At 39.0% G+C, this 72,089-nt stretch overlaps 3 protein-coding genes across 4 annotated transcripts in view; all 3 read left to right on the top strand.

Moving 5' to 3' along the window:
- The first annotated feature begins 12,945 nt into the window (after window positions 1-12,945).
- Window positions 12,946-27,468, top strand: LOC135476190 (uncharacterized). The gene is made up of 5 exons (XM_064756125.1): window positions 12,946-13,185; window positions 20,648-20,849; window positions 22,014-22,156; window positions 22,913-22,969; window positions 24,293-27,468. The coding sequence occupies exons 1-5, from the start codon at window positions 13,122-13,124 to the stop codon at window positions 24,739-24,741; spliced, it is 915 nt and encodes a 304-aa protein (XP_064612195.1). The 5' UTR covers window positions 12,946-13,121; the 3' UTR covers window positions 24,742-27,468.
- Window positions 27,469-32,066: 4,598 nt separating this feature from the next.
- On the top strand, window positions 32,067-46,577 carry LOC135476906 (thioredoxin reductase 2, mitochondrial-like). The gene is given in 17 exon segments (XM_064757050.1): window positions 32,067-32,184; window positions 33,210-33,266; window positions 34,386-34,530; window positions 35,270-35,344; window positions 36,417-36,495; window positions 37,169-37,231; window positions 37,930-38,000; window positions 38,616-38,635; window positions 39,047-39,138; window positions 40,575-40,746; window positions 41,104-41,184; window positions 41,187-41,248; window positions 42,147-42,242; window positions 43,055-43,147; window positions 44,242-44,313; window positions 45,823-45,920; window positions 46,401-46,577. Coding segments are annotated over 17 exon segments (1,518 nt in total). The 3' UTR covers window positions 46,525-46,577.
- Window positions 46,578-63,021: 16,444 nt separating this feature from the next.
- Window positions 63,022-72,089, top strand: part of LOC135476161 (uncharacterized) — a 17,540-nt gene continuing 8,472 nt past the window's right edge. Inside the window, exons 1-2 of one of the 2 annotated variants that reach the window (XM_064756086.1) lie at window positions 63,022-63,065; window positions 70,798-71,087. The gene's annotated coding sequence lies outside the window, so the exon portion shown is untranslated. Of the gene's footprint in view, window positions 63,066-70,687; window positions 71,088-72,089 lie in introns of those variants that run through there. The other variant, XM_064756087.1, reaches the window with a different exon arrangement.

Genomic DNA, 72,089 nt, shown 5'->3' with positions numbered 1-72,089 from the left:
AGTATAGTTTCAACTATAATGTAATTGATAATAATTGATGTCGTCGTGCACCCAGGCCTCGGCCCCTGTTTTCATGTGGTCCACGTTCAAAGATTGGATGTCAAAAATTGGCAGATAGAGCGACTACATATATATTGAGAGAGAGAGAGCTGCTTGTCCCCGGGAGCTAAAGATACTTGTTATAGGCCTACTGACGTACCCAACATTTAAGTATTTTCCCTGTTCAAATCAGAAAGGTATTGGTATGCTAATGAGCTGTATGGGTAATTTGAAAGGGTAATTAAAAAAAAGAGATGGCGCCATTATAGGCCTACCTCGTGCCTATTCCCTTCTGCAGGCCTAATTGTTAATTCTCTTTTTTTAAAATTCCTGTTGCGCCAGGTGATAATGTGAGCGAGTGCTTGGGGTTAAACGTCGTACTTAACAATTTTTCAGTCATATGACGACGAAGGAATTCTTAGCGTGCATGTAATGCGCCTTCTTGTTGCAGGGCGGATTTCCACCGCTCTTTTATCTAGTGCTGCTTCACTGAGGCGCCTTATCAAAGGCAAGTAAGACGCCACGCCGCCCAAGCTATTACACTGATACGGGTTAACCAGTCGTTGCACTATCACCTCCATGCCAAACGCCAGCGAGGAAGTTACAACTTCCTCTTAAGGTCTTAGGTGTGACCCAGGATTGACCTTGGATCTACCCTGAAGCGGACGCTCTACCAACTGTGTTATCGAGGCCGGTAGTAGTGACGTTGATAATTCATCTTAATTAATATATAAAAGTATAGAAGAAACAAAGATTTCTACAGGGGAAAAAAATCTTAATCAAAAAGTAAACATGTTTTACTCATTAATCAAATTATAATTAATAAATACAATCGGAGCAAACTATTTAATTCTAGGTCCACAAATGTATACAAGTATATAGGCTCAATAAACAGGCCACTACAAATATCTCCAGAAAATGTGTACTTATAAACGCCCTCGATTCATTGTATATACAGTGTACATGCATATTCACTTTTATTTCATGTATATATAGATTCTCTCAGTCCAGACGTTTGGCCAGTGTATAGATCTATAGTGCATATATCAGTTTGACCAGTGTATATATATATATATATATATATATATGTATATATATATATAGATATATATATATATATATATATATATAATATATATATATATATATATATATATATATATATATATATATATACCTAAAGGCGCCCAGCTCACTTTGTGGCAGGTACCTCGTATGTGGGGTAATTTCTGCCGACTGCTGAAATCTGTCCGGCTTCCTAATTAATGAACTCTCAAAAAAATAATCTGTTAAATTTAACAGAATGTCCGTTATCTGAGTGATGCTATAGCATGTATTGTGTTATTGCAGCACATTATTCTGTTAAATATAACATACATATATTGTATTGATTCAACATAAGATTCTAATAGGCTATCGGGATATTGGGTAAATATGATACAATATTGTGTCATGATGACAGAATACATTTTAGCATCACTCAGAGAACAAGAGACTTTCTCTTAAATTAACAGATTAATTTTTTGAGTGAACCTGGCCACCGCCAGTAGTGTATATACATATATTTGTGAAATATTCCTTGGTGAGGCATAATAGACCACTGTATATCGTTCCAATAAATTTTATATGTCATATAACCATCAATGCTGTTATAATCCTGGTTATAGAAGGATACTAGAATCTCTCTTATGCAATTTCCGCATGTTTAATATTTATCTAACTATTGTCTGATCTAAAATATAGATAAAATTGTAGAGAAAATCAGTGCTCTTTTACAAAATTCTTTTTTCCTCGTCGCTTCCGCCAAAGTTTTGTTGCATGTCCAAGTGCAGAGTTTATATTAAAGAAAAGGGCGCTCCCACAGAGTTATATTCATTTTAGATTTTACCAAGTGATAATACATTTTAAATTTAAGAGTTCAAGCATTTTGGAAACTTTAAAATTCTTTTTACTAATGTATTTGAAACCAGAAAACATATCAAAAATCTGTAGCGCCGTTTTAAGCTTAAGTATTCAGCTACATGCGCGCAAAATTTCAAAGAATTATGTTTGAAAACAAGGCGAGAAATAAAAATATTTCATCATATATGACTGTCCCAAAACAGATATATGGGGAGAAAATGAACAAACTGATGAGCCTCATGTGAGTCAAAATTCGGCATGAATTCGTACATTAAGTCAAGAATACAAGAATCAAGAATTGTCCTGCCTGCAGTGAAAATATGGATATTCATTTATTTGATTGGTGTTTTACGCCGTACTCAAGAATATTTGTCTTAGACGGCGGCGGCCAGCATTATGGTCGAAAGAAACCGGACAGAGCCGAAAATGTGAACAGATCAACCTACTTATGTAACACTGAAAAAAGTAAATGCTTGATGGAAGCGTAAATTGGTGTTTTTCTTGAGAGTTCTGAGCAAAATCTGCTTGTCGAATGTGTTAACAAACCCCTCTATCCTCTTATGGCATCCGGCGGGGTAATTATATTTGTTAACATGGATATAAGATCCACAACACCTGCAAGAGATCTACTGCTATGTAAAATTTAAAAATTCTAACGCATCATGAAAGCGTAAATGGTGTTTTTTTCTTGACGGTCCTGAGCAAAATCTGCTCGAATGTGTTTACAAACCCCTCGTCGATCCTTCTATATATGGGTGACTATAATTGTTAACGCACATGTAAGGTCAACGACGCCAGCTACCTATAGCAGTGATGCAGTTTATAGACAAATATGAGTAGTGGGCAATGAACAGTCGGTTATCTAACTCGATACTTAATAATTTTTCACTGACATGACAGCGCTAATGTCATTTAGGCTACAAGTAAGGTGTACAACTGATGGACTGCGTGTTTGTCTGAGTTGTCTCCCTGATTTGAGAAGCCCGGAATGGGGCCTTCTATCCACCTGGACACAGACCCCCATTACAACTTCCGTTTTTCAGTAGGGAAAAACGATTGTAGTTCTGTGTATTTTAGGGTGTAAAGTCTTTTTTTGCTGCCAGCCTGCCGTTCTTGGTGTACAGGTGCATGATTGGTATCAAATGATGGAAATTGTCTAAGCTTTGGGCAGGTATGAGTTTTAATGGTAAAAGTTTGAAATTCTGTGCGAGAGGACACAAGGAGACAGGTGGTGATGAGGCTGCGAGTGACGTCCCCTTGGCGTTGCTAGGCACCCCTCCCAGCTGCCGGCATGGAAATGTCCAGATTTTTGACGGTCAACCTATGTCAAGATTTTTACAGCTTCTTTCTCACAGGCTGGGCCAGGTATGCACCAAAGCTTATTGGCTAGGAATGTTTGGGACTGAGCTACAGCGCTAAACGTTAACATTGTCGCTTATGGAAAACTAATGGGGGTCTGTGGCCACCTTAGTCCATGAGAACTGGTGGCTATTACACACCTCTAGCTCTTTATGCACTGCACTGGTTGGTATCACATACGTGTCCTGTACAAACAAAAGGTGTGAAACATCCACTTTTACGGCTATATCTACTCAAAATAAAAAAAAACATAAAAAAATAATCTATTAAATTTGACAGAAATTCTGTTGTAAGAATGATAATATATAGGCCTACTGTCAGTGTCATATTCATCATACTCCTGTTACTCTAATATAATGGGTTATTTTATTTATTTATTTATTCATTTATTTGATGGGTGTTTTATGTCGTACTCAAGAATAATTCACATATAATGTTTATGTTGAACTGATAGGAATATATGTGCTGTATTTAACACAACAGTATGCCGCAATAACAGAATACATTCTACCATCGCTCATACGACAGACTTCCTGTTAAATTTGACAGATTATTATTTTTCTTCATACAGATGTACATGTAGGCCTATAATATATATATATATATATATATATATATATATATATATATATATATATATATATATATATATATATATATATATATATATATATATATATATGCAAATCAAGTCGTGTTCAGTAAACTGTTCTTTCTGTAGTACTAGTACAAAACTGAACATGATTAGGACTTTTTATCTCTAAAATTCCAAACGCTCAGGAACGAAAATGAAGCACTGTAGTTGCTTTGAAAACGGAAAGCGATAGGTGCTTTGAAAACGGAAAGCGATTCCCGGCAGGGCGTGTGTTTTGTTTCGGATCTGGACCGGTTTATGCCCCTGGAGCAGCATTTCTCGTATAGCTACATTTGAAAGTTTGTTTTGTATGTTCAAGCTTCAGGGTCCGATTTCACAAAGCTATTTCTGACTTAAGACAAAATTTCAAATGACATTTAAAGCTTATTTTTGGGCCCTTGCAGAAGTTAAAAGTTAGACCGCCTCATGACTTTGATCTCATGACAAATGTATAAAAATTTCACCTTCCAGCACTAAAAACTATGCATTGTGATGAGGCTTTATGTTTGACATGTCAGAAATAATATCTGCGGAAGTAGAGAGTCATTTTCAGATAGGCCTGACTGAGTTTGTATAACAAAGTATAAAGTCATGTGTACCTCACATCTCTCACAGGACGCCAAAATAATAATAATAATAATATGTTTAATTTAACAGAAAAATCTCCTATTGCAAGATAGTATTCTGTTAAATGTGACACATGGATTCTATCAATTCAACATAAAAATTATTAGACTAACAGGATGTTATGTTGATTATGACAGAATATTGTGTTATAGTAACAGAATACACTCTAACATCACTCAAACAACAGAATTTCTGTTAAATTTAACAGATTATTTTTTTGAGTGTAGAAAAATGTAAGATAAATATAACTTTGAGGGAGAGTTTCTATTTCATGGCATCACTACGAAAACGTAGCATGATGCTAAATTGAACAGATTGTAGCTCTTAGACTATGTACAGCTAGGTCGGCAATTTTATTGTATTCTGTTTGCTTTCATGGTCATAACACTTTATATGAACAATGTTTGCATTGTAGTGTCAATGAAAGTTTTTTCCGGGTTCTGCTCGGTTTCATCCTACCATAATACTGGCCACCGTCGTATAAGTGAAATATTCTTGAGTACGATGTAAAACACCGATAAAATAAATAAATAAAAAACATGTTGTGTGATAGACTTATTCTTTTCTTCCATGGCAGCATTTTGTTGGTTTAAGGACATACACAGAAGTAACATAATCTGTAGCTTCATACACTTAGAAAATATTTTTCTTAATGAAAGTTAACCCCTTATGTTTTTTATGGTGCACGAAACTTTGCTCCTTTCCGTCGACTGATAGTTTTGGGATTATTTATTTATTTACTTATTTGACCTTTGTTTACAGCAAACGTAAAGATCCTTTTACTTATACGATATAGGTGGAGGAAACCGGGGTACAAGGTGAAAACCATCGGCTTTTGGCTAGCTGCTGACGAACTTTTCCACGTGTGACATGCAGATATGCACACTATATTGGTGTAGTACAACACTGTCGGAATAGGTTGATCGACGTGACCAAATAAATGTTGATCACCCATTAACTGACCAAGACAAACAGGGTCAAAGTCATGTGGTCAAAAGAAAAAGTTGGTCACACGACCTTTGACCATAAGTCTTGTAGGTCACTTGTACTTGTCAACCATGGAGGTATATATGTATGGTACCTCGATATATACCTCCATTGTCGAACCAAACAATGTTGGTTACTTTTGTGACCAAAGTTTTTATGGTCAACACAACAGCTAAAAGTTCAATCTGTGAAAGATATTTCTGCACACAAAAGATCTCACACAAAAGATATGATTGCAATTTTTAGATATGAATTTAATATTCGGACACAGATATGGCTGACAGAATGCCTATAAGGAAGCGGCTGTTATTTACTTCAGACAGTGAGTTCAAGTCCAGCTCATGCTGGCTTAATTCCTCACCGGTTGTACGTGGGAAGGTCTGCCAGCAACCTGCGGATGGTCGTGGGTTTCTCCCGGGCTTTGCACGGTTTCCTCCCACCATTATGCTGGCCGCCGTCATATTTATATTCTTGAGTACAGCGTAAAACACCACTCAAATAAATAAATAAATAAGTACTTCAGACATTACAACACCCAAGCGTCGTCGACCGTTTTTTTTTGTCACCAAGTCCTTATACAAGCTACGAGAGCGGGGAAATCTTTACATTTTGAGATAATAACATACTTAATCACATTATTCACGCAGTTGTTGCACACAACGACATTACTCACGCAGTTATTGCACACAGTCACATTATTCACGCAGTTATTGCACACATTCACATTATTCTGGACCCGGACCAACCAGTCCTGTTTCTTTGCTCTAACTTCTCAGTGCTGAGCGACGAGAGTATTATTTTAAAAATTTTTGGTGACAACCGCCTCAGGCTTGATTTCAGGTCTTCGGGCGTAATTCCAGGCGGACCCTTAGGCCCCCGAAGCGGTCAACCTATGTACTATTGAGGCGTATGCTTTGTACCAGGCTACAGCTTTATATATATACAGGAGTAAAGTTACAGATGTGACAAGTGTGCATTAATGACCCCTGCATCCCCCCCCCCCGCCATTACACCTTCCCTCTCTATACGCATAAATCTAGCTCTCAGTTTCAGAGAACTAAACAGAACAAAGATAATGAAGACATTATAGCAGCAATTATCTCCACTGCCAATTTTCTCGAAATCACCAAGTTGTAACAGGGGTAATTTCAGTGCAACTGACATGCGAGGATGGGTCGGGGATTTTACGCTAAATGTTTATCAGTGTGGCGATGATCCTACTATACATGTAGTAATTTCCAGTGATATATACTATCGTTAGGCCTAGGTGTGGGTTTAGTGCGTACTATCTCGGAGACAATAGTAAGGGTAGGTCTATTTACGCGCTGATAAACATCCGGGCTATTAACATCTATACAAACAAGGTAAATTGTGTGGGGAATTATCGTACACTATATTCGTATGTTAAATAGAAACTGTAACCCTGTATCAGAATCAGTTTATGTGAACTTTATATATTTTCCCAGCAAATACACATAATCTAAATTGCGACTGTCTACATTGTAGTTTGGCAAAAAATAGATGACATCATTTAATTTGCGACAGGAAGAATAAAAATGCACGGAATAACACAAATGTATAAACAACGACCAAAATCATGTCTCAGAACCTTACAGCATTCCAACGATATATTCTCAGAACCTTACAGCATTCCCACGATATATTCTCAGAACCTTACAGCATTCCCACGATATATTCTCAGAACCTTACAGCAGAACCTTACAGCAGAACCTTACAGCATTCCCACGATATATTCTCAGAACCTTACAACATTTCCACAATATATTCTCAGAACCTTACATCATTCCAACGATATATTCTTAGAACCTTACAGCATTCCAACGATATATTCTTAGAACCTTACAGCATTCCCACGATATATTCTCAGAACCTTACAGCATTCCCGCGATATATTTCCAGAACCTTACAGCATTCCCGCGATATATTCTCAGAATCTTACAGCATACCCACGATATATTCTCAGAACCTTACAGCATTCCCGCGATATATTCTCAGAACCTTACAGCATACCCACGATATATTCTCAGAACCTTACAGTATTCCCACGCTATATGGCTGGAATAGTATGCATGTGTTGCTCAGATATTAGTGGTTCCTTCACAATACAGTCTGCCATTCTGCAGATATCTTGCAGATAAATATGCCAAAAATTCAAAATTCAACTTCCAGCACCGAAAGCAATGTGATGAGATTTTTGATACTGTGACGTAAGACAGGAATGGCTTTGTGGATTCGATCGTGTACGTCGTGTTAATATTGTGGGGTCGGGTGGGGTGGGGTAGGGAGGATCTTGAAAGGGGAAGATTGTGGTGGTAAAATTGTTAGTTTTGTGAAGACGTTCATGTACATGTACTTGTGGTGTGTGGATTTACATGTAAATAAATCTCATGCCTTCATCGTTCAAATCTCTAGTTACGTTTAAGTCTTAAACGACTTACAAGGCAATCGGTGGCGCAAGCTACGCGCGAATTCAAGTTTTTATAGGCATGGCGCTGGCGCCCCCGACATCGATATAAGATAGCCATGCATATAAGACAGCACATGTGAAATTACATGTGGAATATATATATATATATATATATATATATATATATATATATATATATATATATATATATATATATACACTGGTCAAACTGATCTATGCACTATAGATCTATACACTGGCCAAACGTCTGGACTGAGAGAATCTATATATACATGAAATAAAAGTGAATATGCACACACTGTATATACAATGAATCGAGGGCGTTTATAAATACACATTTTCTGGAGATATTTGTAGTGGCCTGTTTATTGAGCCTATATACTTGTATACATTTGTGGACCTAGAATTAAATATTTTAATATATATATATATATATATATATATATATATATATATATATATATATATATATATATATATATATATATATATATATATATGTGTGCAAAAAGCATACATCTAAACCGACGCGTAAAAAATAATGCATAGACGCTAATTTCGTGTCATTTTTTTGTAAATCAATTAAGTTCGTCAGCACCGCACGCAGTAGTATGAGTACATACACACAGCGCTAGCACAACAAATGATGACAATTATTCATTACTCACAAAATAATTATTTACACACTTGTATACAAAGTCAATTCTTACTCTTCGCTCGAGCTGATAATGTTTCCATCTATACTCATACATGTATAGCCCTATACCCGGAGTTAACAGTGTGTGATGATTCAGTCGTGCTTCAGGCCTACGAAATCGAGGAAATTTATAATCATATATATAATGCACATTAGTGTCTACATGAATATAGCAAGTTCTGTTTAGGATTATTCTATTTATAGCATATACAATTAAGAGAGGATCTTGGGAAATTACTGCATAGGTTTAATGCCAGTCTAAAAAAGTAAATGTGTACCCATACACGGTACACATGTGCTAGTGTAGCGCGCGATGTAAATAATATGTGCATCACAGGTACACAATTTGGTACACATTAAATTACACACCAAAAAAGCCAGTCCCGTGACTCATCCTTGATCACAGAGGTCAAACCATATAACAGCTATCAGGATTCTTCTTATAATACAAAAACCAAGGCATTCTGAAAATACCGGTAACTCACCTAATTGAGTAGTTCGTAAAACCATGTCATGTGATACGTTTAAATATTGATTTATTTGATTGGTGTTTTACGCCATACTCAAGAATATTTCACTTATACGACGGCGGACAGCATTATGGTTGGTGGAAACCCACGACCATCCGCAGGTGGCTGGCAGACCTTCCCACTTACGGCCGGCGAGGAAGCCAGCATGAGCTGGACTTGAACTCACAGCGACCGCACTGGTGAGAGGCTCCTGTTTAATCATTACGCTGCGTTAGCGCGCTAACCGACTGAGCCACGGAGGCCCCTCAAATATTGATCTCTAAACCGAAATAAAGTAGAATGAATGACACTGTCATGCAAATTTTTATTCTCTAATAAGATAGTGCTAAGATCTTGCCATTAAATCAAAGGAAAGGGCCAGATTTATGATACTGTAACAACTATGACTGTGTGGGTATATAATTATTGCCGAGCACTGACTCATTGCCGAGGTAAAAGACACTGTGGAGAGTTCACGCACAAATTTATCGTAGATGTCTTTGATATGCAAATCGCTACCGACGATTAACTATCTCTGTACTGTGGATGGCCACTGCAACCTTATGATTTACCAAACTTTTTAATCAAACTGTACACCCTCTCACAACACCCCTCCTAAATTCGTACGAGCAAGCTAATTGGAAATGGGACCGGAATTAATTTCTAAAATAGTGCAGCATATGTCCGATATATCAGCAACACATACATGTCTTTTGGAAAGGTATTTCTTTGTATAGGTATAAGTCGGTATATATTTATTTATTTATTTGATTGTTGTTTTACGCCGTACTCAAGAATACTCCACTTATACGACGGCGGCCAGCATTATGGTGGGTGGAAACCGGGCACAGCCCGGTGAAAACCCACCACCATCCGCAGGTTGCTGCAAGACCTTCTCACTTACGGCCGGAGAGCAAGCCAGCATGAGCTGAACTTGAACTCACAGCGACTGCATTGCTGAGAGACTCCTGGGTTGAGATATGACTCCTAGATTTGACTTACGCATTTACTACTACGCATTAGCTGGAGAGAAGTCATATTTATACTGCTAGTTAGCTACAAGCCAGTACACCAAGCGTCTGTTAGATCTGACTTCAGTGACATTGCACGGATGGTGTTACTCTAGCTCTAGTTAGCTACAAACCAGTACACCAAGGGTCCATCAAATCTGACTTCAGTGACATTGCACGGATGGTGTTACTCCAGCTCTAGTTAGCTACAAGCCAGTACACCAAGCGTCCATTAGATCGGACTTTAGTGACACTGAACGGATGGTGTTACTTCAGATCTTCCTTTCACAATAATGCTGGCAGCCTTCGTATAAGTGAAATATTCTTTATTCTCTTAAATAAATATTTCAGACCTAGCTGGCTACAAGTCAGAGTATTTTCCGATCATACGGCGCATAACTTAACACAGGGGAAATTCTGAATCCCTTTTAAGTCAATTTCCTTTTTTTATATACCCAGAGAAGCATTACACTGATATTAGGAGCTAACCAGAATTATATTATACATAATGTGGGTGATATAAAGAATAATAAAGTTTGTTTCATATCTACATGGAAATGTAATGACAGATACACTGTGAGTTTACTAAAACATATTTCCAGCTTACCACATTTTGAAACATTATTTAAAAACTTTATCAGAATGGCATGGCAGTAAATGTGATAATTTAAATTTGTCATTATGGGTAACGTTAGAATTTAACATTGTGATACTGGAAGGTAATAGAAAGGTAAAAGCAATATGCCTAAAATTGTACTCTCTATATTGGTTTGATTTGATTTATTTGATTGGTGTTTTTTAACGCCGTACTCAAGAATATTTCACTTATACGACGGCGGCCAGCACGCAGGTTGCTGGCAGACCTTCCCACTTACGGCCGGAGAGGAAGCCAGCATGAGCTGTACTTGAACTCACAGCGACCGCATTGGTGAGAGGCTCCTGGGTCATTACGCTGCGCTAGCGCGCTAACCGACTGAGCCACGGAGGCCCCCCTCTATATTGGTGTATATAACTTTGTTGTGCTGCAAAACTAAAAACAATTAAAAACATTAATCTGTTACTTTTAACAGAATCTCTGTTATCTGAGTAATGCTAGAATATATCCTGTTGTTGCAGCAGATTATTCTGTTAAATATAACACACATGCTCTGTTAATTTAACACAACCATTCTGTTAGACAAACAGAATATTATATTGAATGCGACACAGGCTACTAATAACAGAATACATTGTATTTGATTTGAATGGTGTTTTACTCCGTACTCAAGAATATTTCACTTATACGACGGCGGCCAGCATTATGGATGAAGGAAACCGGGCCGAGCCCGGTGGGAACCCTCGACCATCTGCAGGTTGCTGGAAGACCTTTCCACTTACGGCCGGCGGAATACATTGTAGTATCACGTAGACAACAAACTTTCTATTAAATTTAACACATTAATTTTTTGAGTGTAGTATGTTTAAATTTGTCCCACTGCGAAACTAAAGCATCGTAGAGCATGATCAACTTTGTGGAAAATTAAAATAGAAAAAGTGCGGTTTATTTTGTCATAGTGGGAAAGTAATATTATAATATTTTGTTCCCGTTTAAGATGATGGCACTTTTAACAATTGTAGAACATGCTGGCTTGTGGACATTTTAACATTTGCGTTTTAAGAGAGCATTTGTTAAGAAATAATTCGTGTCTAAAATAAATTACTTCCTTCATGGTACCCTCGCTTAATTTTATAATTTGAAAGTACCAGGTTTATTATTGATTTATGGTGTTTGTATTCATGTTTTTTTATGAGAAATTTGCACGAGGCATGGACGCCGATCGAAGTTCCGCCTAATTTCATATTAATGCTTAGCTTTTTATACGATCGGCTTATCCGCATGCCCTGGTTGTGAAAATCCTTAATACTGCAGAATTGTTACAAATCTTTTTTGTCTTATTACATCTTAATCGATGTGATATGTTAAAGTTTACATAGATGTCTGCCATGGAAGATCTTTGGCAGAACTATAAATGTAAGAATTTGATATAATGGAGAAATATTATCTTTTTCGACCGGAATTTTGAAAGATTTTTTGTTTGGTTTCTGTTGGCCTTTGTTTAGTCCTTATGTTTCCAACATGGTCCAATAGATACTATAAACAGATCATTTGAGTGTCCAAAAAACATTTAAAATCCATCTCACTGTGAATAATATTAAAGTTACTTTCTAACACATGTACTGTAACAGTTAAGGATATGAGCGAAAACATACGTGTTTATACCTTTACACATAGCAATTCCGGGTACATGTAGAAGTTATATCTGTGAAGCATATACAGCATTGTATCAGAATCGAGAAATGTAATGCACTGTAATTATGTATATATACACACAAATGTATACGTATATATATAAAACTCGGAAAGTCCAGAGGTTTGTGTATAGCCGGTGTGGATTTCAGGGAGCCCGCTCTGGGTTCGTCAAAATCTGGGTGAGCATAGCGGTGGCAGACGTGACGTAAAGCTACCGGCCAATCATAGACGAGGACCTCACACAAGAGCCTCACAGCTGTGAGTGGAGAGGTCCGGAACTTTCATCCCGTGGTACACTCACGCTGGGAAGTGAATCGTCGACTTGGTTTCCGCGCTTCTTCCGGTCGGTATATTGAAATCTATGTGTCAGATAAGTGTTCCTGGACCACGACAAGGAGAAAGCCTAACTTCACCATATTATTAGAATCTGACGCCTGTTCCTGGTTCAGCCAGAAAAGTGTCAAAGGGCAGCGATTCTACTCGTTAATATACCAGAACTCCGAGAAGTAGGCCTATATTGTATTACGTGGAAATCTCCAGCGGCTTGATACAGTGATAGTGTATACACTTGTACAGTGTTGCGGTTTTTTCATCAGTATTTAGAGGACAAAATTCAAAATGGATGTTGTCAGAAGTTTACTGTGGATTTGTATACTCGTTTCCCCGGCGTTTGTATATTCTGGTAAGTAGAAACAAGAACTTTAATACATACTTGACCTTCGATTTTAATTCATATACACAAAATATTTTAGTCAGAAATTTTAACATGATCTAAGTTACATCTATGTGTAGGTTTATAATCTTGCCTCACATAGTACATCGGTCAATATATATGAAAATTTCATTCGTTTTTCAAATTTTGGTAACACAAATAAAAACACGTGGACAACAATACTTACGTCACGCGATGTTACAGCCTTATGTAACATGTAGATAAAACGTCACTTGCTAAGACTATTTGTTCTCACAAAATTTGATTTAACACCTTACACATTACAACTGGGACAACGTATATAATTATGTCAACGTAACAACTGCATTCCAATCTGCTTAGCTGATTTTCCAGGAACGGCAGGATGTCACACTATATAGTACAGGCCTATACTGGTTATACTAGCTGGACCCATGGATGTTCTGCCTTTATTTATGTATATGTCTGTTATAAGCTATATAGGTTATATTATAGTGCACGCAAATTGCAATCTTGTATACATGCCAAACATGTACATGGACCTTCCAAAGAATTTGAAAATGCAATACATACGTTAGAATTTCATTCTTTCGGTAAAATAAGTATATACATATATATACCCTACTTCTTCCAATTTTTGGAACACCTGGTCAGCTCATTTTAGCCACTATATATGTAAATCCAGCTGAAATATTGAGTTTCTTTTTCCTCACATAGTTAGACCATCAAATGAACAACACACTCATATCTTTACTTTTCCAAAAAGGCTGTTAAAGAAACATAATATCTGTCCCAAATTTTAGAAGGATTAAGGTATACATGTATATCAGCCGTTTTGACTTACGTTTGTAAAACAGAGGGAAAGCTATTTATGATAACGACATTAAAAAACTTCACGTCATAGTTTTAATATACATGTCCATTCCTTCGTGTATTTATAACGTGTCGTTTTTAACCGGCGTGGATTTCATAACCACTCATATAATTCATACTTTATCATACTAAATCAGTGGATAGCACCATAATGCTGGCCGTCGTCGTATAAGTGAAATATTCTGGTGTATGGCATAAAACACGAATCAAATAAATAAATAAAATAAATCAGTGATTTTAGGCATTAGCGTAAACACAAGACCTACCGGTACACTTTATATGACAGAACAGAGCGTTTTCAATGAGTGCGTGCGCTTGCTGTTGTACGTAGCCACGGTCTACTGCCATCATCTCATTAGACAATCAAGGACATGTATGCCAAGTCTATTCTTTGCGAAATAGTTTAATTGTTCGTCATATTGTTGTTACATTGTCTGTCCCCTATCTGTCATCTCTATACCCGCATTGTCTGAGTTAAACCTTCCAGCGTGGCTGAAAGTGATGAAACTCCCTTTCCCTCCGCATGGAGTGAGTCACGGGACGGACGATCGATGTATAGGCCTAATACTGTACAAGCAGACGGGGAGTTGCCGGCTGCTGAAGCAGCTTAACTCCTCACTGTGATAGGGTACAGGCATGCGGCTGAATTGCGTCTCTGTCACACCATAGTATGCACGAATTTTTGAGGTAGCATATGTTGGCATGTCATTTATTATACTTGTTTCAGCATGATACAGGACAAAATACCGCTGCATTTCTGAGAGGTGTACAGTTTTCTCTTGCCACTTCAGCTAGCTTTATCAGTGTTCCGTCTGTACGGAGAACCTGGGATTAAGATACATTTCGATGTTAACCGCAGAGAGAACGCCGCATCCCCGTCTATGATCAGATCTTTCACTCAAAAAAATTTGTTAATTTTAACACAAAGCCTGTTGTCTGAGTTATATAAGAAAGCATTCTTATAATATAATATTATGTCATATTCAACATAATATCCTGTTAGTCTAATAGAGTCTCTATGTTGAATTAACTTTGGTTCGGTTATACCAAAGACTTGAAAATGGTACATACCTCCTATGGCGCTCAGCGCTGAGAGGTTAGAGCAAGAAAAAGGGACTGGTTGGCTCGGTGTCTGTGTAATGTGACATACATACATACAAACATATATACATTCAACTGTATTTATTGCTTATAAACCTTTTCTATTTATCCAGAAAATCCAGAATTATTGTGAAGATCATCTTTACGGTGACGCTCACAAGCAGGGGAAAATTGTGCCTTCTAAGTAAAACTGTGCGCTGTGAGCAGTATGTACCGGGTTTACATTTCGCTGACGGACTTCCCATATGTTGTTTATCATCAGGGCTGTAGCCAACAAGATCACTTTACATGAACGTTCTGTAGAACCTGGCACATTTTTTGCCTGCTCAAATCACAGACCAAGAGCTTTCTGGAAAGATGTAGTGTGAGGAAGTGCTTATTTCTTTTAACATTCTATCCCCTGTCATCATTTACCTATTAGCAGAACTCATCTCTGAAACTGCAGAAGTTGTATAGCGATCTTTCACAGGGTTGATTGTTTTTGACATCACTATAACTTCTGTATAAGGTGCTTGTCTCCTGAGACTTGCACATATGGACTCAAACATATCATTTATACAGGTACATTAACACATCGCGTACGGTTACCCTCATAGCATAGCAGATCACTGAAGAATACGCATAAAGTATAGCAGATCACTGAAGAATACACATAAAGTATAGCAGGTCACTGAAGAATACACATAAAGTATAGCAGATCACTGAGAATACACATAAATTATAGCAGGTCACTGAAGAATACACATAAAGTATAACAGGTCACTGAAGAATGCACATAAAATATAGCAGATCACTGAAGAATACACAAAGTATAGGTCACTGAAGAATACACATAAAGTATAGCAGATCACTGAAGAATACACAGAGGTCAAACTTTTCAATACAGCGCATCACTGAAACACATAGCCACAAAGTATATAGACACTATACGCTCAAGATCGATCTGTAGCAAATCACTGAACGATACCTACTGTAGCAGACCAGTGAAGACAACATGTAAAATATAGCAAATCACTGAAGAATACACACAAAGTGTAGCAGACCAGTGAAGACTACATGTAAAATATAGCAAATCACTGAAGAATACACACGAAGTGTAGCAGACCAGTGAAGACTACATGTAAAATATAGCAAATCACTGAAGAATACACACAAAGTGTAGCAGACCAGTGAAGACTACATGTAAAATATAGCAAATCACTGAAGAATACATACAAAGTGTAGCAGACAACTGAAGAATACATACAAAGCATAGCCGATCACCAAAGATTACACTCAAAGTGAAGCAAAATTCTGAAGAATACAAATAAAGTATAGCAAATCACTGAAGAATACACATAAATAAGAGTAAATCATTGAAAAGTACACATTAAGTATAGCAAATCAATGAAGAATACACATAAAGTATAATCACTGAAGAATACACATAAAGTATAATCACTGAAGAATACACATAAAGTATAATCACTGAAGAATACACATAAAGTATAATCACTGAAGAATACACATAAAGTATAATCACTGAAGAATACACATAAAGTATGACAAATCACTGAAGAATACACACAAAGACTAGCTGATCACAGAAAAATACAAATATTTATAACAGATCAGTAAAGATACGCACTAAGTGTAACCAACAGCACATCCCAACAAATTAATACGCAAAAGACACACCCTGTCAGTGAAATCTATATAGGCGCAAAATACAGCTGATCGCTAAAATAAACAAAGCATGAATAGCACATCACACCAAAAACTACGAGCTTAAAAAATTTATTTTCAGAGCTACATAAAAATTGTCTAAAATTTGTGATATTACAAAGAAAATTGTTTTGTATTATATATACATAAATATTCACAAATATCTTCTTAAAACCACCAGTGGTTACGATATGAGATATAAATCTATGGCGGTATAGGCAGGATAACACAATAATACGAAGAGATAGTATGCCGTAACCATGCCTCCTTGGGATCGTCTATGAATCCCGGAAGAAACAAGGGACCACATGGCTTAGTGGTTGCGCGCACCAACACGATTGCTATGCGTTCAAGTCCAGTCCATGTTGGCTGTATCTTAAGTGATACGTGGGGAGATCTGCCTCGAACCTGCTGAAGGTCGTGTGTCCCCACTCCCCTCCACTCCCGCCGTTTTGATCGGTTTCATGCTACCATAATGCTGGACGCTGTCGTATCTGTAAATTGTTCTTGAGTACGGTGTAAAACAGAAATAAAATAAATAAATAAACGGAAGAAACAACAACTGAGAAACATTTGGAAGGGTATAAATGTGTTGTCTCAAATACATTTACATTTGGTTTGTTTGACGGGAAATTAGAAATAAATTTATTTGTTTATTTGATTGGTGTTTTACGCCGTACTCAAGAATATTTCATTTATACGACGGCGGCCAGCATTGTGGTGGGAGGAAGCCGGGCAGAGCCCGGAGTAAACCCACGACCATTCGCAGGTTGCTGCAAGACCTTCTCACGTACGGTCGGAGAGGAAGCTAGCATGATCTGGACTTGAACTCACAGCCACCGCTATGGGAACAGGCTGCTGGGTCATTACGTTGTGCTAGCGAGCTAACCGAGCTACGAACGCCCGCGCAAGTAATTAATGGGTATTCTCGTAACATGCAAATGTTAAATTGTCAACATTTTAAATATTCGAATGATACATGCTAAATGCTGTAATGTGAGAGTACAGATGTGACATTTTAAAATATTACGCTTCGTAATGACTGCTTGGTAACACAACACTTTATAATGTTCATTTGACATAAAACACAGTTATACCCATATATGCTATACGCGCTTTGTTAAATTTTAGAAGTCGTAAACCTAATATTATAAATGATTTCTCTCCTTCACAGTTACCAAAATGTTGGACGTAACATTGTTAAAGTCATATTTAACTTTTAAATTTTTAATTAATACAGTGTACATATTTATTATGTAAACATTTTTTTATCGTTTTCTTCTTAAATGATTACGTGCTTTAAATGCAAAGAAAACACTAAAACTAGGTATTTACACTGAAAATATTAATCCGTTAATGTTAACGGAAAGTTTGTTGTCTGAGTGATGCTAGAATGTACTCTGCTATTGCAGCAGATTATTCTGTTAAACATAACACATATATTCTATTAATTTACCATAAATATTCTATTAAATATAACACATATATTCTATTAATTTACCATAAATATTCTATTAGATTAACAGGATATTATGTTGAATATGAATATTTTGTCATAAGAACATAACAGAATACATTCTAGCATCACTCAGACACCAGACTTTCCGGGTCAATAATCGCAAGGCCAATTCCCCAAACCATCTTAACACAAACTACCAAAGAACTGAGAAAGTATGCAAATCACGAAATATGGACGGAATCATGCAAAAAGAAACACTCAACAATTTTAAGTGATACTGGAAAGGACATTCTAGGAATGCTCTATGCAAATGAGTGAATCCAGTATTCAAATAGCGTGACATGCTAGAGTGTATGATGTCGGCCATTAATAGATTACTGGCTACTGAGCTGGTCACTGGCGAATGGTTAATTACTGGCCATAATTGGTCACTATAAATATACCAGAACACGACACGGACTATGACCACTGAAGCATGCCTATAATCATGCTGCTGACAGACCAACAAGTGAAAATTGGCAGGTCATTCAGTAAATTTGCAAATTTGTAAAACTAGCGCTATATACATCTCGTCGTATTATACATGACAGGTCTGTTTACTGTTATCTGATGCCTTGTATAAATGGATAGCCTGCAGACCTACATGTGTTTGCCTGGAAATCCACGCTATCTGAGAGAGTACTCATGGCGTGCCCGTATCCACTCCACCTCAAAGGACATTGTTATAGAAACAAGTAATTATTACAAAATATTTATTTTGGTGCTGAAACTTACAGATTTTAGTCCAGTAGGACATCAGCCTACCTTCCAAGCAAACCTCAAAACACCTTTCAATGATCAATGCATCTCTCAGAGTTATATATCGGTAGGCAAAATGTGCTAAAATATAATAATGGGCGAAATTTTAGGTCATTTACCGCTCTCCAGCGGGTGTATAAAGTCTGTGATTAGCCATATAATATCCAGGGTCCTATAGGCTGGATTCGAGGTTGGTGCTCATTCAAAGGTTAGCCCCAATCGCCACATAATGACAGCAAATTAAGGAAATGACATTTGTTCTGCGGTTTTGGATCCCCGGATAATTGACCAGTATTTGGCCTGTTTTTCCCGCCTTAACTGTGTCGTGTCACCGTCCACAACTGAGTGGCGTATGTGGCAGATACGACATCCAGGTGGCCGCTTTTCTTTGTTACGATGTACGCACTGAGCGAACATATATGCACTAGTGCAATCAAACGAAAATGAAAATAAGGCAAGTTTTATATTGTTGCTGCTATTAAGAAACGATTTCCACCACGCTATATGGTAATTTGTTGATGGGTGTTTTATGCCGTATACTATATGATACGGAAATGTCAGTACGAATGGAAACAACTTTCTTTCCACATTACGAAGTTTTGCGGGCGTTCACAAAAATTATTATTCAACACATCCACATCCGTAGAGGTCGTGGGTTCGAATCCAGTTCTGACTGGTTCGTCAGCGATTTTAAAGTTAGGAGGTCTGTCGGTTAGCTGCCGAATGACAAACGTTTAATTCTGGCGCTTTGGTGTTCTCTGTTCATAGAAATCTGACATTCGTAATATATGTATTTATTCATTTCATTAAGGTTTTACGCCTAAGTACTCAAGAATATTTCACTTATACAACACCGGCCAGCATTATGGTGAGAGGATACCTGGCAGATCCCGGGGGAAACCCACAACCATCCGCAGGTTGTCGACAGATCATATTGGTGAAACACCTACAGATAAAATTTTTTCCAGTTAAAAATATCTTAATTTAAGAAAGAAAATTCTCAAATTCAATGTTAAGGTTCAGTCAAGTAAATGCATTCTCTTCAGAGAGAACTGTGTTTCTACAATCAGATTCAAATGTATCTCATTAAAGAGACATGTAAATATTCCACTGTTCTGAGTTTAATTAAATCTTGGAGCGCGGCCCATTTGTCGTCGTCTAAAAACTAAACAAACCGTAACACGAACATCTATAATCATTCCATCATTAAAATAATGAACTGTTAATTTTGTTACAAGTCATATAATTGTCCTATTTTCTGCGGGTATCGTTTCCGGTTGTTTGAGAGAGGGAAATGCCTCTCTCTTCGCCTGGGGTGAAGAGTTAATAATCATCCCACACGATGAAAAAGTCTCTCTTTGTTCAATATACTCCGAATGAGAGTTCATTACATTGTGGTCAGATGTAGATATTTTTGTAATACATGGACGTATATGGGAATTTGACGGATTCTTAAAAAATACCTGTTTCAAAACCAAATATTTTTATTATTAAAATTGGTTGAAATTGTTATTTTAGTCGAGCTTGGCCACGAAGGGCGGAGCAGCCCGGGGGTGGTGGAGAGTCCGGCTTACCCACGGCCTTACCCTAAAGAATCTCGCTATAGCTGGATGTTTGAGCGGCCGTACGGAGCCTGGGCCGTAGTCTTTGAGGAGATGGATATTGAAGAGACTGAAGATTGCAGGGACGACTACTTGCTTATCAGAGACCCCATCACCAAGTGAGTTCTGGAACGTCCATTTTGGTTGATGGCTGGAGTACAAATGTCTGTTTTGACGTCTAGTTTCTAAACTATAAACCTGGAGTGGCAATTGGATGATTTTATTGATGTTATCCGTACTCATGAACATCTCACTTTTGTGACAGATAGCAAAGTCTGTGGGTAGAGGAATTTGGGTGGAACCCAGGGAAATTCGGCATTCTGTCAAACTTGTAGACAGTTCCCGCCTGCAGCCGAGTGATATTGGGAGCCAGGAACAACCTCATTGGTCAAGGGCTAGTTGTCGTATGGGAGAACATTAGTCTCATAAAAAAAGGATTTATTTTATTTATTTAATTGGTGTTTTACGCAGTACTCCAGAATATTCCATTTATACGACGGCGGACATCATTATGGTGGGAGGAATCCGGGCAGAGCCCGGAGGAAACACACAACCATCCGCAGGTTGCAGGCAGACGTTCCAACTTACGGCCGGACAGGAAGCCAGCATTGAACTAACAGCTACGGCATTGATGGCAGGCTCCTGGGTCATTGTGTCGTGCTGGCGTGCTAGCCCCCTAAGCCACTGATTTCATGTAAGACTACACAGAAGGACAGTCGGCCGCTTCTTGCCACCAGGGCGCCGACAAGACGACGTCATCTAGCGTCTAATGCATGAACACTGTGCTGCAAATGACGCTGTTGTATTAAGTTGCATTTGTGGTCGTCTCCTGGAAGTTAGTAACGTTAAAGTAGTAATGTTGCATATATCCTAGCCGCGATATTCCAGAAATTGCATCCACTCTGAAAAATGAAATCCTATATATACATGTAACTTCAATAATGGTAAATCCAACATTTTGTCACTGATGGAGAAATAGCATTTGTAATGTTAGATTATTAATTTCTAAACTGCTAAGCATTTAACAATTGAAAATGTTGTAAACCGAGCCACATTTTAAAGTCGAAATAAACACTTTTAAGTGCACTATGATTTCACAATATATATGTCAAAAATTCCTGGAATCTAATTTGCATGCAATAATTACTTGGCGTAAAATTTTAAAGCATAAATTCGTGAAAAGAATAACTAGACAATATGCTTCCCATATGTGTATATGAACAACATTTTTACATGTATGTTGAACATTATTGTATCTAACAAAAACGAATTTACCGTTTCAGTCGTGAGTTGATACGGGCGTGTGGAGAACAGCTTCCAGATCCGGTGTACAGTGCCGGTCCCAAGATCCTGATCTCTTTCCACTCAGATCTACTGAAAGAAGGCAAAGGTTTCCGATTGCATGTGTATCACGACCAAACACCAGGTATATCTATATGTTACTAGTTTGTCAAGGATATTCTGTGAAAAATAATATATCTCCTATCGTACGTAGAATGATCTGTCAGAAACCTGTGGGTGGTACTGCCCGCGGTTTCCCACCATAGTCTTCCGGTTATGACAACAATGATCACATCGCTGAAGCGATTCGCTGATATACATCAGTCTTCGGCGCTGAATTGATGTTTTTTTGCAAGATAAATTCGCTACATGGTCACTTTGTGACAGTATACGGAAATATACGGCGTCATTAACCCTCATATTGTGCTTGGCCGACGCCTCGTCCAATATGAAGGTTTCTGGCACCATATATTCCCGTATCCTATCACCGAGTAACCAAGTAACTGATAAAATCCTCATTCAGGGTTCTGTTCTCACTGTTCATGTAGATACTTAAAAGTAGCAACTTACATGACTGCAAAAAAGCGTATTTATGTTAAGTGGAGTTTATTAGACGTCACTAGTCTATAAAACTCAAGGCGCTATGATGTCATCGCGATTAGCAAACAGCCTCATACTAGAAGCTCAGATGGTTACCTAACTAGGTCAAAAGGACGTCACTCTATATAAACTGAAGTCAACACTTTCACTCATTTTGACAAGAAGGTTCTGATTGGTCGTAAGCTTTGACCTCTCCTTTCAAAGAGAGATCAGCGCACACGGTGTCAAAGTGCTTTCAAGTTTCTTTAGGTATTGAAACGAGTGGTGACCTCTAATAGCTTATATCATATTCTGGTTTCAGAGGCTCTTCGTGCCCGATTGTCACAAAACCCCACAACTGATGAGATCAAGCCAGCAGGTAATACAAACTTACTCCTTCTTAACATTAAAAAATAATCCCCCCGTTCTCCTTGCTACCTACGTACATACAGTGCACACTCATGCAGAAAAGTGTTTATGGTAAGCGAAACTGGCATTTGCTCAGTGACAGTGCCATTTTGTACACTTTTGGCGTACCTTAGACATTTTACTTTTAATATATATACATTTGACATTGACATTAAATGGTGAGTATTATGATGAATGGATAATTTTCATGTGTTTCAAATACCGAATCTAGAAGATTTTCTTGGCTAATCTGTTTTAAGTGAAACCATACTACCCACTTGTTTAGCATATTTTCAGTGTATAGTATCCAGTATTGCAAAAAAAATATTTGATGGTGGTAGACAGCGGATTATCCACAGTCCAAGTAGCATAACACATGGTCGATGGGCCGTGTTTCAATGAACATTTATGTTTTTACACAGTATACAGATACTGGAGGTATATTACTCGTCTTTTACTACATTTTATTTATTTGATTGGTGTTTTACGCCGTACTGAGGAACATTTCACTTATACCACGGCGGCCAGCATTTTGGTGTTATGAAACCAGACAGAGCCCGGAATAAACCAACGATCATCCGCAGGTTGCTGCCGGACCTTCCCACTTACTGCATTTTAAGTTGATAATCTGACAGCACGTTATTGAATTGCATCACCTTGAAATGAAAAGTTATATATTCTGGGTAGAAAACAAAAAAGCAACTTACAGTTATTATTTATGATGTTTATTTGTTTATTTTTTGTGCTTTATGAAAGGAAAAAAACACTTCACTTTCCCATGAACAGTCGAAGTTTATGGTATGAACAAGGCTTACCTCCCTTAGTTGTACCACATTCACTGTACACGAGATCTTGGTGAGAATAAGTGGTTTGGCTTTTTGTACAGTGTAACGTTCGTTGAATCTATGCGTCGAAACAGACATTCATATACTAGCCGTCAACCTATAAGGACCTTCCAGGTCAATAATCGCACGGCCAATTCCCAAAACGACGCACAACACAAAACAACAGAAAACTAAGCACGTATATAAAGTAAGAAAATAGGACGGAAAACCTGTGCTTATGTGTACTATAAGGTCATTTGTCGGCGGTTTACCCTGCCAGGTTTTTTCTACCGCTACGCATAAAACTGATTGAAACTGATCGTGATAATAAGTGAAATATCCTTCAATATGGCGATTATTACCTTGATCGCCCATTTCTGCTTTACGAGCGGTGTATGAGCATCGGACTTGGCGTTTAAACAGCATTGGATAAATAAATGAAAATTAAAAGCTTTTACTTTATTCCACAGAACCTGCTGAGGTGCTCCTCAGCCGAGATGACATTCTGATATACTCACTCTCGTTGGCTCTGCTAATCGCCATCTTGGTTCTCATTTGTCTGGGTGGTTGGACGGTCTACCATCATTGCTTCCGGCCCAACCGAAAACCGTGCTGCGGATGTTCGGGTATGTCCGGTACCAAGGAAACCGTCATCAACATGGAGCCCGTCCAGGCTCCCCGATCGGGCAAGAGGTATTCCAAACCCAGGCTGAAGCAACCGCAGCCTGTTGTCAGGGACGATGGCAGCTCCAACGTCTATCTGCCAATGCCTGACCATGAGACAGTAGACCAATCACATGACTCCTTTCAGGCGATTTCAAGGGCGGGCACTGATGCGGGCGGTACTGATCGTTTGCCGCTTTTCCATACCTCACAGGCAGGACAGTTCGAAGAGGCCAAATTCATTGGAGTCATGTAGATGTTCTTTCTTCACCAATACGATGACAGACTGATTATTTTCCATTGAACTTATAACCTCTGCTAGCAGTATAACAAGTGCTGTTTGAACATTATTGTTAATATAAAAATAACTCCATGGCCGTTTTCACAAAGCCAGGTTTGACTTAAGTCAAAATGTAAAATTTGATATAAACTCTTATTTTTGGACCCCATGCAGGAGTTAAAATTGGGAACACCTAACAAGTTGTACATTAAGGTAAATGTTTCACAATTTGAGCTTCTTAGACCGTAGACACCGCAACAGAGTGAAGTTTTAAATTTTGACTTAAGTGAAAAATCATCCTGGATACAGGTCAAGTCATCGCCACAGCGACATTATCTCTGACAGCAAAGATCAGTTAGTGGGGATTGTATTGAGAATCTGGTGCAGATAAGAATGTCGTCTTCCAGCGACATATTTTATATTCACATTGAATGGTTTTATTTTTCATATTTTTCATTATCAGCGAGATGTTATCACATCTGTCAGAAACAATGCATCACGAGGCTTTCGTTAATGAGGCACATAATCTGTGCTGCTAGTCTACTATCGGCTAAGCCATTATGCATAGAGCCGTGACTAAGACTACAGGAAAATCCTATCTCATATGTTAGCAAATCAGCATCGATTCTGTATCCCTTCAAGTGAAAACAGGTTAAATTTCTAAGGAAAACCAGAACAAAACTTGAAATATTAAGGCGGTTCAAAATGAAATAACAAAGTTGCCTTGTATATATTGTTTTACTCGCTGTACCGTATTAGTTGAAACGATTGAATCCATCCAAGCAAGCAATATCTGGCCAATCTCACAAAAGGCTCACTTTCAATTTTGGTGATTTTATTTATTTTTAAATTATATAGTCAACATTATTTGGATTAAAATATTTTATACCATTAGTAGTTCGACCAAAAATTGTGGAGAAAACTCATTGCTACTATAAAAGATAAAAACAGTATTTCATGAAAAAGAAGAAAAAAAAATTCAACTCAAAAGTGTATTTTCGTCAATTTTCATTATCTTTTTTCCTCTGTGATAAAACTTTTTTTCTTTTTGAATAACGTTTAAATATCTTATAGTCTTCTGTGTTTACTTTTATGTTTTCCTTTTTTTGGAATGAAAGTAATCCTTACGTTTCATCACGGTTTACTGTACATTATAAAAATGTACGTATTTGATGTGTATAGCATGTAAATAATGTATGTTTGTTTTGGGCATTTTTGTATATTATGTACTTATCTTTGAAGCCGTAGAAGACAGGTAGCTGAGCATGCGCGATACGTAAGCATTTGACCTACAGTATATGTGATGTCCAGTCGAATCATTTTGATCGAGTCACGTTTCTAGAGTTGAATTCCTGTTCAGGAATTAAAAGTTAAATTTAAAAAAAAAAGAAAAAAAAGAAAGAGATGAATATGTAAATGTACATTACGTTCTAGTTCTAATGGTTCACGTAGGGGATAAACTTATCTTTTCATTGACAATATGATATTTTTGTGGAACGTATGGTTATATATTCATAACAGGTTGGGTCTGACTTGCCAAAACTAATTTAAAGCCAAGGTATATGTTTTTGCCTCGTTTGGCAGTACCCAGAAATGCAGCCGTCTGACTTGACTAATCAGCTAATGGCATTACTGAAGTCAACAGAATGAGTATAGTTGTTCTTACAGTACCGCATGGTGTGTCCTTCTTGGCGACATTTGTAGCAACAAAAGCTTTAGTTTCGTGTGGTTAAGATTGAGTCGTCTACTGGCATTAATTGTAAACATCTGGATATCAGTTTTATCTGCCTTGAAAATACTGATGCCACAAAATTAATATCTACCATAACTCGTCATTTTTCATATTGTTGCCATGATGATGTTGCGAAAGATATATCTATGTATAATAAGCTTTAGATGTGTTTGATCATTTTACTTTTGTTATATTGTTTTAAAGCGGATGTACATAATTTGACGTCGACGTTCTGGTCTCTTTTTTTACTGTAATATCAACTTACATAACTAGACATGCAGTGAGCAGATATAGCTCTGGGTGACCATGCATCTCGTTCAGCCCCATTTCACCCCATTCCCTGCCTCATTTTCACATTTACAAAGAAAGTACAGACTTTGATTTGATGCATTTTGAGCGAATTTGTCCACTCGATAGTTCATGTCATGTGTAGTTTGATTATGTGCATAGGTCGATTTTTACTTGATGCCAAACTGGCAGGAGTTGTATATATCTCTCTCATTTATGACTTTGGTGTTCGCCTTCAGCGATAACGTAGGGCCTATATATCTTTGGTAGTTCACTTGATGTAAAGTGTACAGAGATGTTGCAGGCTTACTTTTGGTATATGAACGATTGGGTCCATTGGTAACTTCGGGTTATAAACTCTACATTCTTGTAGATACTGAAGATTATCTCATCTTGGTTCAAGCAGCGATTATTTCCCTTTGGTACTCTACGTTTAACAGCCATACATAACCATGCAGTAGTCAGGTTTCTGTTTCTTGTTACTAAGGCTGAGAGGATAATTCATTTCAATAATGACTTTTCTTGCAGGAAATGAAGGTTAAAATACATGAACTAAAAACTATGTTTTTTCATTATAAAACGTTACTTGCGAACAAAGGGAGGTAATAGTGTTGGTGTGACGCCAAACATGGAACGCAGAAATTGATCACGATATAGTTTGTACATACGGGAGATGAATGCAATAAAAAAAATTGGTTTTCAAAAGCTGTATTGTAATTTTTTCTGACTATCCATCTTCTTGATTGGTGGTTGACGTCCTGTTAGGTTAATGTTTCATTTCCATCATGTAAATCGGGGGTCATTTGGTATATAGGAAACTACCTAGCCCGACGACAAAACCGCACGTTCAACCGCAACCTGTCTAGCTACAGCGACTTCACCGATTCATTCTAATTATACCGGTACTTTATTATGCCGGTACATAGACATCATTGAATGAATTGCCAATTGCTAATTCACCGTATTAAAAAAAAAAAAAAAAAAAAAAAACCTTTAGCGGGGTGAATCTTACTGGCAGTCAAGCGATTTGAAAATACGCCGCATAACGTTACATGTCATAGTCCAGACGCATGCGTGACCCCATCAACATGCTGGTTGTCAGAACATGGGAGATAAGAGTACAGGTACTGAACTACACATGTCAAGTACATACATTATGACTAAAGACATTAAAGACAAATGCGTTTTCTAGTTAATTTATCTCATGCAGTCAGGGTTTTATTCTGACTGCTCATGTAACCGTAGCAACGTACACGCCCCATAGCACCATGGCAGAATTAGGTAAAAAAAAATACAGCAATGTTAATTGTAATTTATTTGACGTCACTGGTCAAGAATTACTCAAAATGCCGTGTTGTCATCACGTTTACCTATATCCGCCTATGCCAAGCGTCTATATAGCAACAATAACAAAGAAAATATTTAAAGTAAAAAGTCAGGATGAATTCACACAAAAAGAAATCTTCCATAGTTTTCAAAAATGGCGGAAAGGTGTATGGAATGTTCTATGTCAATATCAATTCTATCATAAAAATCAGTACAATCATATACAAATTGGGCACCATGCTATAATTTATGTGTTGACGTTAATCAAATCTAAGAGTCCCTTTGGAAATGTTAACATATGCCTCCTGTCGTTTTGGGGCTTTTTTTTTTCGGCACGATAAATCAACCCCTAAGCCAGGTTTAAGCAGTATATATACACAGGTATGAAGGAGAGATTCTAGACACTCCGTCCATATTTACTTACGAGATTTAAGAGACACTCCGTCCATATTTACTTACGAGATTTAAGAGACACTCCGTCCATATTTACTTACGAGATTTAAGAGACACTCCGTCCATATTTACTTACGAGATTTAAGAAACAGAGTAAAGGTATTTGATGGAATATCCTTGACACTCTAGTTTTTGTAGTGATAATTTGTGACGTTATCGTCAGTCGTCATCGAAATCAATGCGAAAAAGGTGCACTTCTAGGCATATACAAGGCCTTTCGGTATATTGCTATCCAGGTAAGGATAATTTACCATGTTAAACTTGAAACTATGCCTCTCGTCATGCTGTCGGCTTGAGACGAATCTGTTGTCTTCGCAAGGCCATCCAAGATGTACATGTATCATTTGGCTAGATCTTGACCAAATTTCGTAAAAATGCCAACGACTCCTGACGTAAAATGCTTAGATTCAAAGACGAAGTCATATAATACGTCCCTAGAAAACAATTAGTTGTTCAAGATAATCTGTCTCTTGCTAAACTATTTAAAGTTCAGTTTGAAAGTTGATTATGTTGAGTTCCACGATGATTCCTTGGTATGACACAGGCCCCTTTTGAATCTTAACACTCAAAACATTAATTTGTAAATTTTAATAGAAACTCTGTTGTTAGATAAACGCTAGAATGTATTTTGTTATTATAACACAATATTCTGTAATATTCAACATAACATCCTGTTAGTCTAATAGAGTATTTGTGTAGAATTAATAGAATATGCGTGTTGTATTTAGCAGAATAATTTTCTGCAATAGCAGAATGCATTCCAATATCACTCACACAGCAGACTTTCTGTTAAACTTGACAGATTAATTTTTTGAGTGTACATATGGTGTCACTGAGAGGACTATCGACTTCGTCGTGACAACAACAACAACAACCCGAGAACACTGTGGCCCATTTTCTTCAAACTTGGACAGTTGTGCCGCATCCATGAGAGGACGGATGAGTGTGGTTTTCAATCATGTAGGCCTAAGCTATGCGCGTAAAACAACAAAGGCCTATGACCACCGAGGCGTTCTTTCCAGTAGCTTAGCTTTGTTCGGGGAGCTTGCAAAATATAATTACAAGATACATGAAACGCTTGTGTTTTTTTTCTTAATACGGAGTGATTGATTGATGTGGCCTTACATACAAAAGTATAAAATAAATTCTCATTTTTTTTTCTTGTGGCTTATAAATGGCTTCAAAGTACAGTTTTCCTGAGGCCCTAGCGGTCAGGCCCCGGGATCACGAAGCAATCTTAGACTTTAGTCAAAACTTCAATCTTTAAATTTCGTATGTTCAGTTCTGTTATTCTAGATGAAATTTGTTTATACAATAACTTACCCAGAACTTATATCGTCAAGCAAAATCTTGACCTTGTAACATAAGAAACAGCAATATGATTTGGAATTTTGACTTAAGTCTAAGATCGCTTCGTGATCCGAGAGCCTGAAATTAAGTAGGCCTCGCCTGCTGTAGTGTGCTCTACAGTAATAGCTGTCAAAACAACTTTGAATTTTTCCGACTATTGACGGAATTATGGATAATTAAGAACGGTTATTAGGAAATATAAAATATGCTTCAGAAAAATTCTTTTTTCACTGTTTGATACACCTTTCATCAGTTATTTAATACCATATTCGTTTTGTCTTTGACTAACGGTGTGTCCTAGTATGACGTCATGGTACACGATTCTGTATACGTCATTCTATGACGTACCACACCTAGCGGGAAAGCCATGTCTATGGCTGGAGGGTAGATGTAACAATAATATATGTTTTGGAAACCAGTATATTCTACTGCGCTGAGTTGCTCTTCTACAAACTGCTGTAACTAATAGGCCTATGACAGTAATATCTGTTATATTAGTCCCAGGTTTTATATTACATTTTCATATGTTCTTTAAACACGGGTTTGTCGGGTGAAGCCCAACATATTTATTTATTTATTTTAAATTTGAATTGGTGTTTTACGTCGTAGGCCTACTCAAGAATATTGCATTTATACGATGGCCGCCAGCATTAAGGTGGGAGGAAACCCGTCAGAACCCGGGAAAACCCCACAAACATCCATAGATTGCTGAAAGACTTTCCCACGGACGCCCGGAGAGGAAGCCAGCGGCTGTTGCAATGTGCTTTGCTTAAGCAACATAAAAGTATACCCGGGACTTAATTAGTGCTTTACTTACATGAAGTTTTTCTGCGAGAAACACTCCATGTAGGCAAACGATTTACTGAATCGATTTACTGAAATTTTGAGAAACCCGGTTCTGATCTTCGAAATAATCTTAAACCCGACTTCAGATAAGCTCTCTTTACCAAACATATGAATGACCTGAGTTCGAGTCTAGACTTCCTTGATGCCAAGTACATGTCTTAATTTCATATGCAGTGTCAATCAACTCCACTGCCGTACGCCTCTGAGATCTAACATTTCAGTGCAGCCAACATGGCCGCGCCCATGGTTAGCCATGGAAAATGCTGTCAAAGTCATTTCCCAATTTTATTTCGACGGTTTAGAAGACTTCTTACATCAGGTATACCCAGGCTGCTTAAAAAACTTATACACGGAAAGCTTGATGTTTTTTTTATTGGAGATATGTTGCCTATTGGTTTAGTGTGGTATTAAAGATCTCTTCTGTATAACGAAAAATGGCCCTCTAATAACCGCCACAAGAGTCCAATTCCGGTGTATGACGGTAGTACACATCTACTTACCGTAGAGGAGAACATTTTGAGTTTAGGAGCGTGGTTTAGTATTGATGAAAAGCATACCTGATTACAGTAGGCATTTATTCCATGTTCATAAGCAGATTCTACACGGAATGATAAATTTTGAAGGTCATAAAAGCAAGGCGAGCCAAGCTGTTCTTACAATATCTCCCATGTTCATGGTTTTGAAGTGATGCTGCTCTGAGCGAGTCATTAACACTCTCTTTGGTCATGTGAGGAAATTGCTGTGGATCTAAACAGGGATATTTATCCCAGGCAAGCTCCAAGAATAGGATTTTACTGTTAAAATTTATGTTTCCTTTGGTGCCCTTGGCCCAAGAATCCAAATAGCTTCATCATTTAACACTACAAGTCTTTGTCCAATGAGGGCACAGTTTTAATTCCAGCTCGAATAGAGTTTGTTGTATCCTTAGGCTGCCTCACAAAGTTTGTCGGTATTCTGGTGAGATGCAGTGGTTTGATCTAAGGACTTCATCACACATACACCCGTCAGACTTTATACAAGTTATTTAGCTCATGCTGGCTTCCTCTCCGGCCGTACGTGGGAAGATCTTCCGGCAACCTGCGGATGGTCGTGGGTTTCCTCCGGGCTCTACCCAGTTTCCCAGTTAGACCTTGATCAGGAGGGCTGCAAAATGAATCTGCACCCAAATGTTTTCATCAAATTCAGACAGTATTCTATAGCATGACAGACAGACACAGAGAAAAACAGACAAATAGAGAGACAGACTGACTGAAATTAATGTCCCTTCGAATGTCTTTTTGCACAAGCATGGAATAATGAATTGAGCATGTTGTTGGTGAAAAATAATAATAACGGTCTTTTTATGTTTTGTCATGCAGAGGCCAGGAAGTTCGACCTTGTTGTAATTGGGGGAGGATCTGGTGGATTGGCCTGCTCCAAAGAAGGTAAAATATCAACATTGACCAGCCATTATCCAGACATAGTTAATTATCATGCGTGGATTTGAACCAGCAATGTTTGGCACTATGTAGCGTCTGCTTCAATGGTAAGACCAAAGGGAAATTTTGTGCATGGGAAGGTTTGCCAAACAGAAGTGATGGTCATTGTGTAGAGTTTCCTCCCACCTTGATGAAATATTCTTCAGTATTGAGTAAATAAATCAAAGGGAAATTTCTATTGGCTTGGGTTGTATTTGTATAGCCAATACATTCTATTCAGTTTGATAATAAATATGCAAGCATGGTAGTAACTTTAAAGTTGGTGCAGGGCATAATTGCAAATCTTCCAGGTAGCTATTTAGCTATTCACTGTTACTATTTAAATAGTTACAGTGCCATTTACATGGCTGATGACAGTTTTGTCCTGTGTCAAACAATAGGCCGTTGTCAAAATACTATTTGGTGCAGGACATTGTCCTAGTCCTTTTGCTTATTGCATTGAACCTGAAAAACAGACGGTGAAATTATTTTGAAAAGTATTATCTCCTTTGTGGTGCTACGTAAACATGTTTTGATATTTTATTTGTAATGTGATACCAGTTTTATTTTGTGTTTTATGGGCGAGCAAAAAACGGAATAAAAAATATTATTGCAAATCAACCCTTTTGTGTTGTTCAATCTTAATGTTGTGGATGACTTTCCTGTTTTTAAAGGCTTTCTGATCATGAAAATATGTCTTTAACAGAAACAATTGCTGGGACTCAATTTTATTTTTACACCCTCCACTGACATTGAAAAAAGATTTATTCTGCACGTGAAACAAATATTTTAATCTGTGTGGCCAAATGAAGAATTCTGATAGTTTGACCTAAGACTGCATGTGAAATCTACATGTATAGTGCCGCACTTTCCATTAATGAGTTTTTCTTCCATGGATGTGACTATCCTAGACTGTAAGAACTATAAGTGCCATATATGCTAATAGTATAAATTTATCATGTTTTCTGGCAGTAATTTTTGTTTGTTTCCAGCTGCACAATTTGGGAAGAAAGTTGCAGTATTAGACTATGTGTCGCCATCTACCCAGGGTAAGACTTGTTGATTTGAGGATGACTTTGTTTGAACTGATGGTTAAATTTGCTTTTTAAACCTGTTTGATAACAGTAGGGGTACAGTTGGCGATGACTTTGAGATATAAGTACACTAGCACTAAATGAGATACCAGCAGGAGTTTGAAATGGGCCATATTACATCATCTCATTGGTGCTGAATGGTCCACTGCTCATCATATGTCATATATGAAACCTCGACATGCAACATGTTTCATGCCATGCAGCAAAAGACTTGTAACATGAAATTATCAGTATTAGAGACCTTGTCTTTTTAAAGTCACCTGCAAAGCATGAAATGCATTCTTAAAAAATCTGTAAAGAAATCAGTTGAGATATAAACTTTGTACAAATACCGAGAAAAAAATTGTTTTGAAGATTAATAGAATTTCATCAGTCTAACTGATTCTAGAAGTAAGTTTCTGACAATTGTGGAGACAAGTATATGTAAATAGCTTTTTGCTCGTTGATTGAGAGGAGTCGGTCAGCCTGGAATAAATTGTATTTATTTTGATTTGACAGGAAGTGGGTGGGGCCTGGGTGGGACATGTGCCAATATTGACTGTATCCCTAAAAAGCTGATTGATGGATAGGTGTCAGTCATTGTGGTATCAAGTGTGTTTATCTTGATTTGACAGGAAGTAGGTGGGGTATGGGTGGGACATGTGTCAGTGTTGGCTGTATCCCTAAAAAGCTGATTGATTGATAGGTGTCAGTCAGTGTGGAATCAAGTGTGTTTATTTTGATTGACAGGAAGTAGGTGGGGCCTGGGTGGGACATGTGTCAATGTTGGCTGTATCCCTAAAAAGCTGATTGATTGATAGGTGTCAGTCATTGTGGTGTCAAGTGTGTTTATCTTGATTTGACAGGAAGTAGGTGGGGCCTGGGTGGGACATGTGAATGTTGGCTGTATCCCTAAAATGCTGATTAATTGATAGGTGTCAGTCATTGTGGAATCAAGTGTGTTTATTTTGATTTGACAGGAAGTAGGTGGGGCCTGGGTGGGACATGTGCCAATATTGACTGTATCCCTAAAAAGCTGATTGATTGATAGGTGTCAGTCATTGTGGAATCAAGTGTGTTTATTTTGATTGACAGGAAGTAGGTGGGGCCTGGGTGGGACATGTGTCAATGTTGGGTGTATCCCTAAAAAGCTGATGCACCAGGCTTCCATGCTAGGCGAACATGTTCATCAAGCAAGAGCCTTTGGCTGGAACGTCCCACAAAACATCGCCATTTCTTGGTGAGTGGTAGATTACCGGAGTTGAATGTTGGAATCCATATGATGTACATTTGTTTTCAACAATTGTAATGTTTACCGACCTATGTTAGGGACACTAACTCCCATCTGTTTCACAAGGGATAATTAATAGTGTGGATTAGACCATTGAAGCAGAGCTTGTGTTGTTAGATTGCGACACCAAGTTGTGGTTCTCACTTGTTATAATAAATATGCAGAAAATCCTGCAGTAGTGATAGGAATGTTGAGCTTGATGGAATAATGAACTACAGATTTTGTATACAAGTGTAGATCAGTCTTATATACAAGTATGGGGCCTCTGTGGCTTAGTTGGTTAGCGTGCTAGCGCAACATAATGACCCAGGAGCACCTCACCAATGCAGTCGCTGTGAGTTCAAGTCCAGCTAGAGCTGGTTTCCCCTCCAGCAGTGCGTGGGAAGGTCCTTCAGCAAAATGTGGATGGTCATGTGAAAGAGGCCTCTCACCAATGTGGTCGCTGTGAGTTCAAGTCCAGCTTATGCTGGTTTCCTCTCCGGCAGTACATGGGAAGGTCTGGTGGCAACCTCCGGGTTGTCTTGGGTTTCCCTCGAGCTGTGCCCGGTTTCCTCCCACCATAATGCTAGCCGCAATCATATAAGTAAAATATTCTTGAGTATAGAGTAAAAACACCAATGAAATAAATAAATCTGACATATACAAGTAAGATAAACGCATTGTTTAATTTTCCTCTTTTCCTTAACAGGGAGACAATGTGTGATAAGGTGAACAGCTATGTGAGATCCCTGAACTGGGGTCATCGAGTGCAGCTACAGGATAAGTAAGTCAGTATTTCCTAAATTTATTGAATTGGTATGTCAGGAAAAAAATGTCATGTATTTTTGAAGTGGATAAGTCACCATTGCTTGAGCTCTTCTGGTGTTAAGCCAGGCAAGTCATGTCTTCAAACATGATCTATCTGTCCCTCAATGAAATCAAATATTCTTGAGTATGTTGTAAAACACCAATCTAATAACTAAATAAAGAAGTCAGTCAGTAAATAATGTAACAAGTGGCATTTACAAATCATGTGGATAATGCCTTTTTTAGCAAGAGTATGAGACCACCTCGGTTGTCTAATGGTTAGAGAGTACGTGTGAAAATTGGGAGACGTTGGATCAAAACCGGGTCTGGTCATACCAAAGACATGGGAAATGATACCTGTTGCTGCCTCACTTGATGCCCAGCAATGAGATGTTAGAGAATGGAAACAGGAATGGTTGGCCACTGATCGTTTCTGTGGCCTAGAAGTTAGAGTGCCAGTCTTGAAGTCGGGAGATCTGGGACACCAAAAGACCACCTGTTGCCTGGTGATGAGAGCTTAGAGCAAGATAAAAGACCTGGTCAGCACAGCCTCAGCATGATGTGATGGGATGGGGGTGTAGTGTCTGGTGTCTTCGGCATGATCCACAGCGATGGTAGCACTTTAGCGGCTTGGATTGTCCCAGCCGCAAGATGACACAGTGTGTGTACACACACCTAATGACTCTTTCTTGTCATATGACCGAAGAATTGTCAAAGTATGATATAAAACCCCAAGCATACATTCATACATATATTTTACAGCAGGAGTATGTGTTAAAAGTGCATTCACTGACACCTGCATTATGAATGTTACAGTATACCCTAAAATATTGCAGTTGTTGAAAGCTGCATTGTGAGGAGTGGGGAAATATGGCTGAAATTGCAATTGTTGATAACTGGACAAGGAAAAGGCTAAAAGAAAGATGATAAGAAAAGAAAGGCTATAGCCCTCCACACTTACATGTACATGTACATGTACACGTCAAGGTGTTTAGGACCTGTATTCATGGTGTTATGGCATTAATGTGGAAATGGGCTCTTTGTTGCAGAGAGGTGGAATATATCAATGCTAAAGGCAGTTTCCTGGACAACTATACAATAAAGGCTGTCAATGACAAAGGGAAAGAGGTGAGTGTTAAGGTGAAATTGCCTTGATGAAAATCTGTTTCTTTTGCTGTTCCTCAGAGGGTTTCGTATATCAAGGTGAGGGGTAATTTGTCTGTAGTCTTAGTTAGACACACCCGACGTGCAGCCCAAGGTCATGGAGACATCCCAAAGACATTTCAAGGTCATAGTGAGGTTATACACATCCCAAAGCACTTTCTTAAAACTCTTTTTGTTGGCTCACATACATCAGTTAGCAAACAAATTTGATTATGGAATAATTTTATATACCTGCTCCGTGTGGTGTAAACTTGAAGTGGCCTTTTCTTTTAAAAGACAGTGAATTTCAACAGCTCCTGTGTTCCGAGGTGTTTTTTTTCCTTTTAACATGCAGAATTACTGTAAAACAAAAAAATGCTGGATAGTAATGCTCCCTTATTATTATAAAATCTTCTCCAATTATGTCTTCGCTGATAAGACAAGAAATAAGATGCAAGCAATTACTCATTGAACTCCACTGCATGTATTTTGTGGAATGTCTTTGTGCAGTTTTTTTTGCCACGTTTGCCACTGTGCCACATGCAGTGTATTTAAGTTGGGTAAATGGTACACAGTGGTACACAATGGTACACATACCATTTAAAAAAAAACACAGTATTTCTTGACACATTTAAATGTACACTGTATCTGTTCACAGTTTATCCTTGAAGCTGACTCAGTTGTAATTGCCGTGGGGGGAAGACCTGTTATACCGGAAGAGGTTTGTACCTGGTTTTTGCGCCATTCTACAAAAGTTTATTAATTAAAGCCTAATTTGGTTTGGGATCATCCCCATACAGTCTGTGCTTACCCCGAGTTTCGTGCAACTGACAAATACAATCGAAACTTTCACCTGTCATTTGAGCTATCATATTTCTATTCTACAAGCCTGCATTAATGATTTCCTGTTAAAGAGATGTGATTAGATTTAAATATTAAATGTCATGAAGTGAGGTTAATTTTAATGACTAAAAGTGTATGTGTGTTGAAGAATGTTAAATGGTCATTGTAAATGTGAAAGAGATATTGCTGATGGGAAGAACTGGTATTGTCAACATGATCTACATAAACCATGTAAACTTCAGACTTCCAGATGTATGCTCCCATGGGTCTGACTTTGAGCGATTGAATGTTCAGTTTTATCCAGGGCTTTGCTTTGACCATCAACTCACTTATTTCGCTGTATTTAGAAACACGTCTAAAGATTGACTTAACTACAGGCACACTACAGGCAAACTACAGACCCTACAAGCAGACTACAGACACACTACAGACAAACTACAGACACACTACAAGCAAACTACAGACAAACTACAGGCACACTACAGGCAAACTAAAGTCACAATACTGTGAGGCTGGTGGTAAAAGATTACCCTGACTCGTATTTTATCTGTTCTTCTGATCTATGATTTCTTGTAGATTCCTGGTGCCTTAGAAAATGCTATTTCCAGCGATGACATTTTTTGGATGAAAAAAACGCCAGGAAAAACGTGAGTTTTGGAACTAATCAAGGGTTTTTGTTTGCAGAGAAAATAACCACCTATAATAATGCAATGCAGTTGTTAATTAAAATGTTGATATTAGAAAAATGCCTGAAACATATTGCTGAGCAAAATATTAAAATACATCTGCTTAATGTGATACATGTATTCATGTGCATTTAGATGTAATTGCATGCATGTAGCTGTAATTGTGTGCATGTAGCAGTAATTGCATGCAGAACATTTGCAGATGTAACTATGTGGCTAATGTGATATTTATTTAAATGTGCCTAGAGCTAAATTTGGTTTGAGACCATTAAAATAACAAAATTATTATTAATGGTCAATTTGTTGTGTATAAACCTTACCTTACTATTCAAACATTTGATTATTTACTTCTTGGAACAAATAAAAAGTATTTTTAGACTGGGTTTTCAGTGGTCTATCAGTTTAAGTTAGATTTTTTTTCTTTCTTTGTCTTTGAAGAAGAATCTGTTTTAAAACTGGAACCTTCTGCAGTCATTATCAGTATTTCAAAATTGTATGTGTACTGGGAGTTTGAGAACTGTAATGGATAATTATTTCTCAAAATATTTGTGATCTTGTAAAATTTATCATTTTCAGGTTGGTTGTTGGAGGAAGCTGTATCCTTTTAAGTATTGGAGCTTGAGTCTGAACTTCTCCGGAGCAATGGAAAAGCAGTCTCTTTAAAAATTTGATTTGATTTATTTATTTGATTGGTGTTTACGCCGTACTCAAGAATATTTCACTTGTACCACAGTGGCCAATATTATGGTGGGAGGAAACCAGGAAGAGCCTGGGGGAAACCCATGACCATCCGCAGTATGCTGGCAGACCTTCCCAATTGCGGCCGGAGAGTCTCTTTAAAAACATGTAACAATAATGCTAATCTAGTATTAGCTGTGTGACATGTCTATTTACATGATTGATCAAACAATCCATCAGTCACAGAATCATCAATCAGTCCCATGATTAATTACACACGCAGTCATCATTATAAAGTACACTGTCTCCTTGACCCCGATGCCTGACAGATGTGGCTCTGGAATGTGCCGGTTTTCTCACAGGTTTAGGTTTTGATACAACTGTGATGGTTCGGTCCATTCCACTCAGAGGCTTTGACCAGGTATGTGACATCAGAAAAATTCCCCTTCAGACTCCTGCAGTATGAACCCTAAATGAATTTAATGGAATAAATTATCTGTTACATTGAATCTGTGAAATTAGTTTCATGCATCTATGATCATAAGCAATGAGAACACCTCCAGTTAGTTTGTGACAACCGTTTACTGTAATTCTTAAACCTTATCGCATGTATGCAAGGTGTTTATTCAAGCATATTCTGAAGGCATTATTCTGTGCTGACAATCTTTTTCTTTTTGGGAAGCACTAAGATTGGACATTCCAACCAATTTTAGTTTTGTCTCAGAAATCAAATTCCACTTCGGGGGTGGTAGATCCATGGTCAATCTTGGGTCAGGTCACACCTAAGACCTAAAAACTGGAAGTTGTAGCTTACTCGCTTAGCGCTCAGCATTAAAGGGATAGTGCAATGACTGGTTGACCTGTATCAGTATAATGGCTCAGGTGGGGCAGCTTACTTGCCTTCAGTAAATCGTCTCAGTGAAGCAGCACTGGATAAAAGAATGGTGGAAATCCGTCCTGCAACAAGATGGCACATTACACGTACATGCACGCTAAGAATTCCTTCATCATCATGTGGCTGAAAAATTGTTAAGTACGACGTTAAACCCTGAGCACTCACTGACTCACCTGTTGTTGATTAGACTGAAGCTTTAGCTCAGGCATTTTGTCATGTACCTGGCAGACATAGCAACTTAATCCTGTCACTCCAGTTTCTTCCTTCCATTCACAGGCTTGATAGCTGTGATAGAAGTGAAAAATTCTCCTTGAGTATGGCGTTAAAAATTGAGAAATATAATCTAAGATATTTACCAGTAGCACATACATGTACATCAAGCGAGACAGATATTTTCCTCAGGGCAAGTTCGGTTTAATCACCGTTCGAATGCACTTGTGCAAACACTATTCTAGAGTGTGGTTCACTGCACATATCAGATGGAACTGGCCATGGATTTTCAGGTCAGTTCATCAACATCAATCAATCAGCCACAGTTCATCAACATCAACCAATCAGCCACAGTTCATCAACATCAACCAATCAGCCACCGTTCATCAACATCAACCAATCAGCCACAGTTCATCAACATCAACCAATCAACCACAGTTCATCAACATCAACCAATCAACCACAGTTCATCAACATCAACCAATCAACCACAGTTCATCAACATCAACCAATCAACCACAGTTCATCAACATCAACCAATCAAACAATCTATTAATCTTTGTTAGCAGATGGCTGGGGTGGTCACAGACCATATTCAGGGCCATGACAGCAAGTTTTTATAAAACTCAATGAATAGATCAATTGATTTATTCATTTTTGGCTGGGTTGGTCAGAGACAACATGGAGGGCAAGGCCGATTTCATTTTTGGAAAAATCAGTCAAATAACAAGTCAATCTTTTTTTCTTTTTAGCAAATGGCTGGGCTGGTCACAGGCTACATGGAGGACCAAGGCACCAAGTTTTTATGGAAGACCACTCCAGTCAGGATTGACAAGACTGATGGATTGCAACTCAAGGTCGTGTCACAGGATGGTCAAGGTCATCAGGAAAGTGAGCTGTATGACACAGTCCTCATGGCTGTTGGTAAGGATGCATCAGTAGAGGATGTTTTCTGTTTAAAATAAGTTGTGGTAAATGGCCTAAAATTTTGGTCCGTGATAAAGTTGCACTTTTGCCTAATTCTGACTGTTCCATTGATCTAACAAGCTGTTCACTACTGTCAAAGTGTTTGTTTGGAAAGTAGTATATCGTACTGTAAAAATGTAAGTTTCAGTGCCAAAATTGATATTTTATATTTTTTTGTTACTTCAAAAACTGAAATTTTGGGTCATTCACCATATTTGACATGATATTTGTACCTTTGGAGAACTCTGTGAAACCAAATGATCTGGTCAGAAATAAATTTTAATTTAATTTTTAATAAAATGAATTTTTGTGCAGGTAGAAGAGCTGAGACCCGCAAGCTGTCTCTACAGAACACATCTGTTTGTGTGGATAACGTTTCGGGAAAGTGCTTGGGGAGAATAATGGAGAAGCTGAGCGCAGTGCTGTACCTCATATCTACGCCATCGGCGACGTGCTACAGGTAGGTGTGTTAAGGGCAAAGTAGAATGCGATCTGTTGTTACGAGAATAAATAAATGACGTTATAAAGTCATGTGATTATTCTGAGATGAATTAACTTTTGTGTAAATTATGTTTAAACACAGATTGATGTCTGCTGCAATTACATTAAGTACTAAAAAATCACAAAAGAGAAAATATCAGTTTGCACTCTCAGCCAATCACTGCACACATAGCGTCTCATTGCTCAGTTATTTTACACATAGGGCCTAGTTAGAGTTTGAAGAAATTGTCGCCCATGAGCGTCATGACCTCATATTTCATCTGGCTCCGATCCCTCATCCCTTAATATATTTACTTTCTGTAATAGTATTCATCCTCTATCTGCTCCCATCTGCATCTAAACCTCATCCTGCATCCAAACCTCATCCTGCATCCAATCCTCATCCTGCATCCAAACCTCATCCTGCATCCAATCCTCATCCTGCATCCAATCCTCATCCTGCATCCAAACCTCATCCTGCATCCAAACCCCATCCTGCATCCAAACCCCATCCTGCATCCAAACCTCATCCTGCATCCAAACCCCATCCTGCATCCTGTTCTCATTTTGTGCTCTACTGTTATCGTTCTTTCTGTTTTCATCCTGCATCCTAGATTCCTTCATCCTGCACCCTAGATTCCTTCATCCTGCATCCTAGATTCCTTCATCCTGCATCCTGTATTCATCCTGCATTCTACTGCCATTCTTTGTCCAACCCTTCCACCCTCCTTCTCCCATCCTTCGTCCTTCTCCCATCCTGTGTCCTTCTCCCATCCTGTGTCCTCCTCCCATCCTGCGCCCTTCTGTGCCTTCTGGTTTGAACAGTACCATATGACATCATCACTGTTTCTTTATTCCCCCTTTGCTGTTTTGTGCAGGGGCGCCCAGAGCTGACTCCGGTGGCCATCAGAGCGGGGAAGCTGTTGGCACGGCGACTGTACGGAGGCTCAACAGAGCAGATGGATTATGACAAGGTGCTTCGTCACATCAAGTTTATTTTAAAGTACTGTTTGACATTTGATGTGTTGAGATCAACCATATGTGACTGTGTGTGGCTCTGGGATTCTCTCTCCTTTTGAAATGAGGATTTCCCACAGATACTCTCTAACTCTTTCACTTTTTCAACCACCTCGGCGACCGATATTTTGAAAATTTCTGAGAGAACAATAATGGGTAGGGAAATTATTTGCACAGCTTGCTTTTTTAGTGACGCAATCAAACCATTTTAGTGTCATTTTCATAATAATTGTATGCATTGAATCCTTGATTTCCTTCACATATGGTGGTTTCTTTCAGAAGTGGTTGTGTTTGTCAGGTTTTGTGGTTTCTCCTTGACGGGGTGGTTCCTTAATTTGTTGACTGCCCTTCGCACCCTGTCAACGTTTTATGCAGGATCTTCATGTATACGTGTATGTGTTTACAGGAAACCAGTGATTTCAACAGAAAAAACCTTTTAAGCTATTAGAAAAGAAATTAAATTTGATACCAAGAATAGCTGAAATTGTTGCCTTTCAGAAAATGTTAAATTTGCATTTCTAAGATTTATAGTGCTAAAATAATTCTAAAGTTTGAAAAACAGCTAGAAAATGACTCAGCTAGAAAATGTTGTGACCTTATTCAGTTCCTTTGATAGGCAACTTGTGCACAGGCTAGACTGATATTTTGTAAAAGGTAATTATTTGGGCTACTCTAAAATAATAGGCGAAGATTTTATTGGATTTGCGCTAATCCATAACCTCCAATTCTTTGGAATAATTTCTTGTTAATGGGTTGGTTATTCTGTCAGGTGGCCACGACGGTGTTCACCCCATTGGAGTACGGAACTGTGGGAATGTCAGAGGAGACAGCCATCCAGATGTACGGTGAAGACAACATTGAGGTGAGAGGTTGACGTTGATTTTTATTCCACACCATGGGTCCTCGCCGGCTTTCTAGGCTAAACTGTAACTCATTCTAAAAACATAATTACCATAATTAGCCCTGGACAAAAGAGATCATTTGTTCAAAGTCCAAGCTAACCGGCCCCAATAACACAGTTGGTAGAGCTTCCGCAGCGGGAGCGGTAGATCCAGTATCAGTATAATGGATCGGGCAGTGCGGGGCGGCTTATTTACCTTCGGTAAGTCGTCTTAGCGAAGCAGCACTAGATGAAATGGCGGTGGAAATCTGTCCTGCAACAAAGAGGCACATTACATACACTCTAAGGGCTCCTTCGTCGTCATATGACTGAAAAATTGTTAAGTACGACGTTAAACCCCAAGCGCTCACTCACTCACTCAAAATCCAAGCTCTTGATGGTTTGGCTGAAGCTTTTACAGTCATAAGGTCTGTAAGGAACCTGGTGAAGGGTATTATTACTAAATGCACTTTAATAAATCTAACTAGAACTAAGGTTAGGTTTATATTTAACATGTGCCCCAGTGTGTTTCTGTATGTAAACTGGAAATTTGGCGAGTGCACGGTGCATTCTTTGGTTTCTGCCGCTGCCAACTTTGAACTTTTTCATATTTTCAGTATTGTTTTACAAACCATTCTGTGGTATCATGACATCAGGAAAGTTCCTATTGTTGCATGACAATTGACTCGTATCAAAATGATCCAAAGCTATGAACCCTTTTTTTTTTTCTTTCCTTAATTACGTCATCCATTTGGTGCAATCACATGCAATGTAACAGACGAAAACGATGTGTTCTACTGCCGTTTATACATGATGATGCCAATAACTACGCTTGTCAAGTCAAAGAAGTCAAGACATCTCACCGCAGTGAGCCCAGGCACATGCCTTAATGACATGTCAAGTCTTCACAAACTATACACGTGTCCCATATCAGTCCAGAAGACTGAATACTATATGATTCAATCCTTATTGTGTTAATAAGTATTTCACATGACATGTATCTCCTATTTTCAAGAGTTTCCTAAGATTTGATATCAGAATTAATTGTTTACTGTGTTTCGTATACAAATCTGCAGGTGTACCATGCCTTCTACAAGCCATTGGAGTTTGCAGTACCTGAACACAGTTCTGAGCAGTGTTACATCAAGGTTTGGTGTTCCAATCTTTATTAAAATCTGTACTCTCTGTCTTTAATAACATTTTAAAAATGCATACGTGTACTGTAACAGGGGGGTCAGTGGCCATTTGTGCAGTCTTAAGTTATTTAGTATATGTAGTTGAATACCACTTGTCATCTGCCATCACCATGGTGTGCAGAGGTAATTGGTAACCTGTAAACATTCGGTGGCGTGCATATCTATTAGATACATGTAAGAAAGTTTGTAAGTAACTTCCCTGAGGTCGAGGGTTTAGTATTACCCTGAGCACTGTAGTTACCTCTCTACTTATGAAACTGACTTAAAGCTTGTAGTCAGGGGGTTTCTCAGGTATCTTGCAAAGAGTGGTGATTTGACTTCGAACACAAAGGTTTCCTTCACCCATGGACTTTCCTGACGACATCGATGTGAAAAGGTTTGCTTCACCCATGGACTTTCCTGACGACATCGATGTGAAAAGGTCTCCTTCTCCCATGGACTTTCCTGACGACATTGTGAAAAGGTTTCCTTCACCCATGGACTTTCCTGACGACATCGATGTGAAACGGTTTCCTTCACCCATGGACTTTCCTGACGACATCGATGTGAAAAGGTCTCCTTCTCCCATGGACTCTCCTGACGACATCATTGTGAAAAGGTTTCTTTCACCCATGGACTTTCCTGACGACATCGATGTGAAAAGGTCTCCTTCTCCCATGGACTCTCCTGACGACATCATTGTGAAAAGGTTTCCTTCACCCATGGACTTTCCTGACGACATCGATGTGAAAAGGTTTCCTTCACCCATGGACTTTCCTGACGACATCATTGTGAAAAGGTTTCTTTCACCCATGGACTTTCCTGACGACATCTATGTGAAAAGGTTTCCTTCACCCATGGACTTTCCTGACGACATCATTGTGAAAAGGTTTCCTTCACCCATGGACTTTCATGACGACATCATTGTGAAAAGGTTTCTTTCACCCATGGACTTTCCTGACGACATCTATGTGAAAAGGTTTCCTTCACCCATGGGCTTTCCTGACGACATCAGTGTGAAAAGGTTTCCTTCACCCATGGACTTTCATGACGACATCAATGAGAAAAATTCTTGAGTGCATTAATTGTTCAGTGTCTTAACAACAATCAGATGTGAAAAAAAATAGACCTGTCATCACTTTCTCAGCTGAACTTAACACAAATATGCCTCTGTGCAATAATTAAGGGAAAGCTTATGCTTAAAGGTGTTATTATTCTACAATATACATGCATTAAAGGTCGCAAGGAGTTGTCTGGATTTCCATTGATCTTAATTCTTCATTTTCTTGATACACATTCTTTAAAAGAAAATGTTCAACACTCTTTGTAATTTCTTTTTTTAAAGGAAAGCAATATTAGCTTAAAAACACCTAGGCCCTGTTTCACCAACCTTCCTAAATGCGGTGAAATGTTTAAGTCCGTAGGTTATTGTGGTAGAGTTGAAAATTTCTAGAAAAATTACCATTCATTTTATGGTTTCAGCTGATATGTGAGAGACATGGAAAGAGAAAGGTGCACGGCTTTCATCTGACAGGCCCTAATGCAGGGGAAATAACTCAGGGATTTGCTGTAGCACTGAGGTATGAAAAACCTACTGCTCAGATACTTGTAGGTGTTGGGCGAAATTGGACTAGGGATATTGTTGTCAGTGTTGACATCATACATCCATCCACTTCTTGAACACAACGTTTACCTAACCCTATAGCTTGTGTACATGTAAAGGGATACAAAATCGATTCTGATTGGCTGATGTGAGAAATACACAAGTTCAGCCGATGCTATCCGAAGCTGAATTTTAGGTATGGTACATTTATTCAAGCGTGACCAAGGCTGCTGGGTTTAACCCAGGGAACCCTACATTGTATCTCCAATGTCTGTATCCCTTTTAAGCATTGGAAAAGAAGGCAATTTGTTTTCTGTGACCTTGGCCAATTTTTTTCAAGGTCATTCTGGTCATTCAAGGTATATTTTTTCAAACACCTAGTCTTGTAGAAGAACCTTATTGACCTGTCTTACTCTGTTGATACAGTGTATCTCAACATGTAGAGTTCCTGTTTCAGATGTGATGCGTCCGCAGATGATGTGCTCAGCACTGTAGGAATCCATCCCACCTGCGCAGAAGAAGTAGTCAAACTTCACATCACCAAACGCTCGGGCCTGGACCCTACAGTCACTGGTTGCTGAGGTTAGCTTGTACCCCAGCAGGTACCACCACCTGTGTAAAGAACAGCTCCACCTGTAACTCAGACTCTGGCAACACCAAGGTCTGGGACCTCTTAGGTCTGGAACATGATGTCTCCGCCAGTCAGTGAGGACTGGTAACAAGGTCTGAGGAATCTAAGTCTTGCAAATTCAAGATACGTATACAATAGTTCTGAGGTCTGGCAACACCATTTGTATTTGCTGACTCTTCAGGTTTGGTTACACCAACATATTTGGCCTTGGCAACACAAGGACCTTGGGACTCTAAGGTCTGGCAACACAAGGACCTTGGGACTCTAAGGTCTGGCTGCACAAGGATCTTGGGACTGTGTCTGGCAACACAAGGATCTTGGGAATCTTAAAGCCTGGCAGCACAAGGATAAGGTCTAGGAACACAAGGATCCTGGGACTCTAAGGCCTGGTAACACAAGGATCTTGGGACTCTAAGGTCTGGCAACACAAGGATCTTGGGACTCTAAGGTCTGGCAACACAAGGATCGTGGGACTCTAAGCTCTGGCAACACAAGGATCTTGGGACTCTAAGCTCTGGCAACACAAGGATCTTGGGATTCTAAGGTCTGGCAACACAAGGATTTTGGGACTCTAAGCTCTGGCAACACAAGGATCTTGGGACTCAAAGGTCTGGCTGTACAAGGATCTTGGGACTCTTAAGGTCTGGCAACACAAGGATCTTGGGACTCTAAGCTCTGGCAACACAAGGATCTTGGGACTCAAAGGTCTGGCTGCACAAGGATCTTGGGACTCTAAGGTCTGGCAACACATTGATCTTGGGACTCTAAGGCCTGGCAACACAAGGATCTTGGGACTCTAAGGTCTGGCAACACATTGATCTTGGGACTCTAAGGCCTGGCAACACAAGGATCTTGGGACTCTAAGGTCTGGCAAAACAAGGATCTTGGGACTCTAAGGTCTGGCAAAACAAGGATTTTGGGACTCTGAGGTCTGGTAACACAAGGATCTTGGGCCTCTAAGGCCTGAGATTCATCTACAAACCTATGCAGGTGAATATTATTGCAGTTTACAATCAAAGATGGTGATAAAAAGTAGAATTATGAAGCTTATGAAAGTGGCAGCAAAAGCTACAGTCACTAGGGTCTGCATGGGTTGTACAGGGACCTAATGTTATTCCAGACCTTTGACTGCTGTGAGAGATACCCATTACATGTAGCAGAACTGTTTTCTTACAGACAAACCCTGTAAGCATTTGGACATGGTGGAGTGAGGGTGGTGGAAACCCTGGGGTACATAAGCTTGGTATTTTATGACCTAATCTTCTCAACCTTTTCACAAACGTACATTATGCTGAAGTCAATGTATGCAGTTCTAGACAATTTGGGGTGCAGGCTAGTAGCTTATCTTAGCACATTTTAAGCTACTTTTAAAATGTAAGTTAATTTATACGTTTGTGGAAAAGTTAGGAAAACGGCTTATAGGGCAGTCAAAACTCTTCATTTTGTCCACACATACATGTAGGTAACGACATAAAGATATTCCAAGATGTTCTTCCCAAGTGAGGAGTGTCATGAGATTCAAAATGATCCAGACTGAGTGCAGTACTTCATTTATTATTGAAGATGAGTGTAAAAACTGAGTGTATGAGTGTATTAGCTGTGTGCTGTATATATGCTTGTGTGGGACAGGGAATAGATTTGACCCAATCAGTGTGTAGAGAATGTATGTTGGAGGTTGTGTGGACAAAAAAAGAAAGTTTGAGTAAATTGTGTTTGAAAAGATCTGGACACAACAGAAGGTTTGAATTTAGTGTCCAAGGAAGGGGCCTGGACACAACGGAAGGTTTGAGTGAAGTGTGTTAGAAACACTCTAGACACAACAGAAGGTTGAGTGAAGTTTGTTCAGAGGGATCTGGACACGGAAGAAAGTTTGAGTGAGGTGTGTTTGAGGGATTCTGGCACAACAGAAGGTTTGAGTGAAGTGTGTTCAGAGGGCTCTAGACATAAGAGAAAGTTTGAGTGAGGTGTGTTTGAGGGATTCTGGCACAACAGACGGTTTGAGTGAAGTGTGTTCAGAGGGCTCTAGACATAAGAGAAAGTTTGAGTGAGGTGTGTTTGAGGGATTCTGGCACAACAGAAGGTTTGAGTGAAGGTTTGAGTGAAGCACTCTGGACACAACAGAAGGTTTGAGTGAAGTGTATTAGAAGCACTGTGGACACAACAGAAGGTTTGAGTGAAGTGTGTTTGAATGGGTCTGACCACAACAGAGGGTTTAAGTGAAGTTTGTTCGAATGGGTCTAGACACAGCAGACGGTTTGAGTGAAGTGTGTTCGAATGGGTCTGGCCACAACATAAGGTTTCAGTGAAGTGTCCCAGGAAGGGGTCTAGCCACAACAGAAGGTTTCAGTGAATGGGGTGCAGTGAGGATGGTCGGTGAAGGGAATGTGCACCCAACAGAAAGTTAAGTGAACTCGTGGATTGAAACGCACTAAATGAGGTGTGTTAATAAATGAAGTGTATTTTGACTGTCCTTGAAATGAGCTGATTATTGTTAATGACGAGTCACCATTAAACTCCTCGCTGAGCCAGGGGACACTGATGGACAAATGATCAGCTCTTTTCTAAACTGTGCATGTAGGCAATGCTTTGTTGCCATGTTAATTTATGCTAGTAAATGGCTCGGTGTTAATGAATGGATTAAGCTATGTACAATCTACACGTTGGAAAATATTTATCTACCTATGTATCAACAAAATAATGTAAAGAAAGAAAAAAGAACAGAAAAAGAATAAAAAAAAATAAAATAAAAATAAACAAGGAATTTACTTTGAAATTGTCTGCTTTCCTTAAGTTGCCGATCGCTTTGGTCAGTGACTTAAAACCTCAGTGTTACCTCATGGATTTTGTTACATACTTGTGATAACTAGCCTCTCACCTTATTCAAGCACACTAGATCCAAGCTCTAGTGCTTTGTATCCAATCTTCCGCATTGGTTTTACGAGATAACTATCATATATTACCCACATAACAAATAACTGTTTTACCACCAGTCTTTACGCGTGCTAAACAGGGAAAAAAAGCCAAATTATAAAACGATTATGTCAGCAGGACGAGGAAGAATACTGGTGGAAACTTTAACAGTATATGTGAATTGTACTTGTAACGCTGAATGGCGTGTATAAGGCAGATTACAGTGTGAACTGTACTAGCTCTTCCAATTCACACACTCTGGTGTAGGAATACATGTACAGGTGATCAATACGGTCGATTTACGGTAACACGAGAGTTTTTTTTTCTTTTTGAAATAAGATTATAAGTTCAGGCGACATGGGTTTGCTTTTACATGATGATTAGTGTAACAAACCAAGTCAACGCATTTTTGGAAAGTTATTTGAAAAAAACTTGATTTTCGCTACTTAACGCCTGTTCTAAAATGCTATTGTTTGTCCCAATGTCGAGTTTGCATTGGGATGATGTAGGAGAGCGTTCTAACTTTTACCTCTCTACAAGCCCGAACACAAAAAACCGAATCGCGGACCAGGCGCAAAAAGAAATGTCATGTCAATACGCACGAGATAGAATATCATGTCGTCTTGCACTTAGGTTCTTCGTTAAAACTTAGGGAAAGCCCATGTTGAAAGACAAGATGTCAAAATGTTTATGCACTGACCGATGGAATGATTGACTTGCATATATAGAGCTCCTGCTGAAAATTGTCATCTGATTTTTGTTGTTGTTGTGGAAATGGATTCTTGAGCGTTCTTTCATGCATTTCATGTTCAACCTGCGGATGGTTGTGGGTTTCCTCCGGGCTCTGTCCGGCGGACAGCATTATGGTGGGAGGAAACCAGGCAGGGCAAGGGAAATCCACGACCATCCGCAGGTTGCTGGTAGACCTTCCCACGCGTGATGTTGACTGATATCGGGGTAATGTCGTTTTCTTTTGAAACCCCACTTTCACAAATCTTTTAACCAAAGAATGAGCACCAAAAGCTATTTGGTTTTCAACTGAAAGGGGATGTATCTTTCTGTCAACACAGAACTGTCTTCATTTCGAAAAAGTAACAAGCCTACTGTCTTTTGGTGCTGTCTCTCCATGAGTCCATGATGATGTCAGAAGCCTCTGATGAATGCCAAAATTTTGTCGCTGCTCCTGGACAAATGGCATATTAACAGTTATAGTTTCCGCCAAAGTGGGCGTAGCTGGTTTGGTTGAGTTGGCAGGGTAAAAGATTTGTCTGCACGTCTCCAGCAGGACAGGATAGTCTATCAGCAAACCCATCGCTTTGGAATACCAAGGCTGTGTTGGCCAGTTGGGCAGCGCTGCTATTCCTGTTGCCCCCTCCCCCTCCATTTCTGCAACCTGAATGCAGGAAAAGCATACAAGCCAATATTCTACCCTTTGTGTGAAAACGCATCAATGGTCATAGCTCCAGGTTCCGGCCTGTATGACCTAATTGGGGAAACCGCTTATTTACCCTTGAGGCAAAGAAATCGACATATGGAGTAACTCTGAACGGAGCTGAAGCTTTCTTCGATCTAGCTTTATCTAGCGTCCATTACGTTTACACCATTTATGATATGTTTCTGTTTTGAGCGTACCTGCTATATGGACAGTGGTGAGCCAGGTATCTTTGGATTGATACCAACACACACATCTTATTAACAATGCCATGACATAAATCAGAATGACTTATACCTATGTGATTTACACAAGATTTACACATGCTTACCTATACGCATCGATTCAAAAGAACACAATGCCAAAAAGGCTGCCTTTAGCTCAAAATACTTTATGTGAAAAGAAGATTCTTCAGGTATTCATGGCTTACAAAATTAAAACAGGTTTCAACATTATTTATCCACCAGTTTAGTTCATTTTGGACAAGTGTGTTTAAAGACATATGCTGATCAAAGTCATCATAGGCATTATTCAAAGCTAACGATTTTCGCATTTCAGCTTGGCGGTCCACACATGGCACCTGGAAAGCTGGAAATTATTTTTCCTAGGATCTTGACTACATCATGTACTGATGGGGATTTCGTGACCACCAAAGAGCGACAGGCTAGCTTTAACTTTAAAACCTTCATTTTACTTAAACGCACAGTCATATTTTCACAATCCCAGATATATTTGTTCTTTTGATGGTCTAAGATCGGATTTCAGTGAGTGCACTAAGGTCTCCATTGTATCAACAACATTTTTACACACTGCTCATTTGTCATGAAATTTCAGATATTCATGGCAACTCTCTCCTAATGGTACAGAGTAATATGCATCCTCCAAATCTATGCAAGCCATAAAACAATCTGGCTTCATTAATTTTACCAGAGAACTAAGCGTATCCATTTTAGAATGGGGCCAAGTCACATGTTCATTCAGTCTTTCCCGATTCCAGATTTAATACCATTCTCTGTGACCCGTTTGGCTTTGGGATAAAAATATTGAAGATATATATTTCCCCTTTTCATGAGAAGACTTTTCCAACACACCTTTGTGAATTAAAGGTATCGGTATAACAAGCCGAAATCAATTCCTGCTATCGAGCCTAACCTGGGTCAAACGGAGTAACATTCTCAAACACTCAAATGGCTGATTTCACAATTTAATAAATCGAACAGGAAAATAAAAAATAATGGATTAAACTGCAAATAGCAATGCACAGGATATATATATATATATATATATATATATATATATATATATATATATATATATATATATATATTGTCCATTCGGCCCTGGAATATTCCAATCCTGTTTCTGGTCGTCCGTTGCCTCGATACTGGCGCAGTTTGTTGATCTCCCCCAACTATAACACGTTTGAATCATCGGACTCGTCTTACGAAGGGAGATTGATGCTCTTCTGATATCGAGACTACAAATCCTCCAGCAAGTATACACGATAGTCACAGTTCACAAATGGCAGAATGTCCTCCAACAATCACCCGTTAGTCCCAGTCAGGCTAATCCAAATTACACTGCCTTTTTCACTCCAAAGGTACTAACGATTTCTTCTAACTATGGCTATAATGTATCGTCCGTAACTCAAGTAAACCAGCACTGTATAGCTTTCCAAATATCACCGTCGTATCATTATCTTATCGGTGTCTCTCACTGTTCACAACTATCACTGACACTCTCACATCCTACAAATCTGCCGCCTTATATATTGTCATCGAAGCTTCGAGCAAGAACAAAGGAAAAACATAAACAAGGTCATTTTCCAGAAGCATCGGTCAATCGAAACTGATTAAGCTAGAAATTTACAAGATATTCTATATTTAGACTACCAGGAGGAGACTGAAATGAACATGTCACATGACTAAACCGCGCTAGGAAATGTACAACTAGACACATGACACCTGGTATAAAAGACTAATTTGGTATCGAGTCAGACTCTATGGTTGTACCAGACAGCCATGTCCAAAATCTCTGCATCAAGATGTCAATATCCGCCAATGTTGACAAAAATGCTCGAGTCCGCCACCTTTGAAATTCCTTCTTCACACTTAAGGCACCATATTAAATCAGAGTATAGCAACTCAAATTTCCTCACATCTATTTGTACAGATTTCAGTGTGTCTTGAAGAGTTAGGCTGTTTCTGTCTTCTTCACATTCCATTTTACCTTGTGCCAACCTGGTGTGGTGTGGTGTGGTAATTTCTGCGCATCTGGCCTAAAAAGGGCCTTTGGCTTTGGCCTTTATGTTGTCTTTAGTTCAGCCTCTTGTTTTAAACTGCACTACCAATCTTGTTACCGTCAGAAATAGTTTTTAGATTGCTGGCTATATCATCACCAGGAAACAGGTCTGTGATCGGGATCTACTGATTACATATTGCTCGTAACTCTACGTCTACGTAAAGAAAGTTCGTAATTTGCATAACCAAGCAAGGTTATAGCATCCGCGGCTCCACGAACCAGGGGCCAGTTGTTCGAAAATGTATTAGCTAATACTGGTATTAAGTCATATTTTAAATTAGAAATTTTAGCTAACCTCAGCAGCTGTTCAAAGTCGAAGTGTAAGAGCAACTGATTTACTTCACATTTAATGTACTGTTACACAATTATTTTTAGGCTAAGTACCAAATGGAAGACTTGGCTTAAAGATAAATCTGGTTTTAAGTCTTAAAACAGTTTTGAACAACCAGGCCCGAAGAACTATTGTGCTGAGATCTGTTTGCCTTGGGGCGTGTCAAAACCTCAGCCGTCTCAACATCCGCAAGTGCGGCTTTAACACTAGCTTGCTGAACATTAGCTAGGCGTAGGTCAGTTGATTTGTTGACTGCCTTGAATATACGCCAGACGTCAATATTTTCCCGAGGCACTTGTAACTTGGTACAGTTGTCGGGGCGTCCGTACTTCTCCAGCTTTTCACGGAGTTTATGAGCAGATAAATTTGACGTAGATACATACATTTCGTGTTATTTGTTTATTTGATTGCTGTTGTAAGTCAGAATATTTCACTTGTACACCGGCGACCAGCATGGTGGTTGCGGGGAAACCGGACAGAAACCCACGATCATCCACAATTTTCTCACATACCCTCCCACGTATACAAATTTTTTCCTATACGGTACATATTATATATACCAACTTCACGTAAACCAACGTCCGTTTAAATTTGTGAGTAAGTTGGAAAATCGTGCGTGCAGAACTGAATTGTATGCGTTTGATTGGTACATCGTAATAAGATATTTGATCTTTGAAGTGCATGTCTTCTGGTAACAGATTGGCACGTAAATGTCGATATATATAATATTGTGTTTAGCCAGTATTCTTATAAATGGATAAAAAACGCCTATGGTTCAGTTCAGTGCAAATAATTATATCAAAGATTCTAATGTTTGGTATTTGTTATGTTATTTTAACCATTTTAGGCTATATGTAGGAGTATGATATTTGCAGACATGTGTGGACCTGTGTGTGTGTGCTCAGAAAATGATAAAGTTCGTGTCAAAACATCTGTTAAGTGAATAGATTCTTTTTTCAAGATGCAGGGACACTTGCAAGGCTTACTACCACTGATAATTGCATTCTTACGAGAGTCGGAGGAATGTGTTGTGTGAGCCAAGGATAGAGTGATATTTGTGTTAAAAAGTGACAGTTGTGTTAGGGATCGATAGGGCGATATTTGTGTTAGGGAACGATGGAACGATGCTTGTGTTAACGAAAGAAAGAGTTAAATTGGCGTTAACGTACGATACAGTGATATTAGTTGTGTTAGTGAACGATAGTGTGATATATGTGTTAGGGAACGATAAAGCGATATTTGTGTGAGAGAACGATAGGGTAATATATTTGTGTTAGGAAACGATAGAGCGATATTTGTGTTTGCGAACGATGGCGTTATATTTCACCCGCTCCGGGTCACCACCAAAATGAAATCGGTTAATCGGTTTGTAGTTGTGCCAAAGCCAAGCGGTGCATACATTTTCTTCAAAAGTGCGTCAGTAACTTTAAAGTGGCTGACAGGCATTTGACGGTGGTAAAAAAAGGTTTTATTATTAAAAATTACCTGGTTGAGGATCTAGAGCCGGATTAATTAAATATTAACACCAATATTTACACTCAGAAAAATTAATCTATTATATTTAATAGAGAGTCTGTTGCCTGGGTGATGCTGGAATGTACTCTGTTATTCGAGCACAATATTGTGTCATATTCAACATAATACATAACTAGTCCAATGTTTATGTTGAATTAATAGAAAATGTATGTTACATTTAATAGAATACTCTGCTGCAATGACAGAATACATTTTAGCGCCAGTCAGATAACAGACTTTCTGTTAAATTTAACACATGATTTTCTTTTTTGAGAGTACGAACAAACCTTTATGGTCATTTTGAACTAAAAATTCCTGGAAACAGTAAGTGCGCATGTGCGCATTAATTATACCAGTAAGTTTATAATTCCTTATAAAGGAGAGTAAGTCATAATGGATTTTGCTTCGCCCAAGGCTGAGCTGTGCGCCAAATTTTAAGGGAAATCCGTCCTTTTGCTTGACTTTTCCTGTAAATTTGCTGATAGACAGACAGATAAACGCCCGTAAAAACCTAACACCTCTTCCGACGTTATTTACTTATTTCATGTATTTATCTATTTATTTGATTTATTTTTACGCCCAGCTCTAGAATATTTCACTTACATGACGGCGACCAACATTATGGTGGGGGAGACCACGACCATCCGCAGGTTGCTGACGACCTCCCAACGTACTCCTTCGATGTTAAGCAAACGTTTGGTAGTTGCAAAGTAACGGACACAAAGCAGTCCGCCATGTTTCATCAAAATCCACCCTTTTTCTGAAAAGTTGTTGACTGACAGACAAATAAAGGCTGGTAAAAGTGATAATGTAAAGACGTACAGCATAGAGAGTAAAACCAGAGCAGTGACGACAGGTGAAATAGGGTCTCTTGTTAGTTTACGTCAGACAGGCTTTTATATTGTCATGTAAATGAATAAATAGTAGCAATTCACACGGCACCATGGCTTAAACAGAATAAGGTGGAAAAAATGCAGGGATGTTACTTGCAAGTTATTAAACCTCACTGGTCTAGAAATACTCAAAATGCTGTGTTGTCATCGCATTTAACATACAATCACATTAAAACAATACAAAGGGATCAGGCCTCGGGGATTCTTAGTCCACCAGACAGCATACTGGTTTGTACAGGAACACAATATAATTAAAGACGTACAGCAAAGAAAGTAAAACCACAGTAGCTACGATGGTGTAAAAAACCAGACCAAAGACGACAGCAATGGGATAAATCCGTTTATATTGTGCGGAATTTCACTTTGTGTGGCTATGAGCAATGCTCACGAGGCCAAGATAGCGTAATCACTAATTATAATGACAATGTTGTTGTTGAACATATTTTCTCTTAATTTATTTATTTATTTGATTGGTGTTTTACGCCGTACTCAAGAATACTTCACTTATACGACGGCAACCAGCATTATGGTGGGTGGAAACTGGCACAGCCCGGGGAAACTCACGACCATCCGCAGGTTGTGAACAGACCTTCACAAGTACGGCCTGAGAGGAAGCCAGCATGAGCTGAACTCACAGCGACCACATTGGTGAGAGACTCCTGGGTCATCACGGATTTTCTCTTAACAAACCATTGATATTTTTATGGCATGCTGAATGTCACCAATCACTCTAATAATTTTTGTGCACTGCTACAATGGAGCATTTGACACATGTCGTATTTGATGACATCTATAATGAGGGACGTTTCCCGGCTGAAGCCATTCGGGTTCAAGCTCTGTTTTCTACATAGTCGCTATATTATGCCGGATAAGGTATCCCTTTACGAACTCAGCTATAATTTTAAACCTAATCACTAAAAGTGCAGGGGTGTCGGGGCTCGGAGATTTAGAGACAATGCTGTGGACTGGAGCCTGCTGGAGTTCGAATGCACTCACAGTAGAAGGGTAATATATATAGCCGTATTAGACTCGTCGAATAATTCAGACGTCTTGCCGACGCAACGAAGACGTGAGCCTTATAATACACGAACAAATTTATATAGTTCGAAACGCACATAACGGATTAAAGTTATAATACCCCTAGGTGTAAAGGAATATAAACTGAAAGAAGATAGCCTATCTATAAAGCTTGCACTTTATGCCTTGGGTTGGGGCTGTCAAATAAACGTGGGAAAGATATAAAAAAAATCTCACATTAAATAATAGGGTCTTCATGCATGTCTCCGGATGTCACTGTCTCACTCTTTCGAAGAAATAATTTGCCCTTTAAAGGACAGCTTTTAGCTGAGTATCCGTCCCACAGCAGCAAGACTTGAAACATTTATGTACTGGCTCAGTGCAACGCTGTGTACGTAAATATAGACGAAGAGTGCAACCGGTCACAGGAACCCGATCCGACATGTTACATAATTTTCAATTATATTTTTTATCTCTCTCTCTCTCTCTTTCTTTTTTTTTTTTTTGACATGATCATAGATAGTCGTGGCCGGGAAGTATGGTGTATACAGAGTTAGCTGTATATTTGTGCCTATACATGTGTTCATTTACACTGACTGTGTTATTTATTATATTTTGGTGGTGTAGAACGTGCCAGCGCGGCGCAATCATCCAGAAGCCTCTTACCAATTCGGCCGCTGGTGGCTCCCCCCCCCCCCCTCCCTTGCGTGGGGGTGGGGATTCTGTCGAAACCTGCGGATGGTCGTGGGTTTCACCTTGGGTTATGCCCCCCTTTCCTCTTACCATAATATTAGCCGCCGTCGTATAAGTGAAATATTCTTGAGTGTATGCAACGTAAAACGCCAATCAAATAAATAAATACATAAACAACTAAATAAATAAATAAATATTATTTTATGTTTGGTGGCTTTTACATGTGGGCTAAAATATACAGTGTAGGCGTACATTTTAAGGGCTGTACATGCAATACCATTCATTTTGTGTAGTATACTCATCTCCCACCCTGTCTCTCTTTGTATACATATATTGGGTGGATTTATTTCTTTATCTGACTTATTGATTGATTGTTTGTTGCCTATAACGCAATGTACACTCAAAAAAGTTTTCACTTAGGCCTATACGATGGGCGGGAAGTTGAAGGAAACCGGAATGCCTGTGTTTAGGCAAACTATACCGGCATTTGACAAGTTACTGATGAACATTGTGTGACATACAGGTTTGCTACCATGCAATTGCCATATTACATGGTGGAAGTGGTTTTCAGCTAACATGCATGAAGGGGATAGTGCAACTACTTGTTGACCCGTATCAGTATAATGCTCAGGCGGGTTGGCTTACTTGTTTTAGGTAAGGCGGCTCAGTGAAGGCAGCACTAGATAAAAGAGCGGTGGAAATCCGTCCTGCAACAAGGAGGCACATTACTTGCATTCTAAGGACTCCTTCGTCGTCACATGACTGAAAAAATTGTTAAGTACGACGTTAAACCCCAAGCACTCACTCACTCAACTGACATGAGATTTCCACACTATCGCTGTCGATCGCTTATGTTCTCCACAAACAGCGGAGGAATCCAGAAATTCCCTATCTATATTTATTGATTGATTGATTGATTGATTGATTTACTTAGTTATTTATTCATTTGATTGATTACCCAAGAATATTTCACTTATACGACGGCGGCCAGCATTATGGTGAAAGGACACCGGGCAGAGCCCTGGGGAAACCCACGACCATCCGCAGGTTGCTGCAGGCCTTCCCACTTACGGCCGGAGAGGAAGACAGCATGAGCTCCCTATCTACATATAATTCAAAGAAACCACTAATATGAAGTGTATGTGAGATGAAAGATCAGGCCCTGTGCAGAAAAAATAGTTCGAATTTTTTCAACCTAGTTAAATGCACTTTGAACCATCCGTTTTATACAGTGGCCTTTTATGACCGTATCGAAACCACTGACGTCACATCAGGTGTTGACGTCACCAAATGCACAGACTGAATGATTTCATCAAATGCATATACATATGTACATCTATGAGCCAAAAGTATCGATGTGATGTCACCACAGACCACTGAAGAATTTGATGTTTTAGAGCCATTTTACTCGGTTGGAAAATAAATAGAACTATTTTCCTGGACAGTATTTAATAGTTTTTCATCTCATATATACTTCATTTGAGTGTTCTGAGCACCCAGGCCCCGTGATCACAAAGCAATCGTAGACTGAAGTCAAAATTTCAGATGACTTGCAAATTGTTATTTTTTACGTAACGCGATCATAATATTGATCAAAGTTATTCTAAAACCATTTTCAGCTAAAATAACGAGAAGGAACATACCAGATTTAATGATTGAAATTTTGACTTAAATCTAAGATCACTTCGTGATCACAGGACCAGACCACGTGTGTCAGCCGTGTTGTTGGAGCCATCATCTATAGGCCACATCCGGTCCCTCATTTGGATGTATTTATTTACCTGCTTTATTTGTTTGTTTATTGCTTAGCGCCATACTCAAGAATGTTCCACTTATATATAGGACGGGGGTCAAGTTTCTGGGTGGAGGAAGCGGTAAACCATAGTGCATGGCGTAAACCACAGATCTTCACCAAGCAGATAAACCTCCGACCTTTGCCAAGCAGACAAACCTCCGACCTTCGCCAAGCAGACAAACCTCCGACCTTCGCCAAGCAGACAAACTTTCGACATCTGCCAAGGAGACAAACCACCGACCTTCGCCATGCAGACAAACCTTCGACCTTCACCATGCAGACAAACCTCCGAACTTCGCCAAGCAGACAAACCTCCGACCTTCGCCAAGCAGACAAACTTTCGACATCTGCCAAGCAGACAAACCACCGACCTTCGCCATGCAGACAAACCTTCGACCTTCACCATGCAGACAAACCTCCGAACTTCGCCAAGCAGACAAACCTCCGACCTTCGCCAAGCAGACAAACCTCCGACCTTCGACAAGCAGACAAACCTCCGACCTTTGCCAAGGAGACAAACTACCGACTTTCACCAAGCAGACAAAGCACCGACCGTCACAATGCAGACAAACCTTCGACCTTCGCCATGCAGACAAACCTCCGGCCTTCGCCAAGCAAACCACCGACTTTCACCAAGCAGAAAAACCACCGACCTTCGACATGCAGACAAACCTTCGATCTTTGACATACAGACAAACCTCCGGCCTTCAACAAGCAGAAAAACCTTCCACCTTCGCCAAGCAGACAAACCACCGACTTTCACCAAGCATAAAAACCACCGGCCTTCGGCATGCAGAGAAACCTCCGGCCTTCACCAAGCAGACAAACCTTCGACCTTTGCCAAGAAGACAAACCACCGACTTTCGCCAAGCAGACAAACCTTCGATCTTCGACATGCAGACAAACCTCCGACCTTCACCAAGCAGACAAACCGCCGACAGTCTCCATGCAGACAAACCTCCGACCTTCGCCAAGCATACAAACCACCGACCTTCGCCATGCAGACAAATCTCCGACCTTCGCCAAGACAGTCTGAAGTAAACCACAGATCTTCGTCAAGCAAATAAACCTCCAACCTTCGCCAAGCAGACAAACGTTAGACCTTCGCCAAGAAGACAAACCACCGACTTTCGCCAAGCAGACAAACCTTCGATCTTCGACATGCAGACAAACCTCCGACCTTCAACAAGCAGACAAACCGCCGACGGTCTCCATGCAGACAAACCTCCGACCTTCGCCAAGCATACAAACCACCGACCTTCGCCATGCAGACAAATCTCCGACCTTCGCCAAGACAGTCTGAAGTAAACCACAGATCTTCGTCAAGCAAATAAACCTCCAACCTTCGCCATGCAGAGAAACCTACGACCTTCGCCATGCAGACAAACAGACAAAGCCTAAGCCTAAGGGACACATTACACAGACTCGAACCAAAAAAAAAATTTCTGTAGATACCAAGAACAGCTCAAATTAGGCCTTACATTGCATAATTTCAAAAAATTATGAAAGTATTACAAAAGATGCGCTTTATAAATTCCAGGAACTTCATTACCGATTTTGAACGGTAACACGTGCATATTTTGTGACAGGTAATTATTTCAGCTATTCTAAGATGGCAAAAATTCGATCATATTTCCGCGTATCGATTTGTTCCCCTCAAAAATCTCCGGTGTCGCATCGTTAAATATAGCACACATATTCTCTATACGATTCAACATAAAAGCTGTATTAGACCGTAACGGGATATAATGTTTAATATAACACAGTATATATTACTTTATTATAACATAATACATCCTAACATCACCTAAACAATAGACTGTGTGTTAATACTGTTTTAACAGATTACTTGTTTTTGTATGGCAAGCGTAAATGTCATGGTAGACATTACAAGCTTATACACCGCATACACCGGAATACACGTGATACATCCGGCAATATCACATACTTGGGAATTTCATTTCATTTGATTAATTTATTTATTTCTTTAATATTTCTTGAAAAATCTAGAGATGTCTGTGTGTGAATGATACGTTCTTATGTGTTTTATTCTGCCTCATCCACTGAAATATGTACATATTACATGACAATATGTCAGCGTCGCATTCTATAGCTTCTCTTCCTAAATACTCTATATTCTCTATTTAGCTCGCAGTATGCTATGCGGCTTTGTGGGGAATTAAAAGCTTCCTTTGTGTGTCTAAAGCTCTGCTGTATAGACTGTACATACAGGACTGCTATGTACAAGATACGCGCCTCGCTATACACTTATCGGTATCAAGAATTACATATATATACGGTTTCTACGAAATTTACGGGGACTTCCGTGGCTCAGTTGGTTAGCGCGCTAGCGCAGCGTAATGACCCAGAAGCCTCTCACCAATTCGGTCGGTGTGAGTTCAAGCCCAGCAGAGGCTGGCTTCCTTTCCTGCCGTACGTGGGAAGGTCTATTAGCAACCTTCGGAGGGTCGTGGGTTTTCCCCCGGGCTCTTCCCGGTTTCCTCCCACCATAGTTCACGTATAAGTGAAATATTCTTGAGTACGGTGTAAAACACCGATCAAATAAATAAATAAATGAATAAATAAATACGAAATTCACTTTCAGTTGCTTTTAATTCAAAATGACTATACAGATTTGTTTGTACTCTCAAAAAAAAATGTGTAAAATTTGTGTAAAAGTCTGTTATCTGAGTGGTGCTGGAATGTCAGATTATTCTGTTAAATATAACACACATGTTCATATTCAATTGAACACAAAGATTCTATTAGACTCACAGGGCATTATGTATAACAGAGTACATTCTCTCTGTTAAATAGAACAGATTAAGTTTTTGAGTGTATGTTGCATATATGCCTACAATTGTTGCCTTATCGGCAGTTTCGTCCCACCATAAAGTTGGTCACCGTCGTGTTTGTAGATACAGTCTAATTAAGTACGCCGTAGAGTCGCATAGGCCTACGTGTAGGCTTACACGTACAGTGTACATGTATGTACATATTACGCCTAGGTTATATGTAGCTTCTTGCAGTTTCAGTTAACGCTAAAAGCCAGCTGAGATTAGAGTAGATTTTACTTCTCTGTGTATAGGCCTACAGTATAATCTTGTTACACTATTTAGCGGCGACACACCTGGGAACAGTTCATGCGTTTGCAGTAGGCTTACCCCGCTTATTCAATTCCTAACTGTCCATAATTTAACTGTATAAATGTACACCATATACTGAACATGATTATATATAGGCATAGGCCTAACATACGTGATGCCAAAGAGCTCATTAAGGCTTCAGTCTTAAAACTTGTCAATGCTAAAAGTTTTTTTGTTTTTTTTTTTAGTTTAATTTATTTATTATATATTTATTTATTTGCTTGTTTTGTTTAGAGTGAAGTAGGACTTCAAAACTTTTTACGATTGTTTTCTTCACTTTCAAATAAAGTTCGAAAACTATATATCTTTGTGCTAAGCCGGTCAGGCGAGCACGGTGACGCTTCGCGGCAGCAGGAGACCACGGCGGATGAAACACTGTTTTGTTGTGCGGCGGCTGATCACACGCGAGTCCTTCAGTCACCGACACGTCTGCCGGACGAATGACGTCTACTGCTGAGGTAGGTCAAACTTTGTGTTTATTTCGGAGGTTGAACTTATCAGGAACACCAGCTGGCATCGTGTGAAGATTTAAAATGTACTACAAATGACCTAACTGTACTAGTGTCGGAAATTCGTGCTTCTTTGTCACCTAAATAAATCTGAACTTCACATGTTGTTGTTGTGCAGGCTGACGAATGCTGTGTGACGTGATGTTGATGATATTGAGGTCAGATCTCCCCAACTTGACAAATTTCACAAAACAATCCGAAAACAAGTTCAAAATGTTCACCAAATCTTGTTCAAATAATATTGATGAGTTTAATTCCGTCTTCGGTGCTGAACTTAATCGTTGTATTTTTAAACTTACAAACGTTTTCATTCGCACCCGCGCGAGCGAAAAACACGTAAACAAAGGTGTTCTCCGCGCAGATGCTGTTGGGTGTTCTTTTCTGCTTTGTGTGTAACGTGCGACGGAGTTCGCCTCACATGTGTGGAAAATTTCCACTAGGAAAAGTGAACTGATGTTTATGAATTTGTGAGAAGGGATCGTGAAATACGCTATCTTGATCTTCCATAATAAATGCTGCTCTGATAAGAGTTACAAGAAGCCAGTTGGGATCTGACTTCATGAACGGTTTTCACGTTTGCGTTGTCACACTTTATGTGTAGTAGCCTAGATTAACACACTTTTGTTACCGTAGTTATCCAGGTTATCAGTTCATCTCTCTCTTTAATTAAGTCCATATTGTCTAAGTTTTCGTGGCGCATCTGTCGTGTTTCAACCGGTACAGACCAGCTTTTAAATTATGTGAGGATCCCTTGACGCACGGATGACCTGTTTATGCCTTTTATTTTTTGCAAAATAAATAAATGGGCCTAGATAGAAATTGCTGTGATATACAGGATAGGCCCCTAGATGGTTTGGCATGCTGCTTAGGAGGTGTTGAAACTAAATATGACGGCCTTCAATCTACCTTGCTACAAGAACTAAGGCTGAAGAAGGTTGAAATAAACTTCAAGTACACCAATGGAATAATCTATGGTTGTGTTTGAAATCTCTTTATGAGAAATTCAACCTGCGGATGGTCGTGGGTTTCCCCCGGGCTCTGCCTGGTTTCCTCCCACCATAATGCTGGCTGACGTCGTCTAAGCGAAATATTCTTGAGTAAGACATAAAACACCAATCAAATAAATAAATTAATAAAATTATGACAAATTATCTGGTTCTATATGGTATATGCTTAGCGCTACAAATGGATGCAAGATGTCTCTGCCATGCTAGTACAATATTTCCCATGATGCTTCAATACTTCTCATTCAGAAAAGTGTTGTATGTTAAAATGCATGGAGTGGAATGTGTTAGCCTACTTTTTTTTGTTCCCCAGTACGTTGATATTGTTGTGCTTCATGATATAGGCTTGCCTCTGTTCACCTTCGTTCGATGAGTTGAGAGAGGTGCTTGCTTTGATACACAAAGACTGGCCGTATGATGTCATCTGTGAGTGTAAAAGCTTTTTACTTGGCCTACAATCCTGATCAGTAGTCTATATATCTGTTTTTTTTTTGGTTTTTTTTGAACGAAAACAGCGGAAAATTCAGTATGACGCCAGGGTCGTGGGGTTCGTGGGTAATTCGTTTTTTATTCGAATTAAGACCTGTTTTATAGACATCATACTGTGTAGGTCGAAAATAGCCCAGCTGGCACTAATTTCTTTGTTTATCAGCTACCCATGGAATAAGAAGTAAATAAAAAAAAGTAAAGAAAAAGAAAAACAAAACAAAGGATCATAAACTTCGAAAATATAGGCCTATATATAATATCGAATTTAACTGCATGGGATTACTCATGCGTAATTTGCGCAAATTTGCACACTCTGGTGAGTCTCTAAACCAGACCATTCCGTTTTATTATGAAATATATCTAAGTAATAAGAAATATGAGAATAAAAACCTGCCTGATAGTAGTGGACTTTTTTTTGGGAGGGGGGGGGGTTGTTTTGTTTGTTCCCTTTCTACTTTTACTTCGAGCCGCTATACTGTGCGGTTTTGGGTATACAATTGATAAGACCACGCATACACTTGCTTTTACAGCTGCATGTACATTTCCGCAAAAGTGCGGCCATGCACCTCCAGGATATCCTTATACTCTTTCATAAATTACACAACAGGATAAAAATTCTGGGTAATTTTCCGTTCAGTCCGCCAATTAAAAAAAAATGAGGCTCACTGTACACATGCGCAGGCATGCACGTGTGCACGTGCGCCCTCATAATGGCGCTGTACTGAAACTCAATGCAGATTAGATGTACAAGTTATGTAAATGAAGATGAGAAATGAACTGATATCATCTAGAAAATGGTTAATGTAACTGTGTATATATGTGATTCTAGCGGCTGACCACTCTATGATTTTCGAACCGGAAACCCTGTCCGCGTCAAGCACCTAACCGACCGCACTATACTCGGAAGTGTAGTGCATGCATGACTTCGGCCAGTCTTCAGCGCCAGAATTCTACTCAGAAATTGTGAATCCCACATCACGATAATATATACTAATGTTATGGAGAAAAACGAACGCTCATTGTACTCATATAACTTTTACACTGAATCCTTTTGTAATTATATTACAATTTACACTGCCAATGACGCTGTGAACATACCCGGTATTTTTAACGGAATTGACTAATTGCAGTAGGCCTAAGCCTTTATCGCGCCATTCAGATCTCCTTATATATGTACATTCAAACTACGCCATGGACTCGTCGAATACACCTATAGTGGAATGAATGTTATCTATTATCTATTTCATATTTCATGTGATTTGTAGACTTCAACCAAGCAATCAAATAGCATGCATCCTAGAAACTCGGCTTAAGAAATACAATTTTCCTATTTTCTTTCTACTGATTAAGAAACATAGCTTTTATTGTGACGGCTCAAACCAGTAGGCCTAAACATGGGAAATCATTCACAAAGACATTTCTGAGTTTGAAATACGAGTTTAAAGCTTATTTTTCGGTTTTATAAAGTACAATTTTGTCCATTAGCCTACATCAGTGTTATAATAAGCCAAATGTATCCAGCTTTCGACTTTCAGTACCAAAAACTTAGCTCAGTGGAAAGATTTTAAATTTTGACTTAAGTCAGAAATTAGTTCCAGATCTCCTGACGTTATGAGCATGCAGTTGTCAAGCAAATGAATGCTGGATTCGAACACGCAACCTCAGTGGCCAAAGACTTGTGGTCTCAAAATTAGTCTTACGTACCTTGCATACGTCGTATTTTTGTATACATGTATATACACTTTAAATATGTACTGTACACATGGGCCTTGTATTCATATTGAGTAATACACATACACAGATGTACAAAACATAAACATTTGCTTTTTTATGTAGACCAGGCATTAAAGGCTCACTGTTTCATTAGTGTGTTTATTTCCTTAACGACACATGGTCAGACGTTGATTGGCTCATCTGAGCTGTCTTGGTCAGCGCATCGTCCACTGATTCCCCTAGTACAAAAAAATGCCAAGATGATGCACGTGACTGAAATAAAGTCACGAGAATGGAAGAAGTGTAAGAAAATGCAGATTAAGAACAACAACAACAAAATGTTACAGAGATTAAAGAAAATCCATTTATATATAGATCTGTATCTGCCGATGTGTGCATTTATGCATAGGACCTGCATGTGAGTGCTGGTATGTATGTTGATAAATGCTATAAGAATCAATGACTCTACAAGGCTTAATACCATGGACAAGGGCAGTATTATAAGGCATATCGTGGCGACCTTTTATGTACTTATTTATTTATTTATTTATTTGATATGATTTGATTTTTGTTTAACGACATGCACAGAAAAAACCGCGACGGATGACGCGTTTGTATTTAAATGTTAATGATTTGATTAAAAACGTTTGTGTTTTAAACAAATCACTGCCAATTACGGAAAAAATATTGGCGTTGTGAAAAAAATCGATAGAGTGTTTTTTTTTTTTCAAAATGTGTGAGTGTTAAAATGGCGTTTTTATTTGTTCCACACATACTGTAGCGTAGTCAGCAAGCCTATATTGAAAAAAAATAATTGTTAGCGTTTTTAAACAAACGCCCAGAAAACGCTTCACTTGACGAACTTGTTTTTCAGTCACGGCTGACTTAATCGTCTACATTTTACTCTTAAACACCAAACAGGTCAAAAGTCAAACGCGTTCTCATCTCCATCTCCATTGTGACTTTTGGCTTGACCCCGTGCATCTGTGCGTGACATAAACACTAACGTGGAACAAGCTTTTGATTTCTGTTATCCTTCACTCCCCTTCACTCCACGGTAGATGGCGATTTTATGAAACAATACGTCATCAAAAAAACGGATGGGTTTTTCAAAAGACGACCATTTTTCAGAAAAGCATGTCCACATTTTTCGGGAAATGGCTTGCGTTACATGGAAGTCTCAATCGAGCGCGTTTGTTATTACAACAACAACAACAAAAAAAAAAAACAAAACACGCGTGTTTATTGCCACGTGGTGATAAACTTTGACGGCGCATGCGATTTAATATCTCATCGTCTGCTTCTTTCATGTCAGCGGCAGTGGAAAGGACGGGGAAAGTTTGACTGAAGGTTATTATAAAATTAACCGTAAATACCGTGAACAGGTAGGTATTCATAAGTTAAGTTTAGTGTTTTGTAATTGTGGATGGGCCGTTTATGATCAGCCTTCTCGTTGTATAGCCCAGCTCATGCTGGCTTCCTCTCCGGCCGTAAGTGGGAAGGTCTGGCAGCAACCTGCGGATGGTCGTGGGTTTCCCCCGGGCTCTGCCCGGTTTCCACCCACCATAATGCTGGCCGCCGTCGTATAAGTGAAATATTCTTGAGTACGGCGTAAAACACCAATCAAATAAATAAATAAATAAATAAATAAATCTCGTTGTATAGCAGTTGGTGGGTAAACACTCCAACAGGGATCCAACAACAACACGGTAAGTTAGTCATGACGTATATTAGTGTTACTTATTACCACCATTTATAGCGGTGTGTCCACATGAATTAAGCAAATATATCGCACTGGCATAAAAGCTACTGTATTAAAGTACAGCTTGTATGCATGATTTAGGACGCTAAATCTCATGTTAGGATAAAAGGTGCTTAAACAAGTGTGATGTAACATATATAAGCAGAAAGAGCCAATGGACTTATGGAGACAGAAGTAGCCTACAATTGTGTGAGTAGGTCATGAATAGGCCAGAGTATTAATGACGTACCATATTGATGAATTCGTAACGTCAGGCAATGTAAAATCGACATAAACTGACTGATGACTTATTTGATGACATCTAGCAGTATAACATTCCTATAAATATACCTGTTTAACCCATTTTCATTTTCTTTAATAGGAAGTACACTGCAGTCCAGGTCAAACAGTGTGTGGGTGCGAAACTCTGCAGCCACCAAGTCTGCGAATGTTCGTAATTACGAGCGACATTCAGGAGATCATTGTTACAGCTGGTTATTTACCGCGAAACCCACTGACCTCAAGGAGCCCCTTCTTTCATGTTTAATATTTTATTACACCGTGGGTATGAGTTTCCCACGAATCTGCTCTCAGATAAGGTATTGTGCGAGGAAGTTGTTACCCAGGAACCATCCATCGAACAAAGGTCTTCCGAGTAATTGAAGTTAACCGTGGAACTAGAAACTTTTCTTCGAGATTAACTGAACACGCTGATGAACGAAATAAATTTATTCACTTTTAGTTCAAATCGCACAAACGTTCTTACTTCTGTTTATTAATTACTGTATTCCCATTCGGCAGCATGCGTTTATTTGTATTGCTTGGACGGTCATTTTCAGCCCTGCGCACACAGACAACATTTGTTCCAGAAAAATCTTTTGATTGATCGTGTTTCGTCGCCCAGTCTTCAAAAAACGGGCAACATTTTCTGCAGGTAACTGATAATCCAAATCATGAATCGGGGTGTGTAAATCTAATTTCGGCAACAAATGTTGTTTGTCTGCTGTGAGTTTTATATGATTAAGGGTGTGCTGAATCGATTCTGATTAGCTGGCGCATCATTTCCGATGTATTACATTCAAATTCACGCTGATGTTACTTGTACAGAGCTCAGTTGGTTAGCGCGCTAGCGCAGCGTAATGACCCAGGAGCCTATCAGCAGTGCGGTCGCTGTGAGTTCAAGGTCCAGCTCATGCTGGCTTCCTCTCTGTCCGTACGTGGGATGGTCATTGCAGCAACCTGCGGATGGTCGTGGGTTTCCGCTGGGCTGTGCCCGGTTTCCTCCCACCATAATGCTGGCCGCCATCGTATAAGTGAAATATTCTTGACTATGGCGTAAAACACCAATCAGATAAATAAATAAATAATACTTGTACAGTATGAATGAATCAGTGTAACAGTAAATCGGATGTCAATTAAGGCTAAGGTATTGCAGTGAACTTTGTTTAAACAGAATGTTTATGTTTATTGGTACAAAATTCAATACTTTTCAGGACGTATGCATGTTTCAAAAGCTAGCGCAATCCCATATGACTATCAGAGGGACGTGTAAGTTTTCCTCTGACATTTTGAAAAACGCTGTTAGAAACAAATATGTTTTTTAAAAACTGACACATGTTTAATCAGCAATCCTGATTAAATGGATTTGTTTTCTTATAAAACAGGCGTATTTCAGGAAAACACTTCCTGAAACATGACATTTTTAAAAAAAAACAACAAAAAAAAAAACGAATGATATGTGTAATTAGTGTGTTTGAACTTAATCGCGTCATGCGTTTTACTAAAAACAGGATCGATATTGAGAGAAACGTGACCGTCAATACTCAAGCTACCCGTGTTTTGTACTAAATTGTTTGCAATGTTTGTTAAGTGTGTCTGGTGGGTGTTTTTGAAACATCATATTTTGAACACCCTACATTTACCGTTGTACTCCAACAATTTTTCATTTCAGCGATGGCGGTCAGTTGTTAGGGAGGAGAAAACAGGGATAAACCTCCGCAGCCTTCGGCATGTTACTTGATGACTTTCCCTCCCGTGACGTACATACGTAATATGCACACCGTTTTTGTAAAAGACAGGTGGTCGGCAACTCGCATTCTAGACTGTGCAAATAGTCACACAAGCGTTATAGGCCGCGCGTTGTCACCAATGCTTCATGCGCGATCAGTGACAGCGAGGGAATCGAGAAATTCCCTGCACATGGCCGAGATCGAAATCACACCTCATATATGTCCTGGCTGTCGAAAGACGGGTCTAAACCTCTTGATGTGCGACCTACGTGAATATAAAGTGTGTGTTGTTTTCTTAACAAGTATGCAGACATGCATTACGAGCATGTATCTGGGTTTATAGGGTTCCCAAAGCGCCTGTGTCACCTGGCAGCTTAATCAAGCGCTCGTGGTCAGCTGTCCGTTTTATCTAGGCTGTTTTTCCTTGTTACCTCTATGACCCGGAATTAAATCGCCGGTTGAAGAATAAGCATACTTATATCAGCAATCCGCGTTGTTCAAAGGTCATTTAACGTGGTATACGAAATCTTACAGTCTGTGTAAGAAGATGGCTGCATTGGCCGATCCATATATATAACAGCCCGAAGGTATTTTCACTTGACTGATTCTGATATGTTTCACTAAAGTGTGCCTCTATATTTAGTCGCTGTTTGTCCCCTGTGTGATTTGTCGTTCGGCCGTATGAGGAGTTATCAACTGTGTTTTTACTGTTAAATATTTAACAGGAGAAGCTGAATCGGCTCCATTTAGGCTACCTAGCTGGACACAGGACCTCGAGAAATCGGAGGCGACATTGCTGTTCAAAAAGAGGCAGTTATGACTATTGTGGAGCTGACCATTGGCAAGGTGAACTATGGACTAAGGGATTAAGCGTGGGGGACTTATCAAATCGCCAGCGAACGACCTTGTAATTTAAAGAAGAGAACTGGCAGGAAGTTAGCGAACAACGGCAAGATAACTGGTAGACAAAGTCTTGAGGAGTTGTAAACCGGGATACCAACATTTCAAGTATAAGGTATGTTGATATCATAATCAGGATGTGAAATAGAATAGTGGCATGACAATTATGGGTGTAGTGTATAAATGGACGGATTTTGTGCTACATTCCAGTGTCTCTCTTCCATTGGTATTTGTATACATAAACGAAACTGCGTAGGTGAAAATATTCTTGAACACGTCGTTAAACATCAGTCATATAATCAAACCTATACATTTTCATTCAAATAGAAGACCTAAACGAAAGCTGACCGGCGTCAGTCATGCATATATGCATAAAAAAAACAGACAACAGGGTGAAGTACCATCCCTCCCCTACAACACACACACACACACACACACACACACACACACAAACACGCCGACACCCACCAACATACGCACACACAGAAGTATTTCAATGGCTACTTACAGTTTTCTATTGCGTCATATATTCTTTAATGCTGTGCTATCAGAGATACAGACATTCCGGTTGCTCAACGTTCGCTGCATGGCCTGCGTGTAACACTTGGAGTAGTATAAAGAATGCCTTATAGCATGGAGATTCATTACACTTAGTAGATTTAGGTTTCACTATAAACTTCTACCATTTAGCACAAATAGCAAAGAACAATGTGACCTATCGACTTTATGTCTGGTTTTGGTCTGCACTATGTATATAAAAATGATTGAATTGTTCGCTTTCGGAGGTATTATTTTCAACCCAGTAACCAGTCATGTACATGTAAGCTTAAAGTTTTGTTATTTGAAGTGCCAAAGTCCTACACCTTATTATGGTCATTATGAAGTATTTGATATTGTCTTCGTGGAGTTGATTTCTACAGTATAACTCTACACTCTTGACCACAGTGTCTGCTTCTATTTCACTGGATACTCTATCTGTGTCTTCCGGACGTGACCAATCAAATGCGGGAGCCGGCGATTCAAATGTCAAACCATTCAGCGCATGACGAGGCTCCTTACATGGAAAACAAAATGACCGTGTACATTGTTATAGAGTCGCCTCGATGAAAGCAGTAAC

The sequence above is a fragment of the Liolophura sinensis genome, chromosome 10, assembly GCF_032854445.1.
Source record: "Liolophura sinensis isolate JHLJ2023 chromosome 10, CUHK_Ljap_v2, whole genome shotgun sequence".
In the NCBI taxonomy this organism is placed as follows: domain Eukaryota; kingdom Metazoa; phylum Mollusca; class Polyplacophora; order Chitonida; family Chitonidae; genus Liolophura; species Liolophura sinensis.
Note: the sequence above shows the minus strand (reverse complement) of the source record. Positions and strands in the feature narration are given on the sequence as shown.

Excerpts from the sequence above, each read along its gene's own strand:
- LOC135476190 (XM_064756125.1), top strand. The coding sequence starts at position 13,122 with ATGGATGTTGTCAGAAGTTTACTGTGGATTTGTATACTCGTTTCCCCG. Across the intron at positions 20,850-22,013 it reads ATCAGAGACCCCATCACCAA|TCGTGAGTTGATACGGGCGT; the intron begins GTGAGTTCTGGA and ends TTACCGTTTCAG. Across the intron at positions 22,970-24,292 it reads TGATGAGATCAAGCCAGCAG|AACCTGCTGAGGTGCTCCTC; the intron begins GTAATACAAACT and ends TTTATTCCACAG.